The sequence below is a fragment of the Gossypium hirsutum genome, chromosome A13 (genome assembly GCF_007990345.1).
Source record: "Gossypium hirsutum isolate 1008001.06 chromosome A13, Gossypium_hirsutum_v2.1, whole genome shotgun sequence".
Classification (NCBI taxonomy): domain Eukaryota; kingdom Viridiplantae; phylum Streptophyta; class Magnoliopsida; order Malvales; family Malvaceae; genus Gossypium; species Gossypium hirsutum.
In genome coordinates this window covers 77,158,699-77,230,787 of record NC_053436.1, presented here as the reverse complement: position 1 = coordinate 77,230,787, position 72,089 = coordinate 77,158,699, and the positions used below count along the sequence as shown (strand labels likewise).

General features: G+C 33.5%; 3 protein-coding genes and 1 non-coding gene across 5 annotated transcripts; 2 read left to right on the top strand and 2 right to left on the bottom strand.

Annotated features, from left to right (window-relative positions):
- The first annotated feature begins 38,513 nt into the window (after positions 1-38,513).
- LOC107894847 (translationally-controlled tumor protein homolog) lies at positions 38,514-40,448 on the top strand. Of its 2 annotated transcripts, none has more exons than XM_016820042.2 (5): positions 38,514-38,766; positions 39,219-39,292; positions 39,742-39,870; positions 39,939-40,096; positions 40,163-40,448. In XM_016820042.2, the coding sequence occupies exons 1-5, from the start codon at positions 38,739-38,741 to the stop codon at positions 40,278-40,280; spliced, it is 507 nt and encodes a 168-aa protein (XP_016675531.1). In that variant the 5' UTR covers positions 38,514-38,738; the 3' UTR covers positions 40,281-40,448. The 2 variants fall into 2 exon arrangements, with proteins under 2 accessions (XP_016675531.1, XP_016675530.1); XM_016820041.2 differs by having other exon boundaries at positions 38,613-38,766; positions 40,142-40,448.
- A 4,438-nt stretch (positions 40,449-44,886) lies between these two features.
- Positions 44,887-48,169, bottom strand: LOC107893636 (26S proteasome regulatory subunit 6A homolog). Its single transcript, XM_016818675.2, has 10 exons — positions 47,803-48,169; positions 47,336-47,452; positions 46,871-46,978; positions 46,521-46,712; positions 46,222-46,413; positions 45,874-45,992; positions 45,676-45,763; positions 45,469-45,588; positions 45,250-45,390; positions 44,887-45,166 (listed from the first exon to the last, which is right to left on the bottom strand). The coding sequence occupies exons 1-10, from the start codon at positions 48,136-48,138 to the stop codon at positions 45,089-45,091; spliced, it is 1,491 nt and encodes a 496-aa protein (XP_016674164.2). The 5' UTR covers positions 48,139-48,169; the 3' UTR covers positions 44,887-45,088.
- Positions 48,170-48,818: 649 nt separating this feature from the next.
- LOC107893634 (tafazzin) lies at positions 48,819-52,233 on the bottom strand. Its single transcript, XM_016818674.2, has 7 exons — positions 51,735-52,233; positions 51,377-51,495; positions 51,215-51,280; positions 50,908-51,105; positions 49,968-50,086; positions 49,675-49,780; positions 48,819-49,462 (listed from the first exon to the last, which is right to left on the bottom strand). Exons 1-7 carry the CDS (start codon positions 51,952-51,954, stop codon positions 48,908-48,910), a joined length of 1,383 nt encoding a protein of 460 aa, XP_016674163.1. The 5' UTR covers positions 51,955-52,233; the 3' UTR covers positions 48,819-48,907.
- A 9,642-nt stretch (positions 52,234-61,875) lies between these two features.
- LOC121213080 (small nucleolar RNA R71) lies at positions 61,876-61,982 on the top strand. Its single transcript, XR_005908449.1, has one exon. It is a non-coding gene; the product is annotated as a small nucleolar RNA R71 (small nucleolar RNA).
- Positions 61,983-72,089: the final 10,107 nt, after the last annotated feature.

The following is a 72,089-nucleotide window of genomic DNA, read 5'->3' as shown; positions in this document are numbered from 1 at the left end:
AAGTTGGATTAGAAAGCAAATCTGAGTTGGATAGATATTTGGGTGAGGATGAAGAAGTGAACAATTCAAGTTCATTTGATTTACTGTTGTGGTGGAAAATGAACAGTCCTAGATTCCCTATTCTTACACAAATGGCTCGAGATATTCTTGCTACTCCTATTTCAACGGTTGCCTCGGAAAGTGCATTTAGCACGGGTGGACGTGTTCTCGATAGTTTTAGAAGTTCTCTAACTCCTCTCATGGTCGAGGCTTTGGTTTGCACACAAGATTGGCTTCGAAAATCTAATGATGCCATCAATCTTGAAGATTATGTTGATAAACTTCAAACCATGGAAGATGGTAATACATAAATTTTAATTTATAAAATGAGCTTTTGTGTTATTTATATTAGTAATCATTCCCATAATTTAACTAATACTTTTGTTTTTAAATTTGCTAGACTTATCCAAAATACCCGAAGAACAAGAAGGTAATATACTTAGTATTAGTTTATAAAGTTAAACGTTTATTTAATTTATTTTTGTGAACATTTTTCATCATTTAACTAACTCATTCAATACTTTTACTAGATGTTTCAAGATTATCAATGCCATTGTCATCGATGTTTGAAGCACAAGAAGAAACTTAAACTAATGGTTCTTGAACTGATGTGTTATTGTTATTAGTTTGGTTTGGTTTGTTATTTTTGTTGGTTAATTGGACTTTTGTTGTGTTCTTTTTTTGTTTATTTGTTTGAACTGGTGTAGGTTTCTATTATATTTTGGACTTTTACTTATGTTTTTTATTATTATAATGTTGTTGTTTAGTTTGACTCGTGTTTTATACTTCGACTTTTACTTATGTTTTTATTATAATATTGTTGTATTGTTTTTGTTGTTTTTTTGGACTCATGTTGGTTATTTAGGTTGATGTTGTGTTGTTTTTATTTATTCACTTATTTATTTCAATTTCTTGTTGTATGATCATGTTTAGAAATTTTAAAGAAAATTATTTTTTTGAAAAATTTTAAAGAAAATCATTTTTTAAAAAATTAACTCGAACAAATATATTCGATTCGATTCGATTCAATTCGAATTTCATCTCACTCGACTCGATTCGAGAAAATTTCAAATAAAGTTAGGATGATAAAATTAGATTCGAAAACTCGATTAACTCGAAAATTTTTTATTCGATTCGACTCGATTCGATCGAATACTCACCCCTAGCAGCAGCCAACAGTTGTAGAGAAGTGCCAAGAAAAAAATCAATTAAATAGCAAAATAGCAGTAGCCAACAATTGTTGAAAAACAACAAATGAATAGCAGCAACCAGCCGTTGTAGAGAAATTTTTAATTAAGATTGAGTTGTGGTGGGAAATTTACTTGGGAATTAGGGATTTATGGTTAAAAAATTAATTAAATGAGGGATACAAATTGAAAAGGGGTACATGTTATTAAATGATTGAAAAGGGATACAGTCATTGTTTCATACAACCATTTTCCCTTGATAAAAATGTGTAGTTTTCAAAGTATTCTTGATTTTTAAATGAAATTTTAGCATTTAATTTTGAATACATATAAATTTAAATAAGTTCGTATTTAACTACCATAAAATAAAATCAATGGTTTTTTTTAAATATTAAGTTACACACGTGTCACTTATTTGATCTGCGAAATATTCCATAAAAAAACACATCCAACAAAGTAAACTTTTTTTTTATTCAAAACCTTGCTATTCATTTATAATATTAAAATGGGTAAACTACAAAAATAGTCACTTTTGTTTGCCTCATGTTACATTTTAGTCACTTATGTTTGAAATGTTACGTTTTAGTCACTTATGTTATTATTTTGTTACGAAGTGATCACTCTTCCGTTAAGTTCTGTTATCTCCCTAACGGTAATCCTACGTGGCAGTCCAACTAGATATTACTGAATCTGCTAATACGTACTTCATCTGGATGAAGTATGTATTAGCAGATTCACTAATATGATTATATATATAATATATATATTTACGCATGTATCACATTACAAAAACAAAATTTTAAATACTTATACCTAATAAAACATGTATCTCATTACAATAATAGTAATTTTCCAAATAACATATTGTTTTATAATTTTATTTCTTATTTAATATTTTAATTTAATTTTAATAATGCATACTTTATCCGGATGAAGTATGTATTAGCAGATTCAGTAATATCTAGTTGGACTGCCACGTAGGATTACCGTTAGGGAGATAACAAAACTTAACGGAAGAGTGATTACTTCGTAACAAAATAATAACATAGGTGACTAAAACGTAACATTTCAAACATAAGTGACTAAAATGTAACATGAGGCAAACAAAAGTGACTATTTTTGTAGTTTACCCTATTAAAATTTAAGAGTTTAACAATTCACCTTAATTTTAAAGAAAATTTAAATGAAGAATTTGCAAATTATCTTTTTAAAATTAAAAGTTGGTTTCATTGAAAAAAAAAACAATCAATAAATACACACTTTTTATGAATCAAATAAAAGAATGTACAAATCTACGTAACATTATGAAAATGTGTTAGACATTATTAGAAAACAATTATAAAACCCTATTTTAAAATTTACAGATAATCATATCAACTATTATGCCACTTAATGCTTAATTTATAAGTTGAATGCTAATATTAACGTATCAATATTATTTAAATGTAAATTTAGAAAAGACAATAATACAATAATTATTAAGTAAAGATTTGTATAATTAAAATTAAGTAGTAAAAGTAATTTAAGAACAAAATTAAATAATTTTCTAATTAGAAAACTCTTATTTTTTTAAAAAAATACACGTAATAAAGTGTAAAGTGTAAAGTAGTAAATTTTAATTTGTAATTTTATATAATTGAACATTTTTGAAATATTAGGAAAATTTGAATAATTTTAAAAAGAGCAAGTACTTCACTAAAAATATGGAAAACACAGAGGGGCTTATTTTGTAAATTACCCTTTGCAGAACAATATATATGATTTATTTCCTAAAATGCGATTTTTGCAGTGATTTGAAAAAGAAAAACTCTTTTTCGTTCAGTTTATTTTTTTACAGCAAAACATTTTCCTTTGAATCGTCTTTATTTTTATTTTTTTTACTTTTTAAATCTGTTTCTCTTTTCTTTTCTTTTTTTCAAATCCAAAATCAGCTTTATTTTTCCAAAATCTTCTCTCTTTTTTCGGAAAAAAAAACTCTTCCTCCTATTTTTCGTGTTTCTCAAACTTAAAGTGTAAAAAAAAAAGTTCCAATTTTTAAAAAAAAACTGAGTTTAAAAAAAATTTTCTAAATTCGCTTCATAACTATTATATTGATAAAATATAATTGTTACTTTCCATAATAGGTTTCCTAAAAGCCTTAAATTTATTTTTCAATATAATTATTAATTACACACGACAAGCTTTTGTAACGACAAATGACAGACTTTTAGATTACCACGTAAGAATTATTTTCTTTTATTATAACATCAAATTACTATATATATATGTTGGACGTGCTTTATGGTTGGTAGGAATAAGCCCCCACATTTGCTTCCATTCCCACATTTTACTCCACTTTCACTTTGTATGTATAGTAATAGGACATATTTTAGTTTTTTTTTATGGAAATCACCGTTATAAATACCCTCAAGAATAAAAATATTAAAAATAATTTCATCTAGTGAAGTTTTCAAGAGCCTAAAAAATTGGTAATTTTTGTGTTATCGTATAACTAAATTCGACATCCTTGTTGGTTGTTTAACTTGCTTGACAGTGGTGTTATAACATTTGGATTTTAACATTTTATTCAGGCAATAACTTGATGTATTTATGTTCGATTTTTTCTACTGCACTTTAATGTTTAAACAATAATTTATACTTACATTTGGTATCAAAGCATGGTTAATCTATGCCTTATCCGATTTTAAAATTTTGTAAATTTTCTAAAATAATGATATTATATTTCTTTGAATTATTTTTAAAAACAATTTAAGAATTTTTATTGCAAACTTTTATGCACAATCGTTGGATTTTATTAAAGTAAAAGTTCTAAAATTAATTAGGTTATCAATATTAAGTATTTAGTCGTAAGAGAACGTTTGAAAGAAAAGAAAGTGGTCATTGAGCACATTAACACTGAGCAGATGTTAGTTGATCCTTTGACTAAAGCGGCATGTCACCACACAAATTTAATGATCATGTTGTCACTACGGGATTTATTCCCACCTTTTAAATTTTCGTTATAAGAATGATTAGAAAGAAACTTTGTTAAGTTTAATGTTTCTTATATTTTATGTGCATATTAATTTGATTATTTCAAGAAATATCACTAAAGTTTAGATCTAGAATAAACATTGGATTTATTCATTAAGAAATTTGGACTAAAGAGTTGAGACATGATATATTGTGATACATGGAATATACTAATCAAATTCTAAGAGAAAATATCATCATGATTCGTACATTATGTTTTGACTTTAAGTATTAATGAACAAAACGAACCAAATGGGAAAATGTTGGATATGCTTTATGGTTTGTGGGAATAACCCCCACATTTGCTTTCAATAATATCTTTAATATCTTTTTCATTAATCTATTAGAGCAAGAAATACTTTATATATACATTATATATAAAATTCAATTTTCAATAATTAAAAAATGAGTGCATGAATGAATAAGTATATTTTAAATTCTAAGGACTTGAAGTGCAAATTTATTTTTTCTATATTAGATTTTAAAAATTGTATATAATGAATTAATATTAAGAACAAATTAAAACTGGATTAAGTATGCACATATTCATATTTTTTTTTGAAATCTATGACTAAATCAATTATAGCAAAGATTATTAACATATATGATCTTTGTTATATGAATGAGTATTCAATGTTGATATATTTTTATAAGCAAATTAAATTGAAAAAATATTCATTTTAAATTTTAGTCAATAAAAAGACATGTGGTATTTAATTAGCATGCCAAATAGCGGATTTTTAGATATGCCACATAGGAATTATTTCTTTTTTTTTTATAATCTCATATAAATATATATATATATATAGAAAAATTAATTGAAATAAACAATGGAGATTGCTTTTGATTTAAAATGAATGATTGAAAATTGATATAATGGTAGAGAATACTTTAGATTATATATTTTTAGATAACTATAAAGAATTATTAATTTATGAGTGAAGATAATTTGTTAATTTTGTGTCACAGACTTATAAATAAGTTAAGGTATAATAAATCTAATTAAAATGTTCAATAAAAAACAAAAAAAAAAAAAGAAAAAACATTTGAAGCATTCTAATTGTGTTTCAGATTTTTATTACGGTGCGGTTAATTAAAATGCAAATATTTAAAAACAAATTGGGTAAATAAAAAAGTACAACATATTTCTGAGGTTAAAAGATAAGAATACATAATTGGTTTTATATATAATTGTTTTTTTAAATTCAAATAATGAAAATTACTTAATCAGTTGAATTGTTATAAGTATTTAAAAGTAGTTTTGAAAACTTGTTAAAAAGTTGGATAGATTCCTTTAAAATATTTATAATTTTTATTTTTCTTCTTATGAATAATTTTTTAACCTTTCAATAGATTTTGTTTTACATGAATTATTAAAAATCAATCAAATTTATATAATTATTATTGTTAGTTTTTTTATTTACTATGTATTTAAAAGTTTTGTATTTACTTGGCCAACTTAGCGAAGTGGTGTCATGCATCCTAAGATAAGGGTTGATGGTTTGATCCCCGTAAACATATTTTTCATAATTAATTTTTAACAATATTGGCATATCTTTTATGAGCTTGCAAGTTACATTTGCATTAATTGAGGTGCTACCTAAGAGTAACAAAATCTCTAGTTGGGACAATACCTTCTGTTGAGGGTCTAAAACCAACCTTTTCTCAATAATTGTATTTTATTTTTATTTTTACATATAATATCCCATCAATAAATATTTTACTTTTTGTTTTGTTAAAATTTATTTTAAAAATAATATTTGGAAATTTTTTTATTTTAAAGAGTTGAAAATAAGTTATAATTGTTTTATAAAATTTAAATACTAATTTTTTTTATAAATAAAAACTTGAACATATGATTGTTTCTCATACCATTTTTAAATTTAATTTTTTTTGTTATGCTATTTATTATACTTAGTAATAATTAATATAAAAATTGGTAAATATTAAACCATTTAAAAATATATGGAATTTAAGAACCAAATTTGGAAAATGCAATTTAGTAAAAGAAAATTAAATTAAAATTTATATAATGAACATTTTCATATAAAGCAGTGGATGTAAATGAAGATATAAATCTCAGTTTTTTTAATGTGATTATCTAAGGAGGTTTTTTTTAAATAAAATATTTTAGGATAATTAAATTAAATTAATTATTTTGTAAGTTGGTATTGCACAATATCTAATGGCACATTTGGTTCACTAGAATTTAATAAGACTATAATGAAATAGAATTGTAATTAGTAATTCAATTATTTTGTTGAATAGAATGAAATAGAACTGTAATAATATTCTTATATTTGGTTGAATAGAATAAATGTTATAATAGAATAAGGAATAGTCATACCAAAGAATAGCTATTACGAAAAGACAAGTAATAAGAAAGTAATTTACATTCCATTAAATGAGTATTACGTTCAAACAAATAAAGAAATAGTTAACCATTCAATGAAGCATTCCCCAACTAAACATAGTATAAGAAAATTAGAATTGGGAAATTCACAAATGGAAAATGGCTAGGGATAAAAATTTATTTACAAAAATGATTTTAAATAATAAAAATAATATGTGAAATTAAGTTAAAATCGCATTACTAAAAAAAACAGTAAGATGATAGAGGGATTATAAGAAGGTAGAAAGAAATTTGTTAAGGGTAATTAGAATAATTAATACTTTTGAAAACGAGAGATTGTATTGCGAATTTTGTTGTGTTATAACCTATATAAATAAATGATTTTAGTTAAATGTGTTCAAAAATATAATATGTATCTAAGGGCAATTTACTAAAAAAAAATCTTTTTATGTCATTATTTATCGAAATGACTTGACTTTTTGATTATTTACCGGAAAAGGGTCATTTTCCCCGAAAGCACGTCCACGTCAGCGCAAAGTTAGGGGACGTATTAGGGTTAGGGTTTTTGATTGGTTTAGGGTTAGGGTTTAGTGGTTTAGGGTTTTTAGGTTTTAATGTTTTTTAAGGGAAAAATTAATTAAATTAGAGTTGAAGGTTAATTAATTAAATTAACTATAAATTAAAAAAAATCAATTAAATTAGGGTTTAGGATTTTTAGGGTTTATTAATTAAATTAACTATTAATTACGGAAAAAAGCTCCATGTGGACACTCTTTTGCTACAGTAGTATCTGAAAAAATAATTTTAAGAAGATGTTTCTTAATAAATAGTGTCAAAAACGCTTCAAGAAGGATGCACTGTCAATAAAATTACGGAAAAAAGCTCCTATGTGGACGCTCTTTTGCTACAGTAGTATCTGAAAAAGCCTTAAACTATAAATGAGCCAAATTTCATTCCCAGGTTACATAAGTTACAGCAAGAGAAATTGAGGCTAAAATAAAATAGAAACTGAAGATGAGTGAACATATTAGTGTTGTTATTTACTATGATGGCGAGGTCTGTGACACCGAGAACGACGTTGTTTTTTATTGGAGAACACAGCGCGACTGGTTTTTAACCAGAACATAGATTTGATAGAACTTCGTAAAAGAATTAGGCTTAAAATCTTCGGAACTACGCCAATGAAAGTTTTGTCTATTAAGTATTGATTTTGTATTTCGGTTGATCCCATGAGATATGACTCATTCGACATCAAAGGTCCTCGTATCTTGGAGGCAATGGTGCAGACTCATCTTGCTAGTGGATCACCCTATCTTGAGTTATATGTACAATTTTCATCGTCAAATGATGCATTTGCAACTTCAACATCTAATGCTGTTCGAGAGGAATACACGACCCCTACCCGACACTCTGTTAGTGGGTGGCAAAACACGAAAGCGCCCATGTTTAGTAGCAGTATGGACTACACAACCTCAGCACGACATTCCACTGGTGGATAAGACATGCACCTCGGTGGGTCGATGTTTGATACTAGAAATACATACTGGGGAACGACATCAACTTCTAGTGGTTGGCAATCCACATCGGATTGGGGACGTTATGAAACATCCAGAATAAGGGATGATGTACTCCTTACGACATCTACCGGTGAGGGGACCTCGTTCGTTGCAGATGATGGTGGGTCAGATGATGAGTCCGATGTGGATCCACCTCGAGAGCCCGACCCTGATGGTGTAGAAGTTGGATTATTTTTTGAACCGAAGCCTATTCCTACCATACCTGAAGATGTTGAAGGGGGTTCAGATGATGAAGAAGAAGATCCACGATTCAGGGCATACTCGCCTTCAGCCCACATGCATAATGTTGATCTATCTCAAGATGATGCGTTGGAGTTTCTAGATCTACCACACAGAAGGCGTGACCGTACAAGTTCTTTATTGGATTCAGATGAAATAGAAGTTGGTAGGGAGTTTTCCAATAAGGATAATTTTCTTGGTGCATTGAAACAACATAGCATCATGAACGGGGTTAACTACAACGTGATTAAATCCAAATCTGATAAGTTTGAGGCCAAGTGTGCAGTGCAAGACGGTACATGTTCATGGAAAATCATGGCCTCATTGAGGAAAAGGATAGGCTTGTGGGAGATAAAAAAGTACAAAGGTCCACATACATGTGTTGCCGATAAAGTATCACCAGGTGTTTAGGGGTTTTGAATAATATTGTTATCACGTAATGTTGCATTATTTAACATACTTCGTTGACAGGTGTTTAACATGATCATCCCAAGATGGATTTAGATATGTTAGCTAGCATAATACTACCGACGGTGAAGGTGGATCCGAAGACTTCAGTACCAGTCTTAATTGCCAATATTCGTAGCCAATTGAAGTACACGCCCTCTTACCTCAAGGTTTGGATAACTTAGTAAAAGGCGTTGAAAAAGATGCATGGTAGGTGGGACGTTTCATATAATGAAGTGTGGTAGTGGTGTCAAGTGCTGGAGAGATATGTCCCAGGTTGCATAACAGACCTTGAAACGACACCTGTGTACTACAACAACCGATTGCTCCGTGGATGCCAAGTGTTCAAGCGTCTGTTCTGGAGCTTTAAGTAATATCGGGACACATTTATATACTGCAAGCCATTGGTACAAATTAAGGTACCTTTATGTATGGTAGATATACCCATCGAATATTGCTAGCTGTGGCACAGGATGGCAGTGGGAGAATCATTCCAATTACGTTTACAATAACACCGGGGGAGTCAGCTAATGACTGAGATTTCTTTCTTTCTAGGTTAAGGAGGCATGTCTACCCCCAACCTGATATATGCATTATATCGGATTGGGGCACTGGAATACTAGCCGCAATTGAGCGACAAGGAAGCTAATGGCATCGCACACACCATCGATATTGCCTAAGGCACGTTGCGTCCAACTACTACGGGGAATATCGATCTACAACTGAATGATGGTAAGTGACCAATATGGGTATTTAATCTCTAGTAATATAATTTCATTTGTAATATTCAATTTATTCTGAATGGAAGAGTGGTATGTAATTTTTGTTATCAACTTATATTGGCAGGGTATGAAATAAATAAGGACCGTTTTCATGAGATTTTAGCGGTTTTGCATTCAGTTAATGAAGAAGGCGTAGACTACCTTTGTAACATACCTTTTGAACAGTGGACACAAGGATACGACGACGGCCTACGATATGGTCATATGACCTCAAACCTGGCTGAAGCATAAATTTTGTTCTAAAAGGAACGCGTCATTTGCTAATAACAGCCGTTGTGTGAGAGACATATTTTCGTTTAGCAGCACTATTTCCAAAGCGAGCAGTGAGTTATAAAGGCCAAATGCAGGGAGGCCACGTATGGTGCGTGAAGGTATTGCGAGAGATTAAAAAGGCGAAAGCACGAGCCAACACCATGCACATAGTGTGTCACGATCGCGACAACCTATGATTTTGTGTGACGGAGTTTGACAAACCAAACAAAGGTATTATTGGCGGGCAATATCGTGTACACTTCAGAAATATGACATGTGACTATGGGGTGTTTGACGCACTATGTTATCTATGCGCTCATGTAATTGTAACTTGTTAGAATCTCCATTTAGATCCCATGACGTATGTCGACCAAGTGTACAAAATAGAATACATGTTCAACGTGTAGAGACACGTATTCCCACCGATCCCAGATAAACGTAAGTGACTGTTTGTATCGCTTGCTCCGTTTAAGCTGTTACCGAATAGAGAATTATGTCGCAAACCAAAGGATCGACCTTGCTCGACTAGAATACGTAACAATATGAATATCTAAGAAATAACGAACCAACAGAGGTTGTGCGGATGGTGTAGGAACCCAGGCCATATAACTCAATCATGTCCAAATCGGAATAGCTGATAGTTGTTGTAATAAAATTATGTTGCATTATTTATATTTTATTAAAAAATAAAAATATTAAAATTATTGTCGTATTCAAAATAACATTTATTTTAATAAAAATTATTGGCTAATTTAAAAGAATATTTATTGTATTAAAATTAAAAAAAGTAAAGTACAATTAAAATATTAAAAATAATTTTTATTGTATTATATGAAACTATATAAAAAAAGTTTCTACAAATATATTAAAAAAATCAGTGTTTGTCCAGTCGAAATCAGTGTCACATGGGGGTCGTCGACGGTTATGCTCTGGATTCCTCATTGGTTCAGCTTTCAGCGAAGGTTGTGGTTACTCCGGTGGAGATTATGGTTCCTTCGGTAGGGGATATGGTTGTGGGTGTTGGGAGGATGACCCACCTTGATAGAATAATGAATGCAGAGGTGTTTGCATCACCCATAGTGGAGGTGTTTGAATCCCATAAGGAGATGGGGAATGGTAAAAAGAAGAGCTCCCCGACGGTGCCTCGTGCGATCCTTCATGCGACGGTGGCCTATTGATCGGCGGTTGACCCGGAGTAATTGGGAACGGAGATGAACTGAGCCATGCATTCCAACCTGCTATAGGACTGGGAAAAGGAAACATAAAAGGGTTAGGATACATATAAGGGCTAGGATACACACATGGCATAATCTGAAAAGGATGTGATATGGGTGTCGTCGGTTGAAGTGTTGGGCCAGGTAGCTGTGTGGGCGCTGCTGATAGGCCCGGTGATTGTGTGGGCGCTGCTGATGGGCCTACGTCGTCATCCCTTCTTCTTGGATTTAAAGGGCCCCGTCGTTCCCTTTGCACACGAATTTGTCATCGCCTCTTCTCTTCCGACAGTAAATATGGCTTGCCATGGATTTTAAACCATGGCATGTATTCCGGCATGTATGCTAACTCAGGAATGATTATCGGTTCCCAAGTAGGTATATAGTCATACAGATTTTCCCACATTTCGATATATTCTGACCAGTGTCTCGGCCAATCCGTATTCAATAGCCGTAAGTCAACTTTGTGCTAATCATCGAGCACCTCAGGTTCCACAAGAATCAGTTGTCGAAATCTAAATTGTCGCAATACCCTATCTAACTGGTGCATCTCCACGATAACATAATTGACCAATGGGACCTTCACATGCCAAATGTTCAAATTTTGAACAAATTCATCCGGAATTACTGCCCGAATTGCCGAATCCTCGTATGGTGTCCATCGAAACTATATGAACATGATAAAAATATTGGTTATATAGGTAATACTAAATAATAAATACTAAATGCGAAACGACTATTTTATTATGTATATATATTTTATTTAATACTTACTTATGCTTCCGACCGTTGGTCTAATAGAAGCAGTATATCTTCAAGAGATGTAGGTATTCCAACATAACTCGCCGAATGGTTCCACCTAATTAAATAATTTTTTAGCATACAATTATATTTTAAGTCTACGTAACAATTGTAAAATCTAATATAAAATTTACCTCATTATTAGTGAGAATGTATATGGGTGGTTCACTCGAGGACGTAAACATGAAAAGCGAAACTGTGCCCGTGATTGCAATAGTGATAGGCATCCTCTGATTTTGGCTTTATTTGGTCGCGTCGCTCCGCACATCTCCCGGTACAATGTTGCTAACACAGCAGACCCCCAATTTAATTCACCTGTTGCTCTAAAATCAACGAGTTTCAGCAGCCATCTTAGATGTACGTGGTTTTGTGACAAGTCTGGCATCAGATAACATTTAATCATCTCAAGAATGTATGCTCGAGCATATCGTATTCTTTCTAATTTAGTCGAATCATTATCCGGCTCCGGAAATGTGTCTTATAACCAGCCCATCTTGATCCGACCTCCATTAATATTATTCGAAATAGTACACTCTCTGCATGGAAGATGGAAAGTGTGTGTCTCAGGTCTCCACCTCTCTATCAATGCAGTGATTAGTTTCGGGTCCAACTTGCACCTCTGGCCTATCGTGGCCACGTGCCAAAAACTCACTTCCCGCAAGTAATTCTCTATCAACGGCGATGGAGGACCAGACAGATTATGGATATAGCATTGCAACACCCGATCTACAGACTGTTATAAAAAATTATAAAATAAATATTAATTAAAATTGCATAAATGAAAAAAATTAAATACTATTCAAATATTAATTAAACTTATCACTTACCATTGTCATTTGATCGACGGAGATGTGTTTCGTATCGAGACGAATTAATTCTCTGGCCATTGCTAACATGATCGAATATTTTTGTAATTTAAAAAATAAAACTAATTTAAAAAAATTTAAACAGAGTTTTTTTGCAAAAATTAGAGAGAGCTTTGACAAAAACTGAGAGAAATTTGAGAGAATTTGGAGAGAATTTAGAGAGAATTGTGAGAGGACTATTGTGTGAAAAAATGTAAGGGGGAGGGGCATTTTATAGTTTTTTTTCATGCTAACGTGGACGCGCTTTTGCGAAAAATGGCCATTTCCGGTAAATAATCAAAAAGTCAGCCATTTCAGTAAATAATGATATAAAAAGGCTTTTTTTAGTAAATTGCCCTCTATCTAACTGCCTTAGAACTACAAACCTATAACAGAATGTGGTAATTATTCCAGTATTGCTGAGGGCCCGCAGGATTATAAATAAATAAAAACAACAAATGTAACTTAAAATTTAATTTTTATTGCATTATTAATCCATTTTACAATGGGTAAACGGTTAAAATAGTCGCTTTTGTTTACCTCAGGTTACATTTTAGTCACTTATGTTTGAAATGTTACGTTTTAGTCACGTTTAGTCTGTGAACCATTAATTGCCATTAACGGTGTAGCGGTAAGCTAACATGGCACATTAAATCATCATTTCAAATGGAAATTTTAGGTTAAATTATACAATTGGTCCCCATATTTTTTTAGTAATTTTTTTATTTTATGTTGTTTTTAACTTTCCTTTCCCTTATCAAATAACCATCTCTAATAAAGTGGGATTCACATGGAGGAAAAATTAGAACCACAACTCGATCAGTCGATCTCATGAATAATTATCCTTCTGAGTTTGAAAAGAGGCAAAATACTCAAAAACCTACAAGCATGAAGATACATGAAGACCCAACAAAGAGTAAATAACAATAATATCCATAAGATACCTTAAGGAAACAAATAAAAATTGCTAACCCAATGCAAAAGGTAGTGTCTTTACAATCTAAAGGCAAGTAAGCCAAATATAATCAACAAAGTATTCAACCATTTACCTTTTTCGGTGGACTCCACAATCTTAATCGCTTCTCATAGTTAAAGAAATCTTTCCTTCTATACACCTCTGTAATGGAAAATGAAAATGTACCATCATTTTTTTTATACATTTTACTACTAATTAAAAGCAATAAAGGATTGAGACAAACTTGAAAGAATAGCAATAACCTTCAAAGATGAACTTAGAGCTATAGTTAGGGAGGGTTAGTTTATGAAACATAGTTTTCAAACCATCGATGACAGATTCATCACTTTCCATTAACCATTCGAAGAAAGACGAAAAGGGTTTTTTGAAAAAAGTAGAACCCCAATCCAAAGCTGAAGTCGAGTACCACTAGTAGACTGCACCTAAGATCTAACAAAAAGGGTTTTTTGAAAAAAGTAGAACCACAATCCAAAGCTGAAGTCGAGTACCACTAGTAGACTGCACCTAAGATCTAACCAATAGTGATTTCGGAAACCCATTATATGAAAGTGCTAGAAAATGATGTTTGAAGCGTCGGCAAGAGATAGGGATAAAAACTGGCATGTTAGGAGTCATTGTTGGAAAAAGGAGAGATGGATCATCGATGGCGAGGATCGTCTTAGAGGGAGAAGGGAGAAGGGAGGAAATTAGAGAGAGAAGTAGAAGAGAACAGAAAATAAAGAAGAAAAAAGGAAAGTTAAAAGAACATAAATTTTTTTTGCTCAAACTGAAAAAAAATATGGGGACCAATTGTATAATTTAACCTTGAATTTTCATTTGAAATGATGATTTAACATGCCACGTCAGCTTACTGTTACATCGTTAACGGCAATTAATGGCTTGGTTATTAAAATATTACAACACGATAACATAAGTGACTAAAATGTAACCAGAGGCAAACAAAAGTGACTATTTTAATAGTTTACCATTTTATAATTTTAGGTTTAGATTTTTGCAATATTTAATATTTAATTTATCTTCCTTTTAAATAATGAATTTTCATAAGATCATTATATTTATAATAAATATTTTTAGAATGTTTGGTCGATGTTTTGATTTTTTTTATTTAGGTTTTTCAATGTACCTAACAATTTTAATACAACTATGGATAATGTAATTATTGTATGTTATAGTTTTCATTCTAAATTTAATACAACCGTGAATGATGGATATTCTGTATTAAATCTTACATTGACGTAGACTTCCCAAATTTATGACTAAAAATAAAAACATGCTAAAAAAATGATATAAATTGTCTTATATATGATTAAAAGAAGGGTTTTGAAAGGGAATTGTTAATGCCAAAAAAATGCTCTCGTCTTCTTCGATTGATACTGCAAACAGGAATGGAGTTGGTATGTCTATTACTGATGACTTCAACACTAAGAAGATTCGATTTAAGGAATCAGACGCGTCTCCTAATTATATGATGGTTGTGGATCCAATACCTGAGCCTTCACTGTCATGGAAGGATATACTAGTGGGAAAGTAAACTTTAGATCTGACCAACAAGAATGATGGCCAGCATTTTGTTGATAGTTTCGCCCTTATAGAGCAGGATGTCAAGAAATATTTTATTGATGGGGTTCCTTCCATTGATTTTTCGGAGAGAGTTCATCAACTCTTGAAAAAGGAAATGTCAACATCTGTGGTTCTTAAGATGCTGGGAAGAAACCTTGGAATCACGACCTTGCAAAATTAGTTATATGGAATATGGAGACCGTCTAAGCCTTTTCAAGTAATGGATATTGAAAATGACCATTTTCTTGTAAAAATTTAGAATATTGAATATTATGACAAGGTCCTTTCACAGGGACCGTGGGTTATTTTCGGTCACTATCTTACTGTCTAGCCTTGGACGATTGACTTCAACCCCAACTTACCTTATCCAAATTTGGTTCTCACATGGATTCGTTATCCAAGTCTACCTAGCCATTTTTACAAAAAAATAGATTCTCATAGAGATTGGAGGTATGATAGGTAAAGTCTCTAAGTTGGATTTGAATACGTATAGCACAGCAAGGGGACGGTATACTCATATGGCAGTTTTTATCAATTTAGAGCGGGCTTTAATCTCTAAAATCCTTATTAATGGTAACCCTCAGAGGATCGAGTATGAAAACTTACCTATGGTATGCTTTAATTGTGGCTATTATAGCCATACTAAAGAAACTTGTTCATCAGTCACACAAATCTCAGGGGAGACAGAGAAGGGTGAGTCATCGGGGCATGTTTCTGCTAATACTGCGGCGGCCGAAGAAGAAGTTAATGCATAAGCTCTCTAGAACTCAATTTGCCTTAGATCTTTCCAGATCAAAATCTTTGTTTCATGAGGAAATTTTGATTCGTAAGGAGATTAAAAATATCCTTCATCATGAGGAGTTGCTCTGGAAGAAAAAATCAAGATGCAAGTGGCTAAAATTGGGAGATCACAACATGAGTTATTTCCATAAATGCACTATTCAGAGGAGGAATTTTAATAAAATCACTAACTTATGTAATAATGAAGGGGATTGGATTTTTTATCCTGAGGTTCTCAAGACTGAAGCGGTTAAGTTTTTTTAAAATCTTTATGAGGAGAATCCAGGTTTGCTAGGAATTATGCCTCCTAGCGCTTTTCCTAGCCTTAACACTAAAGACGCTGATTTTTTCAGAAGGAATGTTATGAACAAGGAAATAAGGGATGCTCTCTTTTATATGGCACCTTTGAAAGCCCCAGGTAGCAATTGTTTTTAGGCTGCTTTCTTTCATAATCAATGGGATAATATTGGGGATGCCATATGTTAGTGGGTCAAGAAAGTTTTCAAAAGAGGCATCATTGTTCCAGAGTTCAATAACACACATTGAAACAGCCCAAATTTCAATGAAATCAGAATAGTGGTTTCGGGACTACAAGTCTGAGCCAGAAATAAAATTTATTTTAATTTTATTATATGATCAGGATTATATTTGAAATGTCATGTGAAAATTCTGATAAGAAACTTTTACCGATTATGTGTTTAATTACGGAAAGGGCTAAATCACGTAAAGTGCAAAAGTTGCGTTCTAATAGCTAAGGGTATTAAATAGCTATAGAACTTTAAATTGAAGGTCCTTATATGGTAATTAGACCATTAATAAAAAGTTAGTAGATATTTTTGGATGATTCATCCATGGAAAATTAGACAAACGCTAAGGACTAAATTGGAAATCAAAATTATTAAAGATGATAAATTAATTAAATAGAAATAAAAATCATTTTTATCATCTTCTTCACCAAAATATTCCATGGAAACCCTAGGAGAGAGAGAAAACTTTCTTAGCCAAATTGGGTAAGTTTTCTTGTCTTGTTTTTAGTAATTTTGATATTTTTAAAATCGGGATAGCTTAATCTATCTATTTGGGGGATTAATTTGAAGAGTTATCAAAGTATGGAAATTAGTTCATGGATGTATATGCTTACAATTTGAAATTTATAGTAGAAAATGAAAGATAAACAACTTTTACAAAGTGATTTTTGATAAAAACATGATTTAGGGACTAAAATGTAAATTTGTGAAAATTGAAGAAGAATTATAAATTTTTAGAATATATGTGCTGTAAATTTTATGGTGAAATTTTAGTTAGACTTGGAATAGGGAGTAAATTGCATAAATTTCATTTTCTGAGCTTAGGGACGAAATGAGAATTTATGGAAAAGTTAGGGATAAAATGGTAATTTTTCCTAGGATGTAAATTGAGTCCACTTGAATATGAAATGTGATAAATTGATGTAAAATTTACTCGTATATATCTGGAGAGACCAAATTCGAAGCTAGAACGAGGAAAAGAGGAAAATGTCAGATTAGTAGATTTTACGTACACGAACATTTATCGAGGTAAGTTCGTGTAACTAATTTGTGTATGTTTATATGTTTGAATTAAGTGTTGCATTGTGAATAGTATAAATATCAAATATATATATATGTAACATTGAAATTGTATCTAACAAAGCCCGATCAACGATAATGCCCGAAAAATGATAAATGATAAAAATGTTACTTTTATGCTTGAAATGAATGTGGAATGTGTTTGTTTGAATTATATGAATGTTATGGATGTATGAAATAATCACATGCTCGATAATGCTTGAAAAATGTTTAAATCCCGATTGAATAAATGGAAATTGATGGATATGTGATTTTCCAAAATGAATGAGGTCCTGCATTTGTTGCGGACGAGATTTAGCTCGGACGAGTAATCCTATTGACCTCATTACAGAAAGGATTTAGCTCAGACAGGTAATCCTGATATAAGTCCTCTCAAGCATGTATTATGAATTGGATTTTGCCCGGATGGGTAATCCAGATCAAGCTCCTTAGAGCATATGTCATAAAAAGGATTTAGCCTGGACTGGTATACATGTGTGGCTCAAGAGTGTACTCACTAAAACAGTACCTTATGGGTACCATTGAATATGAACTGACGGATCCTGAATTGTACACCTTGAGTGTGCTACCTTTGTATCCATCGATATTTCAAGTAAATTCAACAGGTCACAATCCAGTCATGAGAAGATATGAATAATAAAATGAGTTATTACACATATTCATCTAAAATACAAGAAAAGGATGATACATGACAAGTGATATATGAAAGTATGAGATGATGATATTTGTATATGGAAATTATTTGATGAGAATGTTCATCCTTGATTATAGACTTGTACACCTTGAGTGTACTACTAATCATGTGACCTTGATATTTCGAATGATATGAGTAAAGTTCTGACATGAAATAATCTGAACTCGAGATGAACTATTATGAAATTATACTTGTAATATAAAGAGATGATTTATACATGTTAAATGAAAACATGTTGTGGAAAACATATGTGCATGGAAACTTGATTACTGTTGAGCCCATATATGTTTTGATGTTATTATGGAATATATGACTAGCAAGGACAATAAAGATGTGTGTAAGGCTTGAGGTCAAATTGATTGAATATGCCTTACATAGTTACCTTAAAATAGAATGAATGGTAAGTTAAGTACCATGTTATACGAACTTACTAAGCATTTTATGCTCACTTAGTTTTATTTCCCTATTTTAGAGTTAATCGGAAGCTTGTTGGATTGGAAGCTTAGTGAAGATCACTCACACTATCCATCGACCCATGTCGGTATAATATGGTAAAGCAATTATGGTTACAATGACATGTATAGGTTATATCGGTCATATTGGCATGTAAATGTAAATGATTATTGTAGTCTAGCTGTTGGAATGGCTAGTGATGATTATGTTTTGGTACATGTATATATATATGTATTTAAGTTTATTTTATGGAGATAACATAAGTGTTTATTATTGATTGATCGAGAAAGGTTAAAATGAGTATGCTTATAAAATGTAAGATTTAAAGCATGAATGCAAGTAACAATGTATCATATCAGATGTTATAAATTGCTTAAATTCAATGCTTGGAGTGGTTGGTGTTTAGATGTAAGTTTGGTATAAGAATTTGGTATGATTTAGGGTGAGAAATGAAGCTAGGAATGACTTTATTTTGTCCACACGGGCAAACACATGGGCATGTGTCTAGACTGTGTGTGACACACGGCTTGGTACATGGGCGTGTGGTTAGGCCGTGTGTCCCCTGCACCTTAAATTAGAGAAAACAGAATGCTCGAAATTGAGCACATGGGCAGAGACACGGGCATGTGTCTCAGTCGTGTGTGCTACACTGGCCTAGCTCATGGGCGTGTGGCATGGGTATATGCACAAGTTAGTTACACGGGGTCGAACACGGCCTGTAACACGTGCGTGTCCCTTGGACCACATAGGGGTGTGAGCCTTGCACCTTGGAAAAATTTTGAAATTTCACGAAAAATTCTTAGAGTTTCCAATTAAGTTCCGACTCGATTCTAATGCTCGTTTTGAACATCGAGGGCCCATTTAAGGGACATTATCAATAAATCTTAAGGAATGAATAGTAAATGTTTGAATTATCTAAAAATGTTCTGAAAGTTTCGATAATACTCTGTAACCCTATTTTAATGACGGATATAGGTTAGGGGTGTTACATTTAGTGATATCAGAGCTACGATTTAGTCAGTTCTCGGATTAAACATAGCATATGTAGAGTCTAGAAATACATGCCATTATCCTAACTCTGATGAAAACTATTTTACAAATAGACAGATATGCTTTCCAACTGAGCTAATTCTGATACTGCTAAAAGTGATACTCACGTGCTTGAGTAAAAATGTTACTTATGATGAAATGAGACTCATAAAGGTATCAAATAAATATTGTATAATAGACATCTTAATGATACACGTTAAGTGATATGTGTGTATTTATGAAAGTTAAATTTTGAGGCTTATGATCTCCACCCTCTTATCAGTACAGTTTTATACGATGAAAATTCACAAGATTTATATTGATTAAGTTCATAAGTGTGAGACAAGGGTTCAAAGGCTGAATGATTAATAATGTAGTCAAAATTGAGAATAGGTTAATAAATAAAGACGGTATTAAAAGATATATCATCTTTTTTTGAAGATTATTCTGAATATGTGATGTCATTGTTAATGAAGAAGTTATTTATGAGTAATCAACTTATCCAGATATGATATTTACAAAACGGATTAGCCGAAAATTCTTCAGAATTGACTCTTTCAGCGAACTGAATAATGTAAGATTATTGATGACTATATATGTTAGTGGGTTAGTGATGAAATTGCAAAAATATTTGAATATAGCTGTTATAATCGGGTATATTACAGCAATCTCTTTTTGGTATTTTATATGGGTATTCTATATGCATTGTTACTCTCAGAGATATATGTAATTGTTCATGTTCGGATGTTATAATCATTATATGGAAAGGTTGGCTAAACATGGTAATAGATGGAAATTATTGCAAGCCTGATTGACTCATGAGTGATATTGCTTCATTTTTCTTTGGTTTTCCAAGCCATTATAGGTGATAGAAGACTTGATGATAAGATTCGTATGATGCTATTTTCTAATTCTGTTGATTGAAGTTCTGAATGGAAAATGTGCAAGTTACACTATCTTTATTAAGACTGTTTCTAGTGTGAATGTGTAATATTACTCTTCTGGACTTTCTCTGAGATGTCATCAATCTTTATATTATTTAACATGGATTATCTTCTCGGAAATTCAGTGTAGCTTTGCAATTTGGATTTTGATATCTCAATTCTTGTTATTTTATGGTTTATCTGTGAAAGATATTCATTGGTCAATGGTAATTATACTTACTACTATTATGAATTCTGACTTGGAATTTGGTAATATGGAACACAGATTATAGAAACTGTATTATTTCACTGGTTGATATTGGAGCCACCCTTGGTTTTCCTCTTTTATTTGAAAAATATTATTAAGGTTGAGGTATTGTTCCCTTTTATATTGTGGAAAAGTTAGATCTATTATAGTATTATGGATATAACTTATTTGATGATTATGACCTAGGAATAATTTAAAGCTTCGATATCCTTTTTAATTTTTGTGAAAGTGTTTTCTATGATAGCTTTATCAATGATATGGATATCACAGAAAGATATAAGATTTGAATGGACTGACAAATGTTAGTAAAGTTTTGATCAGTTGGAAGCCCTGACGACCTAAACATTAGTTCTAGTTTAGTTTGAACCGGGTAATGAATTTATTACCACAGTGATACACCATTGAATGGATTCGACTGTATTTTGATGAAGAAAGGTAAAGTAATGGTCTATACTTCCAGCCAGATAAAGCTACAGGAAAAAGAATTACCCGATATATGATCCTGAATTGACAATTATTGTGTTTGCACTGAGAATTGGTAACAGCATCTAAATGGTGAAAATATCATATATATACTCATCATAAATTTTAAAACACCCAATGATATAGAAAGATTTGAATCTGACACAGAGTAGATAATTTGAATTATTGAAAGACCCTGATTTGGTAATTGATTTTCATTCAGGAAAAGTAAATATAGTTGCTGATATGTTGAGTAGAAAATTCTTTGTTTGCTTTATGAGTAATAAATACTCGTTTGCTATTGTTTGATGAAATAATAATTTTAGCTAAGCTTAAAGCTAAACTGATGTTTCTACAACAAATATGTGAAGCCCAGAAAAGTGATAATGAGTTGTAAGATAAATAGTTATTGAATGAAATAATTATTGAATCAGGATAGTAGATTTGAATCTAATGATTGTCTAATATTCCGAGATAGAGCCTGTGTACTAAAGAATTTGGAACTTTTACAGAAAATTTTACATGAATGATCACAGTGGTACTATGTCTGTTTATCTGGGAAATGGTAAGATGCACAACGATTTGAAAAAGATGTACTGATAGCCCGGAATGAAAAGTGGTATTTTTGAATCTATATTTAAATGTTGGATGTATCAGCAAGATAGAGATGATACTTTCAAGATAGTTATAGCCAGTTAAAATACCGAAATGGAAATGGGACAAAGTTACTATGAATTTTATATCAGGATTCTCCTTGTCTATGAAAAAGAATGATACTATTTGAGTAATTTAATTGTTTGATGAAGTCTGTAATTTTATTCTAGCATGAATGGATTTCTCACTTGATAGATTGCCTGAATTATATGTTTTTGAGATTGTTAGATTATATGATGTGCTAGTTTTTGTTATTTCTGATAGAGATCTACAATTTATATTCTGCTTCTAAAACAAGTTACAAGAAACTTTAGGTAAACGGCTACACTTTAGCACCATATTTCATTCTCAGAAGGATGATCAATTTGAACATATGATTTATATTTTTTGAAGATATGTTTCGGTGTTGTATTTTAGAATTCAAAGGCAATTGAAAAAGAAATATTTGTCGTTAGTTGAATTCGTATATAGTAACAATTAACAATCAAGTATAAAATTTTACCGTATGAGGTTTTATATAGTCACAAGTGTAAAACTTCAGTGTTTTGGACAGAGTTCAGTGAGAAAAGATACATGTAGTTGGTCTGATTCGTTGAAACCGAAGAAAGGCTAAAGTGATCTGAGACAGTTTAAAAGCAGTATTTGATTGTCAATAATCCGATGTGAATAAAAAATGAAAAGAAATAGAGTTTCAAATTTGCAATAAAATATTTTTGGAAGTTTCACCATGGAAGAAAGTTCTCTGGTTTAGCCGTAAAAGCAAATCAAGTCTATAGTTTATCAAGTTATAAAAGATTACTGAAAAGAATGAGACCTGTTGCGTGTTGATAGGTATTATTATTAGAGTTCTACAGAATTCACAATGTTTTTATGAGTATATGTGTTATGATAGTATCGATCAGACCCATCATCTGTTATTGCTTTGATAAATGTTAAATTCAACCTGACACGACTTACAGTAAGAGATTGATTGAAATTCTGGCACTTAAAGAGAAAAACTGAGAAATAAAAAGGTATCCTTAGTAAAAGTTTTCTAACAATGACATGATATAGAGGGAGCTGCCTAAGAACTGGAGGAAACTATGATAAAGTAATATCAGAAGCTCTTTACTGGTAAAATTTTCGAGGACGAAAATTCCTTAAGGGGGAGAGTTGTAACAACCTAAATTTCAGTGAAATCGGAACAGTGGCTTCGGGACCACAAATCCAAGCCAAAAATAAAATTTATTTTAATTTTATTATATGATCCATATTATATTAGAAGTGTCATGTGAAAATTCTGATAAGAAAATTTTACCGACTATGTGTTTAATTAATGAAAGGACTAAATCGCATAAAGTGCAAAAGTTGTGTTCTAATAGCTAAAGGTTTAAATAGCTATAAAACTTTAAATTGCAGGTCCTTATATGGTAATTAGACCATTAATAAAAAGTTATTAGATATTTTTGGATGATTCATCCATGAAAAATTAGAAAAAGGCTAAGGACTAAATTGGAAATCAAAATTATTAAAGATGATAAATTAGTTAAATATAAATAAAAATCATTTTTATCATCATCTTCCATAAAATATTTCATGGAAACCCTAGGAGAGAGAGAGGAAACTTTCTTGGCCAAATTGGGTAAGTTTTCTTGTCCCATTTTTATTAATTTTGATATTTTTAAAATCGGGATAGCTTAATCTATTTATTTGGGGGATCAATTTGAAGAGTCATCAAAGTATGGAAATTAGTTCATGGATGTATATGCTGAAAATTTAAAATTTATGGTAGAAAATGAAAGGTTGTTGATAGATAAATAACTTTTACAAAGTGATTTTTGATAATAAAAAAATAATTTAGGGACTAAAATGTAAATTTGTGAAAATTGAAGAAAAATTATGAATTTTGTAGAATATATGTGCTATAAATTTTATGGTGAAATTTTAGTTAGGCTTGGAATAGGGAGTAAATTGCATAAATTTCATTTTCCGAGCTTAGGGACGAAATGGGAATTTATGAAAAAGTTAGGGACAAAATGGTAATTTTTCCTAGGATGTAAATTGAGTCCACTTGAATATGAAATGTGATAAATTGATGTAAAATTTACTCATATAGATCCAGATAGACCAAATTCAGAGCTAGAACGAGAAAAGGAAGAAAATGTCGGATTAGTAGATTTTACGTACACGAACATTTGTCGAGGTAAGTTCGTGTAACTAATTTGTGTATGTTTATATGTTTGAATTAAGTGTTGCGTTGTGAATTGTATAAATATCATATATATATATATGTGTGTATGTGTGTGTGTGTGTGTGTGTGTGTGTGTGTGTGTGTGTGTGTGTGTGTGTGTGTGTGTGTGTGTGTGTGTGTGTGTGTGTGTGTGTGTGAGAGACATTGAAATTGTATCTAACAAAGCCCGATCAACGATAATGCCCAAAAAATGATAAATGATAAATGATAAAAATGTTTCTTTTATGCTTGAAATGAATGTGGACTGTGTTTATTTAAATTATGTGAAAGTTATGGATGTATGAAATAATCACATGCCCGATAATGCTTGAAAAATGTTTAAATCCCAATTGAATAAATGGAAATCGATGGATATGTTATTTCTCGAAATGAATGATGTCCTACATTTGTTGTTCACGGGATTTAGCTCAGACGAGTAATCTTATTGACCTCATTATAGAAAGGATTTAGCTCAGACGGGTAATCCTGATATAAGTCCTCTCGAGCATATGTTATGGATTGGATTTAGCCCGGATGGGTAATCCAGATCAAGCTCCTTAAAGCATATATCATAAAAAAGATTTAGCCTAGACTGGTAATCCTGTTGTATACACGTGTGGCTTGAGAGTGTGCTCGCTAAAATAGTACCTTATGGATACCATTGAATATGAATTGATGGATCCTAATTTGTACACCTTAAGTGTGCTACCTTTGTATCCATCGATATTTCAAATAAATTCAATAGGTGACAATCCAGACATGAGAAGATATGAATAATAAAATGAGTTATTATACGTATCCGTCTGAAATATAAGAAAATGATGATACATGACAAGTGATATATGAAAGTATGAGATGATGATATTTGTATATGAAAATTATTTTATGAAAATGTTCATCCTTGATTATAGACTTGTACACTTTGAGTGTACTACTAATCATGTGACCTTGATATTTCAAACGATATGAGTAAAGTCCTGATTGAAATAATCTAAACTCGAGATGAACTATTATGAAATTATACTTGTAATATAAAGAGATGATTTATGCATGTTAAATGAAAACATGTTATGGAAAGCATATGTGCATGGAAACTTGATTGTTGTTGATCTCATATATGTTTTGATGTTATTATGGAATATATGAATATATGACTAGCAAGGACAATGAGGATGTGTGTAGGGCTTGAGGTCAAATTGATTGAATATACCTTACATAGTTACCTCAAAATAGAATGAATGGTAAGTTAAGTACCATGTTATACGAACTTACTAAGCATTTTATGCTTACTTAGTTTTATTTCCCTATTTTAGAGTAAATCGAAAGCTCGTTAGATTGGAAGCTTAGCGGAGATCACTCACACTATCCATCGGCCCATTTCGGTACAATATGGTAAAGCAATTATGGTTATAATGGCATGTATAGGTTATATCTGTCATATTGGCATATAAATGTAAATGATTATTGTAGTGTAGCCATTGGAATGACTAGTGATGATTATGTTTTGGTACATGTATATATATGTATTTAAGTTTATTTTATGGAGATAACATAAGTGTTTATTATTGATTGATTGAGAAAGGTTAAAATGAGTATGCTTATAAAAGGTATGATTAAGAGCATGAGTGCATGTAACAATGTATCATATCAGATGTTATAAATTTCTTGAATTCAATGCTTAGATTGGTTGGGGTTTTGATGTAATTTTGGTACAGAAATTTGGTATGATTTAGGGTGAGAAATGAAGCTAGGAATGACTTTATTTTGTCCACACGGGTAAACACACAAGCGTGTGTGTAAACCGCGTGTGACACACGACCTTGTACATAGGCATGTGGTTAGGCCGTGTGTCCCCTGCACCTTAAATTTGAGAAAACAGAATGCTCAGAATTGAGCACATGGGCAGAGACAAGGGCATGTGTCTCAGCTGTGTGTGCTACACAACCTAGCAAATGGACGTGTGGCATGGCCGTGTGCACAAGTTAGAGAGTTACATGGGGTCGAACACAGCCTGTAGCACGGGCGTGTCCTAGGGTCACATGGGTGTGTCCCTTGGACCACATGGGCGTGTAAGCCCTACACCTTGGAAAGATTTTGAAATTTAACGAAAAATTCTTAGAGTTTTCAATTAAGTCCTGACTCGATTCTAATGCTCGTTTCGGGCCTCGAGGGCCCATTTAAGGGATGTTATGAATAAATCTAGAGGAATGAATAGTAAATGTTTCAACTATCTAAAAATGTTCTGAAAGTTTTGGTAATACCCGTAACCTTGTTCCGACCACAGATACGGGTTAAGAGTGTTACACACTTATTGTATTAATTCCCAAAGTCCAAAATCTGGAAGAATTTTTTCTCAGTTTCAGCCTATCAGTCTTTGCTCGATGTTGTACAAATTAGTCATGAAGGTCGTTGCTAATAGATTTAAGAATAATTTTTCGAAGATCATAGGTCAAGAACAAGCAGGTTTCATTACTAGAAAAAGTATTACTGATAACATCATTATTACTTAGGAAGTTTTACACTCTATGAAGACTAAAAAGAGACTCCCAATGGATGGCAATCAAGATTAATCCGGAAAAGGCTTACGATAGAGTCAGATAGGACTTTGTTGAAGCCTCTCTTAATGTAGCAGGTACTCCTTCTCTTTTTGGTTAAAGTTATTATGAATGCTATATCTTTATCTTCTATGTAAGTATTATGGAATGGTGCGCAAACTCAAAAGTTTAAACCGGTAAGGCGTATTCGACAAGGATGCCCATTATCACCATACCTCTTTGTTCCCTGTATGGATTGGTTGGGGCATAGATTTCACGGAAGCATCTCTGCAGGAGAGTGAAGGCCGATTCGTTTATCGCGCACAAGTCTAAAACTTTCGATCTGTTTTTTGCAGATGACTTGGTGATTTTTAGCCAAGCTGATTTGTTTCATAGTGGCCTCCTCAAGGATTTTCTGAGCAACTTTTGTGAGCTTTCTGGCCATAAGGTTAATACTCGGAAAACGAATGTATTCTTTTCTTCAGGGGTTAATGAACCTTTAAGGAATGCCATTAATGGCACCCTTTGTAACACCCCAAACCTGGCCCAGACGTTACGACCGAATCTGGCGTGTCACATTGAAGTGTTTTTCGAAAACCATGTTTTCATTGAAAACCCTTCTTGATGTTTAGAAACTTTTACCGTTTAAACTTATATAAAACCTTAGCCTTATTTTTTTCCAAAACGCGATTCATTGTAATAATCAAAACATTGTTAATAACCTTGTAAAATCTTATGGGAAACTTTGAAAACTTATAAACCTTTGTAGTAGCAGAAACATGTTATTTTAAAAACAGTTAAGTATCGAGAAATCAAACCTTCTTTGTTATGGCTTAAAGTGAATGGATACTACGCACCAGGTAGGATTCAAGAAAAGAGGAGGTGAGTCAATTAGACTGCTTAAGTACCTAGCTCTTCCAAGATCCAATCCTAGACATGCACACATCCATTGCCACACTTAAAGCTTATTACTTGTCCACGAACAACAAATTAAGTTTAAGTCTATTTAAAATATTTATTTCCTTTAAAAACATTTACGTTGCGGAAGCTTTGCTCGGTTATCATGATATTTTAAAAATAAGTAACTTTTATAAAACGTGCCCTAGAGCTAACCAATTTAATAACCCAAAATATTAAAAATAATAAAAAGAGCGGCCTTATTACAACTTAAACCAGAATAAAAATAATCAAAATAATAAATGCGAAACTTATTTTAAAGAAAACAAAAACTTAATCTTCGTGGCCACTCTGAATCCCGCCTAGCTTCAAGTTCACCAACTAGGGCTCACCTGCAAGGATGGAAGAGAAAGGGGGGTGAGTTTGGAAAACTCAGTGTGTAAAGTATCCCAACCAGAGCCCAAATCAGTTCAAGCTTTACTGGGCCTAAGCCCTATTCAGAATTTAGTGTTAACTGGGCCTTAGCCCATATCAATATCAATCTGGGCCATAGCCCCTTACAGTAACAGAGTATACTGGGCCTAGCCCATATCAGTATCAATCTGGGCCGTAGCCCTATTACAAGTCGAGATATATTGGGCCTTGCCCATATTAACACAGTTGGGCCCATTTCAATACAGTTGGCCCATAACAGAACAGTCTCATATGATTAATGCATGATAACCCCATCCAACCCTGCACTTGCCTCCGTCCATCCCTACACTTCCTATGGGGAATAAATCACCCACGCCATCCCTACACTTACAGTGTTAGCACCGATTGCGGCACTAACTATAATCCGCAACAAAGCTGCTTATATCAGAATATGTGGCACAGCCACCAGAACGGGTTCTTCCTCCATAACAAAACCCAACCCCATGCAACAGATATACATGTCATGGAATATAACAAACAAAATCAGAATATCATGCATTTCAGTCAAAATTAACCCTAGGGGTATAATGGTCATTTTGCACCTAGGGGTAAAATGGTAATTTTCATACTTAGGGGTAGTTTAATAAATTTTACTATTCTAGAGTTTACATACATATTCTAACCATTAACACATTAACAGAAGCACTTACCGAGCGTTTTTACCGAATTGGGCCCGTTGGCCCACTAACCCGTTTTCGGCCCACTAACCCGTTTTCGGCCCATTAAGCCTTAATATACCGAAGTGCACGAAATTGCGCACTCTGCAATCATACTGCTTCTGATTACCAAAATTAACAACCAAACCACCTCACGAGTGCTCGCACGCTCGCAAGTTCACAAATGCCGGCTTTTCGGCTTTTCGACTTTTACCGATCTAGTCTATGAGTGGGTGTCATTTACACACCTGTTTTATGACGATTCATTGACGAGATCCACGCACGAACTGCCTACAATTGTATTACTACCATGTTAATCTAACTATCGAAAACGAACTACATATTAACTCCTTACCATATTCGGCCAATAACACCTTAGGCACTAGCGATCCTACCTTTGCCGAAGTTAGCGACTAGGTTTAGATCCAGTTGTTCCACTTGTCCAAGCCCTTGATCAACAGCCTCTAGATCACACTATTATCAAAATAAAGTAATTATCACAACCCTTAGGGCTATAAACCCAAATCGACAGCCTCTCTAACCTTTAGGGGTTTCGGCTTTTTCTAAAGTACGAAATAAAGACTAGGTTGGAAAGACTTACCACCGATTCCTTCAATCAATGATTCCCCTTAATTCCTACTCAATTCTGATGCAGTTCTAAGCCCTCAAATGATAACAAAAGTCGAGCCTTCAGTGATCTTAAAATTTGGCTATGTCCCTATGGCTATGCGTTTTCGGCTTTTTGTAACAGTGAAGAAAATATGAGGATTTTGTAATGGCTTTGTCGATAGAAACTTAGGGTTTAAAGGACTAGAGAATCGGTCAAGAATGATGAAGAGAAGTAAAATGATTTGGCTAGGAAAAATCGGCACAGAAGAAAATATAGGCTTTCGGGATTTCGGCTTTTTATGGCAAATGGTTATGAAGGTTTAGAAACGACTGATAAAAGATAGAGATGTACAAGATGATAGGAAGATTAGGCTATAAAGGAAAAAATAAAAAGAAGAGGAGAAAGTAGATGGAGAGAAAAATAAAAGAAAAGAAGAAGGAAAGAAAATGGAAGAAGAGAATATCAAAACCCAAATGAAATATTCTAAAATACCCCAAATATATACTGAAGAAAAAAAAACAATCAAAGGGAACAAAAATCAGCAATGGCTAATATACTCAAATCCAAGAGACTAGCCGAAAAAACTCCCCAACTAACACCCTATAGTTGGCTTAAATACTTACCCCACTTCTTTCCAATTTGAATTCCATTAAAATTCCTTCCTTAATTTTTGCCAAAATTTTAATTTGAATTACACCCAAATTCTTTCCCGTACGGTAACTTAATTCAAATTCCAATCAAGGTAAAGATCCAAACCTTGTGTGCGCAAACTGCAGCTTGAACCTCAGACCTCCCCATCCGCCTTGCGCCCACACCGGTGCTGCTGGCCACTGCACCAGGCTCCCTTCCTTACTAACATATGGTCGCAATAAATTATAAACCTTAGCTGCTTCAGTTCTGGCCCACTTTAAAAATAAAACAAAATTCACCCACGTACGGAATCGAACCTGCGCCCTCTCCATATGTCCAGCATGCTGCTGCCACTGCGCCACAGGCGCTCTTTGTGTTAAATTATACCCGCAACTCCTCTTAACCTTATCCTAGCTGCGATCTGCATATTAAAAACCTAAATTGCGCACGCCGCGCCTTGAACCCAGGCTCCTCCCACGCCCTCCTAGCACCCTTAGCCACTGGGCCAGATGCCTGCTTGTGCTAAAACTCAGCCCTATTTTATTAATGAAGCCTACTGCCTAGATTCCCTTAAGAGGCCAAATTAAAACAATTTTTTTCCTAGAGTTTAAACACCAAAACAACAATACTTTTATAAATATATATTTTCTTTTTTATTTTTTTCTATCTAATAATAATTATTATAATAATAAAAATTTTATAAATATATCTAATAATAAAAATTTCAAATATCAATAATACAGTAAATAATAATAAAAATTTTCAAACATACATACAGTAATATTTTTCTAAGAACAATAATTTTATCTCATAATACTAATTATCCGTAATAATAAATATAGTAGAAATTTTCTAGTAGTAATTTAATTCAAATTTTTTTTCTTAAACGATAATATTTAAAACTTCTTAATTATTCAAGTTTTCTTCTATCTGAGTCCTAGACTCAAGGCCCAATTCTTTCTAGGCCCAATTTTTGGGGCGTTACACCTTTGGTTTTCAAGAAGTTAATAACTTGGACCACTACCTTGGGGTTCCACTCTGCCATCAAAGAGTTAATAGCATCTTAGATTTTTTGGTGGAAAGAGTTCGTAGTCGACTTTCTAGTTGGGATGCTAAGAGACTTTCTTTTGCTGGAAGGGTCACCTTAACACAATCAGTTCTGTTGTCTATACCAAGCTATCTCATGCAATCAACCCTTGTCTCTAAAGGAATTTGCTACTCTATTGAAGAACTAGCGAGACAATTCATTTGGAGAGCTACGGATGGCAAAAGAAAGATGGCCTTGGTAGGGTGAGATGATATCTGTCAGCCTAAGATTCATGGAGGCCTTAGTTTACGCCGCTTGAGGGATCAGAATAAAGCATTCATGTTGAAAATTGGCCACAATCTCATTGCTAAGTCTGAAGCTCTATGGGTTTAGGTCCTTAGAGCTAAGTATGGATTGCGTGAAAGTATGTTGGACTTTGTTATGAGGAATAGTTGCTCCTATAAATAGAAAGCAGTTGCCAAAGTTTGGCATTTATTACATAATAGTATGATTTGGTCCATTGGAGATGAGAAGATTGTTCGATGTTGGAAAGACAATTGGGTTCCTAATATGGGACCATTGAACCAGTATGTTCCGGGTTATGGCAACATTGTTCCTGAGACCAAAATTAATAAGATGGTTTTGGTCAATAGTGATTGGAATCTAGATCTTTTCAAAATGTGGCTGCCTGAAGAGGTGGTCAAACGTATCATTAGCATTCCCTCTCCTTTGGACTAGGCTAGACCAGTTATTCTATCTTGGTTTAGAACGACAACAGGGGTCTTTTCTGTGAAGAGTGCGTACATTATGCTGAAGGAGAAGACTTGGAATCCGAAGGAGGTGAAATGGAGCATACTTTGGAAAATCCCAGGGCCCCAACATGGGAAACATTTCATCTGGTTAATTCTCAAACAGAGACTTTTAAATAACTCTGAAAAAGTTAGAAGGGAGATTGCGCAAGATGCATCATGTCATCTTTGTGGCCATATTAAGGAAGATATTCTTCATATCCTTAAAGATTGCTCTTTTGCGAGGGAGATTTGGCATAAAATCATCCCTGCTAATCAACTTGGAAGTTTCTTTTCTGGAAATTTCTCGGAGTGGCTTTTCTCGAATTTACAATTTCATTCTACAAACAAGTTGGGTGACTCATCTTGGGCTTGTGTTTTTGGGATCATTCTCTAGCGCATCTGGAGGAACCAAAACTTGACCATTTTTCAAGGAAATGCTGTGAATTCGAAAGACATTATCAATGTCTCTTATAGTTGGGCGAAGCACTTTCTCTCCATCTATAACGAAGAGTTAATTTCTCAGCTGAAGCAATTCTAAGTCAGCCAAAACTCAGATACATATGTATTCCTTAATACTAATGGTGTTGTTCACTCTATGTCTGGTTTCTCTGTTGTAGGTGGTGTGTTACGTAATAGCAAAGGGGAGTGGATCTTAGGCTATAATCGCTTTTTGGGGGAATGCTCAGTTGCGAATGCTGGATTGTGAGGCTTATTGGATGGATTACTTATATTTTAGAAACAAGGTTATGATGAGGTCATATTCAATCAGACAATCTTAAGAATGTGATTTCCATCAATGACAGCAAGTCTGGTGGTCCAAAAAACTCTTTGATAAGGAGGATTCAACAAATTCTAGCCTTTGAAGAGAATTGGTCCTTGAACTATATTCCCAGAGAGGTTAATCGGGTAGCTGATGATTTCGCAAAAATGGCTCTGTCGAGTGCTAAATCTTTAAACATATTTGAGGTTCCCCCTCTGGAGATTAAAGAGATCTTGAAGGATGATAATTCTTTTGATAATGTGATTATGATCTATTCTATATAAATTTCTTTGTTTATTTTACCAAAAAAAATAAAGAAGGGTTTTGATACTAAATAAAAAAATCTTACATTGACAGCACATGTATTGATTAATTTTAGGTTAATGTTACATATTTCATATTTAAAATATTTTTTTTTATTTTCTATGTGAATTGTTAATTCAAAGCAATTTTCACAACATTTTATTAAATGATTACCTAAAAATTGAATTTCATCTTAAATTAAATTTAATATTCATCATATTTTTTGGATTTATTCCCTAAACAAGGATTGTTGTAGTTAATTGAAATTTCTATTTTATTAAAACTGAACATGTCCCAACTAAAAATCCATATATAAAAAAAAACTACAAACTCTATAAATGATGGTTGAAGTTGAGAAAAATACAAGTAAATTGAAAATTAATATAAATAGAAAGCTGTTGAACATGTAGAATATATTTTAATATGGGATCAAGTAGTCATAAAATAATCAAATAAAACTATTCAGGATCAACTCGATTAAGCAACGAATAAGTAAAAATAGCGGAAGAAATTGAGAAATTGAACACACAAATTTAATGTGGAAAAACCCCTCCAAAGAGAATAAAAAACCATGGGAAAAGATAATTTTACCATAATGAAAAAAGAACGAAGAGTATAAAAATGGAGATAAAAAGTAAACCCCAAAACCTGAAAAACAAAGAACCCTCAAAACGTAATCACAAAATTCTCCAAAAATGTTATGAGTTCTAATCTCTAATGGGTGTCTTTTCTAAAGTTGTAAAAGAACCTATTTATAAGCTAAATTCATAAGTCAAATAATAATAAAATAATTTATACTAATCAGAGTTTGATTGAAACAAATAAACAGAGTTTAACTAGAAGATTATTTCTCAAATTTGACTGAAATAGGAATTATACATAACAAATCTCCACATTGACTCATATTTCCACAACCCCATCTTTGCCTAAGCCCGCCAAAGGCCTATCTTGAAATATGCAGGGAACTAATTGAGCCGAATCTATGCTTAGAAACTGGAAGACTTCTAGCCTTCAACTTGTACACTGTCAAATCAAAACTAACCCGGGTCTGATTTTCACAAACACAGTGCCCTAACTTTTCAAGACCTAAATCCAAAAGAAAACCTCTCTTCAACAAAACGGTCATACCTTTTTCCCTCATATGACCAAGTTGCCTTCGCTCCAAACAAGTTGACTTTGACTCTATAACGGACGAAGGACGTTCGATTTCACCAGTCACTGTAGAACATTCCAGAATATAAAGATTGTTGGTTCTTTTACCTTTTAACAAAATGAGAGCTCCACAAGATACTTTAATTCCGCTCGACTTGATGTTGATTCTGCATCCTTTCAAGTTTAAAATACTTAAGGAGATAAGATTCTTTCATAAATCAAGTACATACATGACATCTGAGAGTGTCCTAATCATCCCATTGTGTATCTTAATTTTAACAATACTAATATCAATTACCTTACTAGATGAATTGTTTCTCATGTGCACAACTCTACCTTCAACTGAACTGTATGTGGAGAACCATTCTCTATTGGGACACATGTGGAAAGAACATCCTGAATCTAGGATCCACTCAGACGTAAGCTTGGAGTTATCGCTCATTGACACTAACAAGAAATCATCATTGCTTTCATTGGCCAAATTAGCACCAGCTACATCTTTCTCGTTACTCTCAATAGTTCTTTTATTTGGCAGTTTATAACAAGCTACTTTCACGTGACCTAACTTTTTACAATAGCGACACATTTTGTCTCGCTTCTTTGATGCTACCAAAATGGAAAATTGCCTATCTACCTTGCTATCCGAACCAAACTCATTGTCAAGTTTGTCTCTACTCAACAAATGACCCTTCACATCTTCGAACGAGAGTTTATTTCTGCCATAAATTAGGGTCTCCCTGAAAGACTTATATGAATGGGGTAAATAGCACAATAATAGCATAGCCTGATCTTTATCGTCAATCTGAACCTCAATATTCTTTAAATCATTTAAAAGATTAATCAATTTACTGATGTGATATCTAAGAAACTCACATTCGTTTATGCGAAATGTAAATAGACGTTGTTTCAACATTAATCAGTTAGCTAGGGACTTAGTCGCATCAAGAGTTTCTAACCTTTTCCACAAGGTAGATGAGGTCTTCTCCATAAATACCTCCTACAATATCGTATTCGCGAGGCACAACTAGATTGCAGACAAGGCATTTTCATCAAGCTCTTCCTATTCTATTTGATTTAAATTCTCAGGTTTTTTTTCCTGATAACAACCTTTTTTAGGCCGGTTTGAACTTGAATTGCCATCATCCAAACTTGCCACTAATTGAAATTTGTGACACCATCGAACTTCTCAATTTCAAATCTTGTTGCTACCATCTTTGAACGGGCTGATTTACAAAAATTGAACTAGCTCTAATACCACTTATTGGGGATTAAGCAATGAACAAGTAAAAATAGCGGAAGAAATTGAGAAATTGAACACATAAATTTAACGTGGAAAAACCCCTCCAAAGAGGATAAAAAACCACGTGCAAAGATAATTTTACTATAATGGCAAAAGAATGAAGAGTATAAAGATGGAGATAAAAACTAAACCCCGAAACCCGAAAAACAAAGAACCCTCAAAACATAAACACAAAATTCTCCAAAAGCGTTATGAGTTCTAATCTCTAATAGGTGTCTTTTCTAAGGTTGTAAAAGAGCCTATTCATAGGCTAAATTCATAGGTCAAATAATAGTAAAATAATCTATACTAAGTAGAGTTTAATTGAAACAAATAAACAGAGTTTGATTGAAACAAATAAACAGAGTTTAAATAGAAGATTATTTCTCAAATTTGACTGAAATAGGAGTCAAACTTAACAAAAAAAAATTGAAAAGAAGATACAAACAAAGTTAGAGCCCTCGTGTGTGTGCAAAGTTGAATCTATATTGTGGTTGTGGTAAGGGTGTAGGGCCTATTTGATGTTGCACAATAACCCTGCTCAAAATTATATATACAAATAGAATTGCAAGATGAGTGTATTAAATCATATATAATTATAAAATGAAATCAACAATAATGTAAAATATACGAGTGAAATTATAAGAAAAATGTTAACTTTTATTGGAGTGAAGTTATAAATAGTACCCAGCTTTCAAATGTAATGTAAGGATAGCCTGTCGCATGGCACATTTCTTTGTTTCTATGTTTATCCATAAGTGAGACGTTTCTTTGCTTATTAGTTTTTTTAGGGTTTTCATTAGTTTTCTTACGATTTTGCATGGTTTGTGATCGATTACAGCCAGATATGGAGGATGATTTAACAAGATTGTGGATTGGGGGTGGGAAGAGGAGGCTTGGGCCAGGAGGGTTCGAAGAAATCTTTGTATGAATATTTTTTTAATGGGTTGTTTTCTCACAACAAGTGTCGTTCATATTACATGGGCAGAAGGAGTTGCAAATTCGTTATGGTGGTCAGCTTTTTCCACGGTAACCTCATTCTTTTTCAGACCATTACCCCTTATTTTTGGCCACGACCAATGATGAGAGTAAAACGAGGAAGTATAGGTTTCGATTTGAGACATGGTGGAGTTAGAGACCTGTGAAGTGGAGATACGATGGTTATGGGAAAACGACCAAGGTAGTATTCCTATTCGACTTAACTTTCTTACTAAAAGAATGCAGAAATAGGCGGAGCATTTGAAAAAGGAGAAGAAAGGTGTAAGAAAATATCTTTATCGAAAAATTGATCAACTAAGTAAAATGGAGAGAGATGATGAGGTATTGGGCGATCTAATGGATTCAAAGTTGCACTTTAATATGAACATTAATAAATAGATGTTATATTGGGAATAAAGAGCTAGGGTGAATTGTCTTAAGAATGGAGATCATGGTACGACTTTCTTTCATAAATTAGCTACTTAAAGACTAGGGACAAATTACATAAAAGGGTTATAAATGAGTGGAGGGTAGATTACGTCTGATAAAAAAGAAATGGATAATATTGCAAATGAATACTTCTCGAACCTGTTCACTTTTCAAAGGGGTAGGAGATGTAGGTTGAATCCTATTAGTGCTGGATTAAAATATTTTAGAAAGTATGAATTAAGCCCTCACTGTCGAATACAATGTGGAAGAATTATGGATGACATTGAAGGAAATGGCCCCAATGAAAGCATCTAGAGCTGATGGTTTTCCAGCAATGTTTTATTAGAAATATTAGCATATTGTGGAAAGCAACGTTGGTGATTATTATTTTGGAATTATTAATGGAGGTAATTCATTAGAACCTTTAAATACCATGCATATTATTCTTATACTGAAGATTGCTCAGCCTTCTAATTTGTAGCCTTTTCATCCAATTAGCTTATGCAATGTACTTTACAAGATTATCTTGAAAGTTATAGCAAATTGTTTTCAAAAGTTCTTGATGCACGTATTGATGTAGCACAAAGTGCTTTTGTTCCAGAGAGTTTAATTTCAGATAATGTATTACTTGCGTATGAAATATTGCATGCATTTAAGAGAAGGTCAAAGAGATGGGGGAATTTTGCGCTTAAGTTGGATATGAGCAAAACTTATGACAGAGTGAAATGAACCTTTTTATGGTGTAATATAAATAGATTCTTTTAAACTTATACAAGTCATTTTTAGTCTTTCTTTATAGTTTAGTTACAAGAGAGGATTACTTGGGTCAAAACAGAGTACACAAGACCAATGTCACTACATTGAGAAATGGGTGTCGCGACATTAATCTTTTGATGTTGCGATATTAGAGCAAATTAATTTATTGACTCCAATGTTGCGACACTGACTTGTGGTGTTGCTACATTGCTTTGAAGGTTGGATGTCGTGACATTGGGACAAATTGCCCAAAACATAAAACATAACTTAAACTTTTAAAACTAAGTCAAAATTATCTTAACATTTTACAACATTTTAAAACACTTTTAGGACTAAAAATATGTCAAATCATCATTCAAAAACTTCATAAAACACAAGATTATATCCATCCAAGGAAGATTATCCCAAGATACAAAATGATATTAAACATGCATGACGTAATTTTGAAACCACTCAATTATTTTACAACAAAAATTCATATAGTTGTAATTGTATGTACATACCACTCTATTATTAATATCTAAGTTCTATACACTATTCCTTCGTTGAAGATGAGAGGAGGATAAAGATGACCACTTCAAAACAATCTTTACTTACGACTTCAAAAACAATAAAATTTAAAAAAAAAATCAAAAATTTTAATTGAATTGAGTTTGCTTACCCTACCCATATTTTTTGGTACATGATTACTAATTGCATAATATTTTAGTAAATATTAAACAATAAGAAATTTTAAAAAAATAGGGTGAAACAGAAACATAGAAATGGTGGGACCCAGTTGAAGGCGGAAATTGCTGCACAAGCTTCGAACTCTGCAAACCGCCGAAACTTAACAAAACAGAATTAAGCAGTTAAAAATAAATTAATTTCAAATCCTGAAGTGATTCGTTTTAACAAACAAGAACTTCAAGGGTGTTTCCGTAAATTGAGAATCCTTGAGAGAGAGGCCTTGGTTTTGATTTTGAGCTCCCGCTATAAATCCTCGCTGCCGCTTGGCTGCCGAGATACCCTCTCGCTTTGCTTTCTCTTTTCAATAAATTTCCACTTCAATTTTTAAATTTTTAAGGCCTCCAACGACACACACAGAAAGAGAGAGTCAGAGAGGATAATTTTTTAGCAAATATGTTAGTTTATCAGGATATTCTTACAGGTATCAATCTTTTATTTCCTCTTCAATATCTCTCTCTTTTTCCTTGGCTCTGTTTGAATTGTATTTGGGATATCCTCAAATTTTGCCTTTCTTTCAACCCCTCCTTTCTTATATACAAGGATGATGATATTTCAGCATACTTTCTTTTTAATGGTTTGATCTGTGAGGTTTTATTTTTCCAGAGAATTTAACAGAAAAAAAATAAAAGATTTTTTTGTTTTAATTTTTTATTTGACTATCGGTTATCTATTTTTTTTAACGATTTTCTGGGCAATTATTTTCTGTTTTTTTTTAAAAAAAAACCCTGAATTAGAAGATAATATCTTCAAAGAGAATTAGCTAAATGGTTGCCTATTTGATAAGGTTAACAAATGTGGGTACACTGGATTGAATTAAATAATTGTTTTTTAATCTCATAATTGTAAAGTTGGTTAATAATGAGGAAAATTCAGGTGATGAGCTCCTCTCAGATTCTTTCCCATATAAGGAAATCGAGAATGGAATGTTATGGGAAGTAGAAGGGAAGGTTTGAATCTTTTCCCTCTTCATTATTCTCAATTGTCACTCTTAAAAATATGAATTTGGATTTCATTTACTATTTAAGTGATGTATATATTTGGAAAAGTATGAATTTAAGAAATAATTACGAGTGTTATTAACTAATTTGAAATCTAAGTTTTCAGACCCTATCTTAGGGTTGCAAGAATATGTATGGTAATGACTTGAGTAGGGTTGGGTTTTTCATTAAATTTTCAGGATAAGTTCTCTTCTTTTAAATTTATAATTATTTTATTTTTCAAATATAACATATTTTAGGTTTTTTTAATTTTATAAGAATGCAGTAGTTTTGTAAAAATAATATGGGAGCAGGATTGAGAAAATCAGAGTTTTAAGTAAACGAAACCGCTCCGCCTTGTTGCCATTCTTGGTGTTGCGTTTAAACCCAAGAAAAGATAATTTGGTTGATACATGCAGTGGGTTGTCCAAGGAGCTGTGACTGTAGATATTGGCGCAAACCCTTCAGCAGAAGGTGGTGACGAAGACGAAGGTGTCGACGACCAAGCCATAAAGGTGGTCGACATTGTTGACACTTTCCGACTTCAGGTATTAAACCAACCCCCGTTCATCTGAATTTATATCACATAATAACAAGGGTTTGTTTGAAATGATAGGAGCAACCTGCATTTGACAAGAAGCAATTTGTTACGTACATGAAGAGGTACATCAAGAACTTGACTCCAAAATTGGAGACAGCAAAGCAAGAGACATTCAAGAAGAACATAGAGGGGGCAACCAAGTTTTTGCTTGCCAAGCTTAAGGATCTTCAATTGTACGTACTGCTGCTCCAACTCTCAACCATGGAATTATTTTTTAGTTTTAATTTTTTATTTTGCAGTTTTGTGGGTGAAAGCATGCATGATGATGGTAGCTTAGTGTTTGCGTATTACAAAGACGGCGCCACCAACCCCACTTTCCTCTACTTCCCCTATGGCTTGAAGGAAGTCAAGTGTTAATGGGAGTGATAGTCATTGCTGGACAGGTGTAATTCTAGATTTTCATTTCATTCAAGGGGCTTAAAGTTGGGGGTTTACTATTATAATTTTACATTTTTTTTGAGGTTATCAATATATATATATATAATTATACCAGGAATAAATAGCAACTGTATTTTTTCTTTAAAATGAATCTGTTAGGGATATCTTTCTTTGATGGCCAAGTGGCATATGTTGTGGTGGCCAACTTCTAATCTCTCAAATTATTATAATTTTTTCTAACTTTGATTATAAAATATTTAAATTTTTGTAAGTAGTTAAGAAAATGAAATAAACTATTTATTTAAATCACATATTCAAATTATACTATTTATTTAAATCACATATTCAAATTATCATCTTTAATTTTTATTTAAAATAATATAAAATATTATATTAATGAGATTAAAATTAAACTATAAATATATATTTTTTAAAATTAGTATTTACTTTTATCAAATAACATAATTATATTCATTATGAATATTTTACTAATTTAACAAACAATTTTCTTATATAAATTCAATATTTATAAAATTTAATAGTAAAAAATTCAGAATTTTAATTTATCAAACAACACCTTATATAATAACAATTATTTAGAAATAAATTTATATTAATATAAAATATTGTTAGTGTGATTATGATAAATTATAATAAAACCAAATAAACTTTGAGATATTTTGAGAAATAAAAGGTGTATTTTGAGTTTCGAACTACAACTTAAACTTCGAAATATTCATGTAAATCTATAGATTTTTGAGAAATGACAAGTTAAGTCAATGTTTTATTTTTCAGAAAATATTAAATAATATATTTTTGGATTGAAAAATAAAAGGAAAAGATCATTTTTATTATTTTCAATTAAAACACTTTGAAAAAGTTAAATGTAAGATTATCAAGACTTATAAAAATAAATTTTTACTCGAAATAAACTTATAGTTAGTTATGAGTAAGGTTAAATCCATAAAAATTGATAATAATTTTATTTTTTAAATAAAAATAAAATAAAAAAAGGTTTAAAACTAAAAATTAAAACATTCAAAATAAAATTGAAAAAAAATAAATTACATCTCAATTTCTAATATTTCAGTTCTTTGTTTATTTATCATATTAATATCATATTCATTTGTGACTTTTTACATATTTCACAATTTAATCATTAAGTCCTCAATTCAACCTATAGAGATTGCTACTTTTTTAATACATGTATCATGTTTCACCATTTAGTATAAATTTTCATAATTTCATCACTACTCTTTATCATTTATTTCACAATTTATTTTTTATATTCAATTTGATTATATCTTCACTTTATTGATTCATTATTTCGATTATTAATCAAAGATAAACTTCTACCTTGTAACGAAAATTGTTTACCTTTTTAGCAGAGACCTAGTAGACTAAAAACAATACTTGGGATATACGGAATTGATACAAATAAAATAGTAGGCACCGAAGTGCGAAACAGTAAGGACTAAAGCACGAGACAATAAGCGCACTAAAATTTCCTTAAAAACATGTCATCTATATCCCAATAGTTCTTATCTCGTCAACTTGGGCAAATCATATAATGCACTCATATCACTTTTACATTTTTCACAACTTAATCCTTGTAACACTATTTAGTGTAATTATGTCTTCCACTCTCAATAACACATGTAACTTGTTTTCATATTTAACAATCTTCCATAATTCACTAATAATTATTATTATACATTTCCTATAACACTTTTACATACTTTAAAATTTAGTCCTCATTAAAATATTTCATGTAACAATATCTTTCCCTTTCAATAACACATATAGTATATCTCAATACTTATTAATATCTCCATAATTCACCACATCTATTTTCACATATTAAGTGTTATGCATTTCACTATTACTATTTCTAACATAAATTTTCTCAAATTCATGATATAACCCCTAATTTCCACAACTTAGAAAATAATTATAGTTTGAACTACAATATTCATATATTTTTGTATTTTTTTTGTAAACTTTTATAATTTTCCAATTTAATCACTTCTTTTTTTTTCATAAAAGTTTTCTATTCACTATTAAATAAATTTTCTTTCTCATCTCACTCAATTCACATAATTAATTCCACTATCTTATTTTACCTATCAATTTTCTATGTATTTCATTTATATTATTTCCACCACATATTATTCTCAAGTCTTTCAATTTAGTTCATAATTCCATAAATTTTCATATTTTTCCATAATTTCACTTATTCAATACTTTGCATAATTTTCACTATTACATAACACATCTATTATTTTTATTATAATTTCCTATTTTATATGTTAAATTATTTCACACCTTGTTTCATTAATTTACTGCACATTTCACTAAGTTCACATTATAATCCTTAAATATTAAGAAAGTCCACGGGTGCTTACCTCTTTTCTATCAAAATCTCTTCTCTTTTTTTTTTTTTCTTTTTTTTTCTCTTCTCACCACTTGATTCACTTTCTCAACTTCTTTCTTCGTCAACATGTCAAAAAAACAATATTTCCTCATGAGAAATCTTTTCTTTAACACCATATTTATACTTTTCTCACTACTAAACTTGAAAATAACATAAAACCTTAACATATATACCTTATTCTCTTGAAACCAAACTTTAACTTGACTTTCTCTCTCCTCCAACTTCTATTTTATTGAATCCAACTTGATATTTTAGCTCCCCATAATCTCCTTATCATTTTTGTCTCTTGGTGGCTATGAAAATTCTTTTGATTTCTTGATGAAAATGGTATACTTTTGTAGAAGGACTAAGTTGCAAAACAAAAAAAAGTTTTTCTTTTCTCTTAACCTTACATTGGAAAGATGGAAGGATGAAGACTCTTCATCTTTCCTTCCTTCTATACTAAGTAAAAATTAATAAAATATAAACAAATATCAAATCAAAATATTACTAAACTAATATTTATCTATTTAATTAATCTAAAATATCACCATATCATTATTCTTTAAAATTATCTTTCTTGCTAAATGATCATTTTGCCCCTTATGATCTTTCAAAATTCCTACATTGAATAATCACTCATCTTGATAAAATTGCCATTTAACCCCTCATACTTTTTCACTTATTCAATTTAGTCCTAATTCATTCATTTTTCTTAATTTATAGATCCTTTTACCCTTAAAATATTTATACTATTGACCCTTCAAGTTTTTTATATTTACACTTTAATCCCTCAATTTTTAAATATTTTTTGGGCCACAAAACTTCTCACATTTACAATTTAGTCCTTATTTGAACTACTACATCATAATATACTTCTTAATCAAATTTTTAATTGACATAACTCAACTTCTCCCCTTTTTATCACTTTTATTTCCGTAATTTTCTTTTATTTCAATTTATCAATGGCAAAATCTCAATTTTTCACTACTTTCATATTGTAGCGACTTTTAGGGTTACAAACCTTACATTTTAACATGCGGCAAAAAAGATTTCAAATTTATAAAAAATAAATATATTTTTCCGTTTATCAAAATGTGATGATGTCACATTTCACCATGCTATTAGTTGTCAGCAACATGCCAACATATTTTAATAATGTTTACAAAAAAAAATTGACTTATAATTTTCAAATTTAAGTACTACTTAAATAAAAAAAATAGATATCAAGTATTTATAAATTGTCAAATTCAAGAAACTCCATATTTATTAACCCTTTAAAAATAAACTAATGTATAAATTATTAGATCAAATAAGGTAACAACCTTTAACAAAAGATTTCAAAAAGTTCAAATTCAATTGATTAAAACATAACAATATTGTCTGAATTGTTTGACTCGAGAAGTTAAACTGAATTTTTAAATTATTATTTTATTATTTTTAAAACTTCTAATAATTTTTTAACCAACAAACAAACTAGTGACCTGTGAATTCAATCACCAATTCAAATTCAATTTCAAAAACATTGAGAACGATTTACTTGTTTTCAATTTTAATTAGAAAGTTCCGTTTTTGATCATCAACTGGTTAATAAAAAGTTGACAAAATAACTTTTAAAATTAACATAATAACAAACTCTTAAGTTTTAATAATATTTATACATTGTACCAATTTAATATTGTTTCAAAAAAATTAAATCTAACAAAATGAGACAAAACAACTCCAAATTTGAAAAGTAGATAATTTAATTTCTTAAAAAAAAAGTAAACTTCATTAATTCATCTTAATTGGACCTCTTTCAAGTTAAAAAAAAATACAATTAATTATCATTGAAATATATCAAAATTCTTAATCATTTAAAGTACAAAGAAAACAATATATTTGAGGATTACTTAATTTACTAATAAATGGAATTTAAAAAAAAAATTGCTATAACTTCTAATATATGCATTGTGTAAATAAACATCGACTAAACACAATGTATAAACATTTACAACTAAACTTGTTATTATAAAGCTATCTCATTATCATCTTTCCATTAAACAGACCATTTTATATAAAGAAAAAACTATCACCTAAGTTTTAACAGTTTAAGAGGATTTCTTTCTTTTTCTTTTCCTATTCAAATACAAAATTTTCAGATTAAACTTTTTTTCCCTCTCAATCTTAATCTGTTGCTGAACTAGCTTATTCAAATAAAAAGATGGCAGTCTTTTAAACAGAACAATCCATTTGTAAATGGTTTTTTTTATATAAAATTACGTGCAAACCAGGAAAACCTAACACAATATAATTGGGCAGAGAGTAAAATATGTATATCAACCTATTCTCAACACAACCCACCTTCACATTCTTACACTGAAATGCTCTCCCATTATGCATAGTAATTTAGGCTTGCCTTCTTCTTAGCTTGCACCTGAATGATGCCTTCATTAAAATCTTCATGGTTCACCTAAAACACAACCCACAATTTGTTATTTAGCAGCTCCCCCACCTCAAATAAAAGAAAAACTTCTAAAAGATTAGAAACTGCACCTCAGTTGCATCGCGGCGAAGAGCTAGCATGCCTGCCTCCACACAAACAGCTTTCAGCTGTGCTCCATTGAAATCATCTGTAGATCGAGCAAGTTCTTCAAAATTGACATCTGGATGAACGTTCATCTTCCTTGAGTGGATCTACAAAATCAATGCAAGCTTTTAGTAAAATTCTGCGCATGATCGAATCCATGGAAGCAGAAGCAACGAAAGTCATACCTGAAGGATTCGAGCTCTTGCTTCTTCAGTTGGATGTGGGAACTCAATTTTCCGATCCAATCGACCAGAACGCATCAGAGCAGGGTCAAGGATATCAGCTCGGTTAGTTGCTGCTATGACCTATAATACATTCATTATATTAAAATAGATCCCTTATGTTTTAGCAAATAGATAACAGAAAAAAAATGATGCACCACAAAGTCAAACCTTAATGCGTTCATCACTGCTAAAGCCATCAAGCTGGTTAAGCAGTTCCAACATTGTTCGCTGAACCTCCCTATCCCCACTCACCTCACTGCATATAGTAGCAGGCAGATCAAGAATCAGTGGTTTCTATCCACAAATAGATGCCACAACCAGATTTGAAACAAATTTGCCTCTGAAGATTTTAAGATATGGCATTACCTATCAAAACGCTTTGTGCCAATTGCATCAATTTCATCTATAAAAATGATGCATGGAGACTTTTCTTTTGCAAGCTGAAAAGCATCACGGACAAGTTTTGCTCCATCTCCAATAAACATCTACATGCATTATGATTGTTTACTTATTATAGGGCCTAAGCAAGCCGATATGAAAGCACAAAATAATACTGTTAAATGATAAAAACTACTCCATTACTCACTATTTTCTGTCATGTTATACTAACCAAGTAAGGAGTATGGCAAAAAATGATTCCAACAGGAACTGAAATGAGTAGACAGGATCTAAATATATAGAGAAGTAAGCCGAAAAGGCTATAGGACTTAATACCTGAACCAGCTGTGGGCCTGCTAGCTTCAGAAACGTGGCATTTGTTTGTGCTGCACAAGCACGGGCCATCAAGGTTTTTCCAGTGCCAGGAGGTCCATATAAGAGCACCCCCTTAGGTGGACGAATGCCTAACTTTTGAAACCTTTCTTTATGAGTCATGGGCAACACAATGGCCTCAACTAGTTCTTGGATCTGATCCAGGAACAACAATCAGAAAATGGGGAAAAAGAATTAAACATTAGCTTAACAGTTACAAAATGATAATCTCAGAAAGGGCAGTAGGAATTAAAAAAACTTGCCTGCTTCTCCAAGCCACCAATATCATTGTAGTCCTCAGTTGGCTTCTCATCAACCTCCATAGCCTTTACTCTGGAGTCGTACTCAGATGGCAAAGTATCCAATATCAAGTAGCTGTCTTTGTTGACACCAACCAAATCACCAGGTTTCAATTTATCAGGGTCTACAAGTCCAACCACAGGTAGAAAGATGGTCTGTAGTAATTATAAAACAAGTCAAGATCAAACCAGTTTTTCTTTCCACCGAGATATTCAAAGATGTTGATTTTGGTAACCACTTGAACTAAGGAAAAGCATAACTGATTATTGACTTTCCCTATCATAGCAGATAAGAAATGATGCTGTGCCATTACCTGACGAGTAGAGGTTTTCAGCACAACACATTTACCCTTCCTTTGTGAGTCTAGATCTATGTTGGCACCATCCTCCTCTGCCTCATCTTCAGGGTTCATCTCCAATATCTGAAAGAAAGAGTAGTTAAAATTTAAAGCAGCAAACTATGTGGATCTGACTATCATTTTACGGTACCCATGTTTGACATGGGTGCCACACACATTTTTCGACATGGGCCATGTCAAACACATCTGTATCCAATACTCACAATCTAGTCCAACTAAAATGCAAGCAGAAGCTTTGCTTATTATTCATCTGCAATGGCTCATTATTCATTTGCTGCCCCCTTTGAATACTCTTTTGAGTTTATTTAAATTCAGAATTATATATACCAGTACAGAACAAATAGAAGATTACTGGAACACAAATTTAACACAGAAGTTCAACAGGGTTCATTGGGGGAAAAAGAAAGAAGAAAAATTTACCTCAACAATGTTGCCGACTAAGTAAGGCAACTGCTTGTTAAGCTTAATTTTCTCTTGATTCTCCTTAATCTTTTCCTTGTATGAATCCAACTCGAGATTTGTCCTTTGCATCTCCTCCTTTAATCCCAGAAACCAATTAAAACAAAAATCAGAAAATTATTTCAGAAGTAGAAAAAGTTTTTCCATAAAAAAGAAAATAATATAGCTTTAACCATCAACATATCCCAATTATAATAAACCAGAAAATTTACAACTAAACTAAAGAACATTCCCTTATTTGTAAACATTGCCTAGATTTAATCCATACCCAAAACTAAAATCCGATTAACATCGAGTAATTGAAAGAAACCATCTGATTAAAATTGATAGTTGTGGATTAAAAAAGAAACAAAAACAAAAACCCTAAAAAATAGTAATCATAATGCGGGGGAGAGAGAGAAAGAGAGAGATCAAGGTCAAAGAGGGACCTTGAGAATACGAATCTCGTTATCAAGAAGACGGGAAGCTCGGACGATATCCTCGGTAGTCATGGAAGCCAACTGGTCTTCTTCAAAGCTAGAATCTTCTACCATAGCGGTCGCCATCGGTGAGGGTTTTAAAAAAAAATACAACGATGAGTCGGAAAATGAAGGAAAAGAATACAAGACGGAGAGAATAGAGAAAAAGGAAGAACAGATGAAGATCTTTATACTACCAAACTGTAGTTCTCTTGTTGTCGAAGAAAATGAGAGCTTGAAAAAATTCGATTTCAGCCGATGAATCTGCAATGGGCTTATTTCCTTCACGTCGGCCTGCTCTTTCATTCAAATCTGGGCTCCTTTTCTTTTTCAAATTACTCCAAGCTTTTCTCACTGCACAGCCCAAATATATCCCATTTGTAATTAAAATAAAGTTGTATTATTTGAGAATATTTTTATTTTTAAAAAAATTAATAAAAATAAAAATATGAATATAATGATATTTAAACTCACACAAATTGGATTGACAAAACCTTAATTTTACTACTCAACCAAAATTTCATTTTAATTTATTTTATATATTTATTTTAATATGCACCATTTGTTATCTCCACCAACTCTATAAATTAATAATATTTTAAATTATTTAATATATATTATTATTATACATATATATTTGTAATTTAAATAAGTGATTTTTATATGTATGTGCGTGTGATAAGATTTTTACTATTAAAAATATATTTGATTGAGTAGAGGTTAACTTGTAAACTTTCTTTTAATTTTAATATTATACAAATTTTATGTTTTATTTTATTAATTAATTTCAAACTATTTAACATCTAAAGTTGGTAAATTAGTGTTATTTTTTAAAACAAAATCAGTATTCACGATGTGAAGTGTATTCAAATCGGAAGTAAATACCATTTCAAGATCATTAACACGCTATATACATTTGATATTAGTAGAGATATTGGTGGTGTAAGAGTTATCTGAGTTAGTAGAGATACGAGAACAACATGAGGTAGAAGTAAAAGCTGGAAATTTATATTTAGCATATATCAAAACTGCTGATATATCAAGGTTTCTTATTTACATATTCGAACACCAAATTTTAACATGTATTCCATTGTTTTAGCATATTAGCTTCCAAATACTGTTTCCAAGTCTTCAGTGGGCTTATGTCACTTGTGTCTGAATGCTTTTCCTTAGATCTGCAGTTCATTAGCAAGCCTCTCGCTGCGAATCCCATCAATTCAGTTGGATCCATATAACTGCGAATCCTTGAACCAATCCCGCCTTCACAAGAATATCCCATTCTCGTATATCCATCTGCAGTGGCTTCTTCGGGACTCATATCATTCAGCTTCGTTCGGGCTTCTTCTACCAAGGATTCATACCTAATATATTCATGGCTTCCTAACCCAAATGGATCCAAATCTACCTGGTGCAAGATATTGGCTGCTCGTTCTGCACCATCTTTGTTATGGTTTTCTAATCGGATAGATTGCTCGAGCGCTAATTTGTCGACTTTTACTTTCAAAATCTGCAGTTGATGCCCAATTCTAGATGCGACGGCATCGTATAATTTTCCTCTTGATGCTTCTGTGGCTTCTTCCGAGTTAAGCAGATCATCAAAAATTATAGGGTCTCCAATTAGAACTGTCACCTACAAAATTGCATGTATTAAAAGAATTCAGCATAACAATTATTGACAGGAAATGAGATCATAAACATAAAACCCAATATAACGGCCAATTAGGAAGGATTTTTCTTAAATGCTACTATAAACGGGACCATGTAAAAGCATTGTGAAGCCACTGGAGATATCACATAAAACTAATGTCTATTAAGCAAAGGAATAACAGCAGGAATACATACCGTCTTGCCAATCCTTGGGAAATTGGCCCCTATTGGCATAACATCTTGCATTCCGGTATGCACAAATGGCAGAACAATTGGGGTACTGTCAGCATCTAGAACTAACCTGTATCACCATAACAATGTTTCCAAAAGTTTTTGTTACTAACAAGGAAAGCAACAAATAGGCTAAAAGTTCCTTTTTTTTTTTTGAAAAAATTTAACCCTTTAACACAGATTCCGTCAAGAGATGGGTCTGTTTATTTCCTGATGTGAGAAGATGTAGATTTGCATAGGAAGTTATTTACACTCACCTCCCGACACCTCTCTTAGAAGATCTCACAGTTTTTCCACCATCTCGAGAACGACTACCTTCTGGAAAGATATGAACCCATCCACCAGTATTCAATTTCGAAATGGCCATATCCATGCCCTGCAACAAATTGAATCAAAATGATGAAATGAGCATAAATACCACACATGTTTAAGTAATTAATGAAGGCGTAAACATGCAAGATAAAATCAACATACCGGACTATAAACCTGTTGATGAAAGTCCAAGTATCTCACGTCTAACACATATTACATAACTTATGCATCATATGAAGTTCAAGGAACGGAAAAGGAAACAAAGTCCCTTAAAGGCACTAAACAATATGCATGTAGATTGTATGTACAATCAAACTATTCGACTACATTAGCAATCATACATTTCAAAGACATTCAAAAGCCAATAATATATCCGTCTTCTTTGTTTTCCACCTTCAGTTAAACGTTCCTCATCTCAACAATGTATACCACAAATCGCTATCTTTCCAACCATTTTCACATTGATACACAATCCTAATCAAGGAACACTAGCGATCCGATTTAGTAAAACTAATGATCTGATTAATGTATAGTTTATTATAAGATTATTGGGTAAAACAAAACAATCCACTAACTTCGGAATTGAGAATTGTGTATTTTATATGAACATAAAATTCGTATGTATAAGTTCCAAAAAATAAGGTTTTATGTTCCAATAATCATATTTCATTCCTACTAAACGAACTAGAGAAAACCATACTATCAAATTAGGTTTCATTTAAGTAGCGATTGTGCTCTAATTTTCATTCCCCTTACAAAACATATCCACATTCCTTGTAACATTGATTCTATGCACTTGCATGATGTATACTTATCGACTTGATTCTTACTCAACACACACTGTTCCATACTTGCTAAGAATATGCCAAAATTTAAAAGATGTACCATCTGGTAAATCCCATCACCACGAGAAACTGGCAACACTTTTACAGATCGAAAGAATGCTGACGTCACGGGATTACTGAAGCATCGATCTGATGCACACAGGGTCCATCTCAAGTTCTGAGCATCAAGAAGAACTCTGGGAGGAAGCAGTGAAGCAATGACAAACGGATCATCCACAGAAGCAACATGATTGCTTACCTGCAAAGAAACATTCCTTCATCAGCATAGGACTCAACATAACATAACATAACACCGATGAATGACACAAAAGCGAAAACTGACAAAAAGTAAAAACCATGGCTTATACCGTTATAAGGGGCTTGTTCTTGGGTCTATTAAGCAAAGCATCATGTAATTTTTCAAGGCCATAAACCTGCCACGTTAGAGAACATGCATTAGTTCCTAGAAACTGTGAAATACCTGCAAAGAACACTACAGAATTTTCTCAATCACACAAAAGCGTACGTACTTGGACACGATTGAGACCATTCATGAAAACATGGCAAACATTTCCAATCAAAGGAACCGCAACAGCCTGAAGCATTCGAAAAATAGCTGAATCCACCTCCACGTCAAAGTCTTTACTCACTATAAGACCAGAAACTTAAATTGGTAAGCTAAGAATTCAATTCAAAGAAATTTTTAAATCTTCAAATTATGAAATTAGAAATAACTGAGAGGGCAAAAAGGTCATTTTACTTTCTAACAATTACTTCTTTGCATCCTTTGATAGTAAATTAAAAAAAATTTAAAGGAAATAAAACTGCTACAAAGCAAAAAAATCATAAATAGATCGAAGACATGAAACCCAGCGCAGGAAAAGCGACCTTTTTTACGGTAGAAAGAGGAGGAAGAAGGGAGAGAATCGCGACGGAAGTCGCGGAAGCGACGGAGCCAGCGCTGAACCGAGGAGGAGAAGTAACGATCAGCAAGGACTGAAGGACGGTGGCGATCGACTGCCACCCTGAAGCGCTGCCTGAGCTGGAGTTGCAAAACGCGAGCCTTGTTCTTCCATAGATCGCCTCTGTCTAACCGCTGTACGGCCATTGCGTCGGCTTTTTCCTGGGCAGAGTTCTCAGTTGCGAAATAAAGATTCTTATTTTTACAATCTTTATTTCTTTTGAATTTCCTTTTGATCTGGTGAAAGCAGAGAAAAGCGCGAGTGTAGGGAACGGAACACAAGAAATAAGTGACAAGAAAACGCAGTAGGACTAGGCGGCGAGGTTTTGAGCAAACTTTGGTTTATCCATTAAACCGACCTAACTCCACTTCGGTTAATTTTGCTCGGTTTTTATTGTTAAAAAATGAGGCTAAATACATTATTTGCCCCTATAGTATTCGGTTGTTTCAATTTGGTATTTAAAGAATTTTGAAAAACCATTGACTTTTGTAATGCCGGTAAAAAAACCCGACTATCTCCTCCAACCAATAAATAATCGCCACATTGCACATCTAGATAAAAAATAAAAATAACTTTTAAAATCTTTAATATGATATCTCCAATCCTTTTCAATTTCAATATTGAACAAATTGGTCCCTTTTGAGAAAATCAAAGCAATTTAATCCTTGATAATTTTAAAAAATAAGTAACTAAGAATAATTTATTAACTTAATATTTTTTTGTCAATTTTATATAATTTTGATTGATAGAATAATTAATTTAACCCTCAAAATTTACATATAAATACGGATTAAATTGCTTCGATTTTTTTAAAGAGATTAATCTGCTCAATTTCAAATTTGCTCTTTATGTTTTTTTAGAAGGACCAATTTTCTCCCTTTAAAATATATAAATTATAGAAAATTTAAAAAATATATAAAAAAATTTATCAAATATAAACATTATAAAAATTTATCGAATATTACCAATAATTATTGGATATAGTAATAAGGCATATTACACTTTTAAAAGAAAAAACACATTTAATCTTTAAAAACATTATTTAAAAAACTCCTAAATATGAATAGTAAAACCAACAGAAAAAAGTAGAAAAAAAAATTAACGAATGCTTTTTTTGTTTTTTTTGTAGGTTGAGGTTCCTTGATGGAATCCATGACCATATGTTTTGAGTGAAACTTGTTGGTTAACAGTGCATCAAAAAAAGCTCTCTAAACTATGATAGATATTCTAAATTACTCTTCAAATTTTATAATTTTAATTGAGTCATGATATAAATTATATCCTTCTATCAGCCCAACAGTTAGGCTTGAGGTTAGCTTGGATTTGATATGAACCTTCTTCTTTTTTTCCAAATCGCATGTCCATGATAAGAGTAAATCACCATCCTGCATACGCTATAAAGTAGGTAATCTATGAGACTCAAATCCACATGTAGGCTTTGCTGTCAACACTGTTCCCCATTTTGCAACTTTTTTTTTAACACATTAAATTCAATTAAAATTTGACCCCTCTAATTTAAATAAACTCCACTTCATATATTTTAATTAGCATTTAACACCAAAGTTAGGCTAATGGAAAATTCTAATAAAACATTTTGAAATTTAAAAATCTATCCCAAACTCTTTTCTTCTAGTGATTGCTTGGAACTATGGTCATGTTAATTCATCTCTTAACTTCCTTTTTTTTTTTGAATGAAATTCATCTCTAACTTAGTCAGATTATAGAGGATTGAAAATCCATTAAACTTGAATATGTTAGCATTATTTTTAGATATATGGTATATTCTTATCTTTGAAAATAATATATCTAGTCTTTATCTTATATTTTAAATGGTAGACGTATATGACCGGTGTCATTGAGTTTACAATCCAAGATGATATTTATAAAATACATAATCTATAAACTATTGTAAAGAGAAAGGTCCAACTGGCCTTCTTTTCTTTACACGTACTATTGATTTTCATTCCTTCAACCTTGTAAGAGAAATGGGTCATATTTTATAGCTTTGTTCTTTCTACTATGCCTATATTTTAATTTCTAACATTATTGTATTCCTGCACTTTAAATTAGTTGCTCCTTCTCATTTTTTTGTCCGTGCGTAACTACCTTTGAGGTTTTACAATTGCAAAGCAATCTTGAAAGTTTGAATTGTAACACCTTAAAACTTTTATCCATCGCCGAAACAGAATTATAGAGTATTACCAGTCATTGCAATTCAAATATAAACATTACACAATTAAATAACATACATTTCATAAATTAATCAATCTAATGACCTAACCTATTTATTTTTATAAATACTTTAACCATAATATCCAAATTAATTCAAAAGCCACCATTTGAACCAAATATAAGATTAAACTAATTTCAACCAAAATATACCATTTAATAGCTATAACCCAAAACATATTTATATAAGTACCAATATTAACTTATACCTCATTTACAAACATTATCCAAAATGACCAAGTATAACATCTGATCGTGTGTGAATCGTGATAAGTTTTATAATTTATGAATGTTCATTCTTGAAAACTAGCTATTATCACGACAAAGGCAAGCACACCTTATCGAACAGTAGTATAGCTTATGGTAAGACCGGGATGTCGAACCCAAAGAAACTAAAAGTACTAGTATTAACTTTCTTTTTATTATCTAGCCTAAAAATAAAAAGGGGTTTGTTTTATGTAAACTAATTACTAAACTAAGAATGCACAGAAAGTAAATTGGGGAAATAACTTTTGGGAAAATTGAATGATTTGGACAATACCTAAGGGAAAAATCCACCTAGACTTCACTTGTTATTGACTCTAAATCAGACGATTTATTCACTTGACTTGATCCGTAGAAATCCCTAATTTATATTATTATCTCTCTCGAGACTAACAACGTCTAACCCTAGGTTGATTAATTGAAATCTCTTTCTAATTAACTCCCTAGTGTTGCATTAACTCGATCTATGGATTTCCTTATTAGGTTTCACCCTAATCTGGCAAAATCTTTTCACCCTATTTCTAGGCGTGCAATCAACTCCGCTCAATTATGCTATGTCTACTCTTAGACAGGGACTTTTGCTCCTTTGAATAAGCGCATCAATACTTGAATCAATATCCTAGAATATTAAAGCAAGAATTAGGAGCACATAATTAAGAACAAGTCAAATATTTATCATACAATTCAGAACATAATAACAAGATCTGTCTTAGGTTTCATTCCCCTTAGGTATTTATGGGGTTTAGTTCATATTTGTGAAAAAAAACATCTCAAAAGAATAATGATAACAAAACATAAAGAAAACCCAAGAACTCTTGAAGGGAATTGAAGGGAGATCTTCAGTCTTGAAGGTGAATCCGGCTTCTGAGATGGATCAATTGGCTTTCTTCAAGTAATTCCTTGCCTCCTACTCTATGTATGTCTTTTTGGTACCTCCTAGGGTGTTTATATAGGCTTTAGAATGCTTCTAAACCCTCAAGAGTGGCCTTTTCCGAATAGGACTAGACTTGGGCTCGACAGGGACATGCCCGTGTGACACGCCCGTGTATGATTGCTTCAAATCGTGTACGAGTCTGTTGAATAGACATGGGCGTGTGAACTACCTGTGTGAGGAAGTCCAGGCCATGTTGATTTCCCATGTTGACCCATGTTCTCCGTTTTTGCTCTTTTTTACTCTCTTATGCTCTTTTAAATATAAAACATGAAATTAAAGGATTAGGAGCATTGAATTCACCAATTCTAAGGATAATTCATCCAAAATTATCTAAGCATGGGATAAAAATATGTATAAATTACGGTTTATCAAATACCCCCACACTTAAGCATTTACTTGTCCTCAAGCAAAATCCTCAACTCACAATCAAAATAAATTCTTCTCAACTTATAATTTTCATCAATAGTATCTCAAAATAATCCATAATTACTCATACATTGAAAATTTAACTTGAAGAACATCAAAGTTTCAAACATTCTAAGTTGAGTATTTTATCACGAAAACTTAGGTGTCTCCCCTCATTTAAGTAATCACCTTTGATTCAAAATATCACAGAGTTTCACATTCTTACTAAAGATTCACTCAAATCACTCGAGGTGTTTAAGGACAAGAAATTTAGCACTTAATAGTCAAAATGAAAAGTTATTACCATAAGCTTGCGTGAAAATCAAATCTCCACCACTATATATTGAGATGATACATCAATCAAAAGGTCTTTAGAGGGTTGTAACGTGGCTTTGGTTAGGGGGTGTGGTTACAAGCTGAAAAAGAAGGTTAGAATCGAGATTGAATTGAAAAATTACCTAACTAGAAAAATACTACAACTTGATAAATTACATTTCTAATTAGAAAATCCTAGAATTGAACTTTTCTTCATGGGATAAGGAATTTAAATACTTAAGCTCAAAAACAAAGAATTACTACTAATAAGTATGTATGTTGTTGTTTTTTTTAATTTAAGAACAAGTCAAATAACATAGAACTTTGCTAATTATTACAACGAAAAATAAAACATAGCTAAGTAATTAATTCAAATCAAATCTCGACAAAAATAGGGATCAAATTAGGGGATTTCAACAATAATGGGTTATGGGTTAATATTGAGGGTAAATCAATGAATGGCTTGTTAAGCTCAAAGGGGTTCACTAAGGGTTAATTATGAGGGTAGGCTTTTATGGAGTGAATGGGTTAAACCTAAGTGCCTTTATCATCTTGACATATCAAATCAAAGGTGTGGTCTTGACATGTATAATCAAGCAAGTTCTAGAATAACAGATCAAAATTGACGCACTCAAAGCAACAATAAAAGTGAGTATGAAAGAAATAATATATGCTCTAAAGGCTCAAGATCTCACAAAAATTATGGCTTTTTGATGTTAACCCTGTGAATTTCAACTCAAGATAATACCTAAACTTGGGGAAATAACCTAGAATTTTTTATAATTCTCAAAAATCAACTTATCATGCTTTGATTCTCTAATTCCTTAAAGTTTAAACAATCAATGCATAAATGCCTATGTTTTAATCCAAGACATATCAATAAAAATCATAAATTAATCAAAATTCATTCTAATAATGATATGAGAAGATTATTTGAGAATAAGACAAAATTCAGGGATTTTTCTGATAATGAAATAAATAACCCCCCACACTGAAGATGTACATTGCCCTTAATGTACAGAGATATATAATAGTGATATAAAGATAATATCAGAAAAGAGAAAGAGAGAAGTGAAACTTCCTGAATGTTGAATGGAATCCTTGAATTGGAGGTATAGAGAATAATCGGCCAAGGCAATGATAAGATTGGAGGAGGATATTCCGGTGGTGGTAGAGGTTGAGTTCCACAACCCCAGTGTCCAGCGAAGAGGTTATCTTGGTGGTCGGGCAGGACATGGCAGTCGTGGAGAACCTTTTCTAGTGGAGTTTCAAGTTCCTAACTGATGGTGAGCTTTGGAGCTCTTTATAACTGTGATAAAATCAAGAACTCTTTAGGAAATATAAAGAAGCATAGTTACTCGTAATGAAATAGCCGAAACTATAAATTATTCAATAAAAATTATAAAACCTAAAAATAAAATAGTATTAAAGGAAAATAAAATAAAAAGTACTTTAAGAAGATAAATAAAGATAAAAGTGAAAATAAAAATAATAAATAAAAAGTCTTTAAACATCGTCATCACCGGATGGTTCGCGAGGTGATGGTAGCGATGAGATGTGAAGGTGCTGACAAATCTGATGTAAAGTAGCATTAATGTGATCAAAGCGTTGAAAACACTGCTGCTCAAATCGAGTAAGGCGTTCAAAGATGTCAGAGTATGAAGTCGCCGCATGAACTGGACGATGGATGGGTGGTGGCGAGACGGTGGGTCCTCATGACGTGGAGGGATATCATCAGTAATGTCCTCTGGGTCCTCCTCTTCGGCGGACTGGACCAAATGGTACTGGGGAGGGTCAACTCCACGTCGTTGCTCGATCATCCTCATATGTAGCATACTCGAGATGCCCTGTGGGGACATCTGACCAATGAGGGTGAGGGAAGATGCTTGCGCTGCTGTGTTGAGGAGGCGTAAATACCGTGCTAAGCTAGTCACATAAGGGCCGATGGATATGACTCCCTTCCTATGCCGCTCTGTCTGATGGCGAATGGCGAGGGCAATGAAATAGGCAAGGTCAAAAACGTGCCTGTTCGCCATACTCTATAAAAAGTAGGCGCCGTGAGTGTTGACGATGCCAGTGCTCTCTCGCCGCCCTGTCAGAATGTGGGCCAAGATGGTGTGTAAGTACCTCAGAGATGGGGTGAGGGTCGATGCCTTAGAGCAGCTGGGGTCATAGGTGGCCGAGTCAGGAACTAAAGCACTCCAACACTTCGAAGGAGAATAGTAGATATGGCGATGGAGGGTGTCGAGTTCGTTGTCATCCATGAACTCCTCTGTATACAGCGCTAATGCAATTCTGAACTCAGGTACGCTCAACTGGCGCACTAAACTGCCGAGACGGAACTGGATCGTTCCAAGATCATTGAACTGTGTCATGACGACTTGAAGGTGGAAGGTCGAGCAGAGTTCGAGTATGAGCTCAAGGTACGTCGACTTGATGATCTCGAAAAAGATGCCCCATGGGTTAGTCGTTAGAAGGGCTCAGATCGTGTCAGCCAGTTGGATTTGTTCAAGTGCTTCCCAATCAATGCAGTGACCCACACTTACGGGTCGGGCCTGTAGTATCTGAAAAAGTTCCTCCTGTGGTCCCGAGGGAAACTGGAGGAATGGATGCCTAATTTTAACGGTAGGACTCGATGATAATGCTGCTCCTTTCCTCTTCTTCAAGGCGGAGATGGCGATTTTCTTGCCACGTGAATTTGACATGGTATCTGCAATAGCAAGACAAAGTTATAGAAATACCCTCCAAGAATAGCATGGAAATGTATGTAAGCATGTTAAAATTAAAGAAGAATACTTCATGGGCATCATAGGCAAAAGGGAAGATGTACCGAAAAGTAACTAAATCCTAATGGAAAGATATATCAAGTCATTAGTAACAATAAGAATATGAAAATGGGGCTAAATGGAATACCTAGTAAATGAATGCATGTGGGATTGATAATATGTAATATGGTGTGGGTAAGCATGAAATCCATGGAAACAAGAGGAAAATGGATGAATGTAGCATAATTATCGACTAAAATGGCAAATTTCTAACAAAGAGAATAAGCATTACTATCATTGGAACCATTAATATTAAGCAAAATAGTCAAATAACACAATAAAAAAATCATAAAATTAGTAAAAGAATAGAAGAGATTAGAGAGAAAAGAGTGAACAAACGCAATAGCTTGGTAGAGTGAAGAGCTTAGGTCGTCAATGGTGGTGCTGTGGTCGGCGCACGGGCGTGCCAAAATGGGTGTGTGAAAGGATTTCGGTGGCTAGAGTTTGATATTTGGGGAAGGGAATGATGAATAGTGGGGGGTTTTATATAGATTTTGGGGCACACGGCTGTGGGACACGCCCGTGTGTCCTAATTTTAGCCCGTGTGTATCGTGATTTTCAAATTTGGGCGCGTCTGAAATTCAGCCCATGCCTGTGTTCTTTGGGCGTGTTGATGCACATGGCCTTGTCACACGGCCGTGTTCTGCTTCGTTCGCTTCTCCCACACCCATGTATGTATGTCCACGCCCGTGTTATTTTGTCAGTCTTGACCACGGGTAGTGAGCACGGGCGTGCCGCACGCCCGTGTTGTTTTCTTAGTTTTAACTATGGCCTCTAGACATAGGCGTGTTGGACACCCGTGTTGTTTTGACAGATTTACCTATGGCCATGTTGCACAACTGTGGCAACTTATCGACTCCCGTGTTGGGGAAAAATTTTACCCTGTTTTCATACGGCTGTATCGCACGACCGTGTTGCCTTCTGTAGTATGGACACGGCCTAAGGCACGCCCGTGTGCCTGGCCGTATGGTTCTGGAAAACTTGTGTTTAGTGACTCAGTTAGTGAATTAAATGTTAAAAACTAAAATTTAAAGAAGTTAACACCGTTAGTGCTCGGGTTGCCTCCCGAGAAGTGCTTATTTATAGTCTAAGCTCGACTTACCTCTCTGTTGCGTGGTCATGGTGGTGCGAGAAGTTTACGCTCCTCATCTCTCCTATTAATTTTATCAAAATAAGGTTTTAGACGAGTACTATTTACCTTGAACATATCAAATTTGGGATGAATTACCTCGACTGTGCCGTATGGGAAAATGCTAAGTATCGTAAGAGGGATTTCTCCATTAGGTTCAGAGGTGGCAATCCGAGGGCCTGCTATATCTAATAGTACTTTGTCTCCAACCTTAAGTTGATTTGGTGAAATATTGAGCTCGTCATGGTGTGGTTTTAGTTTATCGTGTGATCTTGGTTTCTGTGTCCGCCGTTCATCTAGTTTCTCGACTCGTAGCCTTCATTCTTCATAGATAGGTCCGTTGTTGTTATTTGAGCATGGCTCATGTGTGTTTCTCAAATGTGTTTCCTGCATAGAAGGTTTCACCACATGATCAGTACTAGTAGTATGATTTATACAATCACCCTCGATTTTTGAAGTGTTACTCGAATTACGAGCTTGAAAAGTGATAGTTTCATCACCCACATGAAGTGTGGGTTCACCTGTACCAACATCAATAATTGTTCTAGTAGTTGCTAAAAAGGGCCATCCTAAAATTAAAGGCACGTCACTATCCTCTTCTATGTCTAGAACAACAAAATTGATTAGGAATATAAATTTGTCCATTTTAACGAGTACATCTTCAATAATGCCCTTAGGAAATCTAATTGTTTTATCTACTAACTGAATGCTCATTCTAGTTTGTTTAGGTTTCCCAAGACCTAGTTGTTTAAACTTTTTTTAGGGCATGACATTGATACTAGCCCCTAAATCAGCCAAAGCATTATTAACATCTAAGCTACCAATTAAATAAGGAATTGTAAAACTTCCTGGATCTTTTAACTTGTTGGCCAGCTTATTCTGTAGTATGGCTGAGCAAATTGCATTTAACTCCACATGCGACGCCTGATCCAACTTCTGCTTATTTGTTAAAAGCTCCTTTAAGAATTTGACCGCGTTTGGCATCTGCGAAAGAGCTTCAGTAAACGGTAAGTTAATATGTAATTTTTTTAATAGTTTAAGGAATTTATCGAATTGTTCATCTGTGCGGTCTTTCCTTGTCACATTGGGGTATGACACCCGTGGTTTGTACTCTTTACTTACTGGTTGTTGCTCACTGTGGACTACCTCTCCTTTACCTTTACTTACCACCATTCCTTGCCTTGGTTCTAGTTCAGGTTCAACCAACCCTTTCTTGCCTTGAGTGGTAATCGCGTTGAGTTATTCCATTGGGTTAGATTTAGTATTACTTGACAAGCTACCTTGTGGTCGTTTAGTAATTAGTTTGGTGAGCTGTCTTATCTGAGTTTCGAGCCCTTGGATCGATGCTTGTTGATTCTTAAGTGCTGTTTCAGTGTTCTGGAAGCGAGTTTCTAACACCGAGATAAACTTTGTTAGCATCTCCTCAAGGTTTGACTTCTTTTCCTGTTGGTAAGGTGGTTGTTGAAAACCCAGAGAATGTTGTGGCCCTTGATTCTCTTGACCACCCCACGAGAAATTGGGATGGTTCCTCTAACCTGCATTATAAGTATTACTGTATGGGTTATTTTGAGGTCTAGAGTTATTGTTACCCATATATTGGACTTGTTCCTCCTCGATTCTAGGGTTGAAGGGTTGATATTCTGTGTATGCTCCTCCTCCATTTGAATCGTACCTCATTACTGAATGTGCCTGAGTAGAACCACACAAACTGCCAATCTTTTTATTTAAGAGTTCTACCTGGTTAGATAGCATAGTAACCGCATCGAGGTTGAAAACACCAGCTGCTTTCGTCGGCTTTTTCCTCATAACTTGCCACTGGTAATTATTCAGTGACATCTCCTCTATAAATTCATAAGCCTCCTCAGGTGTCATATTATTGATAGTTCCACCAGCAGCTGCGTCAATCATCTGTCTAGTCGAAGGATTTAGGCCATTGTGAAATATTTGAACCTGCAACCATAAGGGCAGCCCATGGTGAGGGCACCTTCTCAAGAGGTCCTTGTATCTCTCCCATGCATCATAGAGTGTTTCTAGATCCATTTGCACAAAAGAAGAGATATCATTCCTTAATTTTGATGTTTTAGCCGGCGAAAAATATTTAAGTAAAAACTTTTGGGTCATTTATTCCTAAGTAGTGATCGACCCTCGTGGTAATGAGTTCAACCACTGTTTAGATTTGTTCCTCAATGAAAAGGGAAACAATCGAAGGCGAATGGCATCATCAGAAATGTCATTAATTTTAAAAGTGTCACAAAACTCTAGAAAATTCGCCAAGTGATTGTTTGGATCCTCATTTTGCAAACCATCAAACTGAACAAATTGCTGTATCATTTGAATCGTGTTAGGTTTCAGTTCAAAATTATTTGCAGCAATAGCAAGTCTAACTATACTTGACTTAGTTCCTGTTAAATTCAATTTAGCATAATCATACATAGTGCGTGGAGAAGGATTTTGATTTATTGGATTAGCAGCAATCGCAGGGGATAGCGGGTTTTCCAGATTTTCAGCCATCTCCTCGGTTGAGGTGTGGATACCGTCCTCTTGCTCTTCCTCTGTGTATCTTAGGCTTCGCCTTATTTCTCTTCGGTTTCTGCGAGTTGTGCGATCGATCTCACTATCAAAAAGTAATGGTCCCGACGTGTTTCTTCTAGTCATATACTATAAAAACCTGCCAGAAGCAAATAAACGAAAAATTAGAAAAGAAAATAAAAATTTAAATTGCAATAAAATTAAAATGGCTAAAGTAATAAAAATTGAGTGCTCCTAATATCTTAGTTCCCCGGCAACGGCACCAAAAACTTGATCATGTGTGAATCGTGATAAGTTTTATAATTTATGAATGTCCGTTCTTGAAAATTAGCTATTATCACGACAAAGGCAAGCACACCTTATCGAACAGTAGTATAGCTTATGGTAAGACCGGGATGTCGAACCCAAAGAAACTAAAAGTACTAGTATTAACTTTCTTTTTATTATCTAGCCTAAAAATAAAAAGGGTTTGTTTTATCTAAACTAATTACTAAACTAAGAATGCACAGAAAGTAAATTGGGGAAATAAATTTTGGAAAAACTGAATGATTTGGACAATACCTAAGGGAAAAATCTATCTAGACTTCACTTGTTATTGACTCTGAATCAGACGATTTATTCACTTGACTTGACCCGTAGAAATTCCTAATTTATATTATTATCTCTCTCGAGACTAACAACGTCTAACCCTAGGTTGATTAATTGAAATCTCTTTCTAATTAACTCCCTAATGTTACACTCGATCTATGAATTCCCTTATTAGGTTTCACCCTAATCCGACAAAATCTTGTCACCCTATCTCTAGGCATGCAATCAACTCCGCTAAATTATGCTAGATCTACTCTTAGACAGAGACTTTTGCTCCTTTGAATAAGCACATCAATATTTGAATCAATATCCTAGAATATTAAAGCAGGAATTAAGAACATATAATTAAGAATAAGTCAAATATTTATCATACAATTCAGAACATAATAACAAGATCCGTCTTAGGTTTCATTCCCCTTAGGTATTTAGGGGGTTTAGTTCATATTTATGAAAGAAAACATATCTAAATAATAATGATAACAAAGCATAAAGAAAACCCAAGAACTTTTGAAGGGAATTGAAGGGAGATCTTTAGTCTTGAAGGAGAATCCAGCTTCTAAGATGGATCAATCGGCTTTCTTCGAGTAATTCTTTGCCTCTCGTACTCCATGTATGTCTTTTTGGTACCTCCTAGGGTGTTTATATAGGCTTTAGAATGCTTCTAAACCTTCAAGAGTGACTTTTTCTGAATAGGACTAGACTTGGGCTTGACAGGGACACGCCCGTGTGCGATTGCTTCAAACCGTGTACGAGTCTGTTGAATGGACACGGGCGTGTGAACTACTCGTGTGAGGAAGTCTAGGCTATGTTGATTTCCCATGTTGACCCATTTTCTCCGTTTTTGGCTCATATTTTGCTCTTTTTTACTCTTCTATGCTCTCCTAAGTATAAAACATGAAATTAAAGGATTAGGAGCATCGAATTCACCAATTCTAAGGATAATTCATCCAAAATTATGCTAAGCATGAGATAAAAATATATATAAATTATGGTTTATCAACATCTTAGGTACATGCCACTTACAAAAAAGAAATGTACACCACCACTTTGAGTTCGGAATCGACTTTGGATGCTGATTCAACGATCTGACTTTACCTAAGCTGCGCAAGGAAACAAACCGTACGCGGAGTATAGACTTAGTGGTATTTCTATAATCCGAATATGTTATAAGCAAAAAATTATATTGTTTATATATATATTCACACAAACATAATCATTCAAACAATTAATCAATTTCTTGTACATATCATTCATAACACTTTGAATTATCATCTCTTCTATATCAGTCTCATAATTGCTATTCAATAACTTTTCATGATAAGATACTCAATTCAATTTCAATATCAATATTCTTTTCATGAATCTATGATTCATGCAATTTCATGCATTTCAGTTGCATATTTCATTTCATTGTTCATTCCAATCCATATTCAATATCATTCAATATCATTTAATAACAATCAATTGTTCAATACAGTTGTACACCCTCTATTAACATGACTCAGACTCGGACTGTAACACCCCTTACCCGTATCTAACACCGAGACAGGGTACGAGGCATTATCGGACCTAAACTTATGTAATCATACAAAATCAAGACATGAATTTCTGTCCAAATTAAAACCATTCATTATCATGCATATTGTTCCTTATATGGACTCACGAGGCCCAAAACATACTTTGGGAGCGATTCCAAACTAAACCGAGAACTTCGAGGATATTTGGAAGACATAGAAAATTTTCTTGTTTTGGAGAGTCACAAGCCTGTGTGGGTAGGCCGTGTGGTCATACACACTCGTGTGGCTTGGGACACGCTCGTGTCCTCTGCCCGTATAACTCTCTGACTATGATGTCGTTAGCAAAATAGGGTCACACAGCCAAGTCACACGCCTGTGTGTTAGGCTGTGTGGCGAATTAAATTCTAAAAATAAGGTGCAGACTTCACATGGCCTGGGCACACGCCTATGTCCTAAGGCTGTGTCCTGCACACAGCTGAGACACATGGCTGTGTCTCTGCCCGTGTGTTTACTACTGGACATTCTGTTTTGCATTAATTAGAGTGCAGGGGACACACGACCTGACCACACGCCTATGGGGTAGACCATGTGTCACACACAGCCTAGACACACTTCCGTATGTCTACCCGTGTGGACAACTTTAAGGCTATTTCCAAGCCAATTGCCAACCTTATTTGTTCAAACACACATGACATTTGTCAACATTTAATCATCAATAACTATAAGCCATGTCATAATGGAATTGGCACATACATACATAGATGAATAGGTTTACAACCCCATATTCATTATGAGCCATATCTCATAGCCATACACAAAATAAATCAACTATCATTATAAGCCAACATATTTGGCTAGACCAATATGACATATAACAAAAAGACCAAGTCCCTATACATGCCATACTTAAAATGTTGAGACTAACTATACCCAAAAGATCCAATTAATAGTGTGAACGTGCCTCCGTCATCCTTTGATCCTCGAGTTAGCTTAGCAATGCTATAAGAAAATGGAAAAGAGAGGGAGTAAGCGTAAAGCTTAGTAAGGTTGCATGTAATTAATAAGCAATAAGAGCATGCACTTTCATACACATTCACAACATAACCTAAATTATCTCAATAATAATTGTAGCCATTTCTTATCCCATTCAATTCATATAATGTTCAATAGAGCTTAAGAGCATAATTCCAACATTCTCATCTTACTGAAATCTCATCCTTTCGTAATCTCAATAACTACGAGCTTGGCTCATATACCTATACCCATTCAACATGATCATATCTAGTCATTTCTTTGACAAATCCTTGGACTACCCGTTGAACCACTTGGAATACTAAGGATACTCGGGATTATCATATACACAATAACATGCCAACTCCATGTCCCAAATGTGGTCTTACATGGGATCTCACATCGTTGCCATATCCCAGATATGGTATTATACGAAATCTCATTTCGATGCCATGTCCCAGACGTTGTCTTACACGAAATCTCATATCAACGCCATATCCCAGATATGGTCTTACATGATAACACATACCAATGCCGATGCCATATCCCAGATATGGTCTTATACGGGATCTCATCAACTCAAATGTCATGTTATTTGTACCTTAAGTATTCCTACGGTTCAACCAGCTTTCATTGCCTCAATTCTTTATCGAACAACATTAATAATATTCACAAGACAAATATACAATTCAAGCAACATTAAATGCTAAATACATAGTAAAATGTTGTAACAATTACACACAACTTACCTCGGTACAAAAATATGGACAATCAATTCAATTTAGTCCAAGATTTTGCTCTTTCCCCGGTCTAGGCTCAGACTCCATTTTTCTTGATCTATAATAGAAAATTTCACTTATTTAGTTACCACATTATTCAAAACAGCCCATAAATCATATTTTGGCAGAATTATAGTTTGCCCCTAAACTTTCACATAATTGTAATTTAGCCCTTAGGCTCGTAAAATGAAATGTGTCCATTTTCTTGGTTACCCAAGCCTAGCCAATTCATATTCCCTCTTATAGCAGCCCACATTTTTCATTAAATTAGATTTTTAACATCTATTTTACATATTTTACAAACAAGTCCTTTTAGGTGTTTTCATAAAAATCACTTAGAAAAAAAGAAGATGTTCGTCTAACACCAAACTTCCATATTCATCCATTAATCATCAAAATACATGCATGACACACATGGGTAAATTTTTTAACATAAACCCTAGCTCAAAATAATGGTAGAAATAGTTATATCATGCTTCAAGGATCTCAAAAACATAAAAAAATCAAAAACTAACACCAAAATGACTTACATGTAGGGGGTTTATTGTGCTGAAAATTTTAAGCTTCCATGGAGGAATTTCTTCTTCAATTTTCTGTGGAGACAAGATGGGGAAGGAAGATGACCATTTTTCTTTATTTTATTCATTTAGCTATTGTCATCAAATACCAACCCTACCAACTTTGACTTTTTAACTTTTCTTCTCTATGTACATCCATTTACAAATATAATGGCTGTTTACTCATTAAGGACTTCAAATTTTAAGTTCTATAGCTATTTAACACATTTACCTAATAAAACACAACTTTAGCACTTTACGCGATTTAGTCCTTTTTTACAAATTAAGCATTCAAACGATAAAGTTTCTTAACAAAATTTTTAAATTATCATATTATCATGCTGTGGACCTCAAAATAATACTAAAATAAATTTTATGACCTTAGATTTGTGGTCCCAAAGCCACTGTTCCGATTAGGCCCAAAATCGGGATGTTACAACTCTCCTCCCTTTAGGGATTTTCGTCTTCGAAAATCTTACTGGGAAAAAGGTTTAGGTATTGGCTCCTCACTGTTTCCTCGGGTTCCCATGTGGCCTCTTCAACCCCATGTCATTGCCATAACACTTTGACAAGGGTAATACTTTTATCTCTTAATTGGATCTTTTATTTCTTAATCGGTTCCTCACCATAAGTCATATCCGATCGTTTCTCCACTTCTGTAGGTGAAATCACGTGTGAAGGGTCAGAACAGTATCGGCGCAACATAGATAATGAAATACATCGTAAATCATTTCCAACTCGGATGGTAAGGCTAACCGATAAAACGTGGACTCAACTTGCCTTTCCGACCAAATATAAGAACTTTCTTCCATGGGGATACTTTTAGAAATACCTTATCACCGACTTGAAACTCAATTTCCCTTCGCTTTAAATCCACGTAGGATTTCTGTCTATCCAAAGCCGCTTTCAAGCAATCTCGAATTACCCTTAATTTCTTTCGATTTCTTTGACTAAATCGACCTCATGAATCTGATTCTCTCTGAGTTCAGTCCTATAATAGTGTTTGACACTTACGCCCATACAATGCATCATAAGGCTCCATTTTCAAGCTCGATTGAAAGCTGCTATTGTAGGCAAATTTCACCAACAGCAAATACTCTTCCCAACTGCCTTGAAATTCGAGAACACAACACCAGAGCATGTCTTCCAGTATCTGTATTACTCTCTCTGACTGACCATCGGTTTCTGGTTGAAAAGCGGTACTAAAATTCAACTTTGTACCTAAAGCTTCTTGTAGTTTTTTCCAAAATCGTGATGTGAATCTCGGATCCCTATCCAAAATAATTTACAAAGGTACTTCATAAAGTCTCACAATTTCATAAACATACAACTCGGCTAACTTATCAAGTGAGTAGTCAGTACGTACTGGAATAAAGTGAGCCAATTTCATTAATCGATCAACTACGACCCAAACAACATCTTTCTTTCTTGGTGATAATGACAATCCCGTCAAAAAATCCATAGTAATCTAGTCTTATTTCCACTCGGGAACCATCATAGGCTGATGTAAACCCGAAGGTACTTGGTGCTCGGCTTTCACTTGCTGACAGATTAAGTATTTCAACACAAACTCAGAGATGTCTCTTTTCATACCCGACCACCAATACAATATCTTCAAGTCATTATACATCTTAGTACTACCCGGATGAATCGACATATAGCTATCACGCGCCTCATGAAGAATTTTCCCAATAAGCTTGTCATCTCTAGGTACACAGACCCTATCTTGAAACATCAAACAACCATTGGAACCAATCCAAAAATCTGACTCGACACCTGACTCACATTGAGCTCTCTTAGTTTGCAAATCACTATCACATTTCAGAGCTACACAGATCTCTTCGAGAAATGTTGGTCTAGCTTTCAACTCCGCTAGTATTGAACCACCAACGGACACAATCAACTGAGTATTCATAGCTCTCAAGGCAAATAAAGATTTCCTACTCAAGGCATCGGTGACCACGTTCGCCTTGCCTGGGTGATAGTTAATCACCAACTCATAATTTTTTATCAACTCCAGCCACCTCCATTGCTGCAAATTCAGATTTTTTTTGAGTCATCAAGTACTTAAAACTTTTGTGATCGGTGAATACCCGACATTTCTCACCATACAAGTGATGTCTCTAAATCTTTAATGCAAATACAATGGCAACTAGCTCTAGATCATGCGTCGGATAATTTTTCTCATGTGGCTTCAATTGCCTTGAAGCATAGGCTATCACTTACCCTTCTTGCATAAGCACACAACCCAATCCATTTAAGGACGCATCACTATAAACCACAAATTCTTTTCCCGACTCAGGTCCTGACTCGGGTTGCACTAATACCAGAGCCTCAGTTAACAATGCCTTTAATTTTTCAAAACTCTGTTGGCACTTTTCTAACCATTCGAACTTCATATCTTTTTGCAACAATTTTGTCATCGGAGAGGAAATCATAGAAAATCCTTTAACGAACCTTCGGTAATAGCCGGCTAAGCCCAAAAAGCTTCTAACCTTAGATACATTTCTCAGCAGTTTCCAATCAACAATGGCCAAAATCTTACTCGGATCAACTCGGATCCCATCACCCCACATAATATTCCCTAGAAATCTGACTTCTTAAGCCAAAACTCACTTTTGCTAAACTTAGCATACAACTACTTATCTCTCAAAATTTGCAAAACAGCTCTTAAGTGCTCGGCATGTTCAGATTCATCACGGGAATAAATCAAGATATCATCAATAAACACTACAACAAATTTATCAAAATAAGGTCAGAAAATTTAGTTCATTAAATCCATGAAAACCGTAGGAGCATTCGTTAGGCCAAAATGCATTACCAAATATTCATAGTGACCATACCTCATCTGAAATGCAGTTTTCGGCACGTCCGAGTCCTTAACTCTCAACTAATAATATCCAGACCTCAAATCTATATTGGAAAATACTGTGGCTCCCTTCAGTTGATCAAATAAATCATCTATCCTCGATAAGGGGTACTTATTCTTTATCGTCACCTTGTTGAGTTGTCGGTAATCAATACACAGCCTCATGAACCATCATTCTTTTTCACAAATAAAACTGGCGCTCCTTAGGGTGAATAACTAGGTCTCGCGAAACCTTTATCTGTCAATTCTTGTAATTGGGTTTTCAATTCCTTTAACTCAATCGAAGCCATCCTATACGGAGCAATAGAAATGGTTGCCATACCCGGAACAAGATCAATACCAAATTCAACTCCCCTAATTGGAGGAAATCCGGGCAACTCCTCTGGAAATACGTCTGGATACTCACAAACTACCGGCACTAACTCAATCTTCAACTCCGACTATTTTGTATTCAACACAAAAGTAAGATAAGCTTCATAACCCTTCCTTATACACTTTTGAGCGGACATAGAAGAAGTCACTACAGACAAGCTATCCGATTCATCTGATTCAACACGAAGAACACCACCGTTTACACATTTCAGTTCAATAAAATTTTTCCCACAATTTACTACTACATCATGAGCAACTAGCCAATCCATACCAAGAATTACATCAAAATCATCAAATGGAAAACACATAAGGTTAGGACAATTTCTACTACTTTATCGACTAACACGTATTTGCCTAATAGGTTTGACACTTTTATTACAAATTCAGTTGATTCAAAAAGCATGCTCATACTAGACACCAATTTCATACAAATATAGGAATGGTTACATCCCAGATCAATCAAAGTAATAACAATAGCATCATAGATAGAAAATGTACCCGTAATCACATTCAGGGACGAAGCCTCTTCGTGAGTGCGAATGGCGTACGTCCTTGCAGGAGCTCTGCCCTCGGGTCTCACAGCTGACTCTTGAGGGGCATTCTTACTGCTCGCTCCACTACTCGAATTTTTCTATAGTCTGCCTCGACTAGCAATGTTACCCGATCTTGCACTTTGGTATCTCTCCTTTTCTGCCATCTCAGGGCACTCTCTAATAAAGTGGTCTGGGGAACCACACTTGAAACAGGTCCTTCACTCCCTCGACACTCACCGGAGTGATGTCTACCACATTGAGGATATTTTGGTCTACTTGGTCGAGCATTACCAACACTAGCAATCAAGGTGGTCTGGGCCTTAGTACTCGAATACTGGTTACCTCTATTTCTATTTAAAAAATCAATAGAAGCATTGGAACGAGGATAGAAGTCCCTAGACTTCTTCAATGTAGATTGAAATGACTTGCCCATAGATCTTTTCTTTGAATCCCTAGCCTCAAACTTGGCCTTTATTTTCTCTTTAGCCAATTCCTCGACCTTACAAGCTCTTTCAATGAGTATAATGAACTCCTTCAGCTCAAGCATACCAACAAACGTCCGAATGTCTTCGTCTAGTCCATCCTCAAACCTCTTGCATATAATGGCTTTGGTCGACACACATTCTCGAGCATACTTGCTGAGTCTCACAAACACACGCTCGTATTCAGTTACGGTCATTATACCTTGCTTCAACTCAAGAAACTTTTTTCTGATCCATAAATCTCTGGCTGATATACTTTTTCCGAAACTCCTCTTGGAAAAATTCCCATGTTACCCTCTCCCTTGGTACAACCGAGACAAGTGTCTTCTACCAGTGGTAAGCAGAATCTCTAAGCAGTGATACAACGCATTTCATGCATTCTTCCAGTGTGCATGACAATTCCTCGAAAACTCGAATGGTGTTTTCGAGCCAAAACTCTACACATTCTGGATCATCATCAATGCTATCTCGGAACTCTTCTGCTCCTTGCTTTCTAATTTTATCCACCGGAGGTCTATTCAGTCTTATAAAATCCATACCACAAGGTGCCACTAGGATTAGCTGGGGAATAGGTGGGGGTGGAGGGGGTTGAGTATTTGGGTTCATCCGAACGAACTCTGTGTACAAGCATCCATCATATGGAGAAAAGCTTCTCGAGCCCCTTCTCTTCCTCCCTGACTAACTGTGGGACGTCTACTATCTTGTGGCACTATCCCTTCAGCGGAAGCAGGCACGTTACTTTCTACGTTGTCGGCTTCAACTCGATTGGGATCCATTATTATATAAAAAACATAATTTAAAAAGGTCAGGAGTATTCACACTATCATAATGTATTTATGGCATGTATAGCTAGACTAGTACACACGATACGTTAGTCCGAGAATCGACTAAACTCTAATACAACTAAATGTAACACCCCTTACCCATATCCAATGCCGAGACA

What these genes read in the sequence shown, in the direction of transcription:
- LOC107893636 (XM_016818675.2), bottom strand. Translation starts at nt 48,138, where the DNA reads ATGAAAGAGCAGGCCGACGTGAAGGAAATAAGCCCATTGCAGATTCAT. An exon ending in ACGAGATTCGTATTCTCAAG is followed by an intron (nt 47,453 to 47,802) that starts GTCCCTCTTTGA and finishes CTGGGATTAAAG; the next exon opens with GAGGAGATGCAAAGGACAAA. An exon ending in TGAAAACCTCTACTCGTCAG is followed by an intron (nt 46,713 to 46,870) that starts GTAATGGCACAG and finishes TAATTACTACAG; the next exon opens with ACCATCTTTCTACCTGTGGT.
- LOC107894847 (XM_016820041.2), top strand. Translation starts at nt 38,739, where the DNA reads ATGTTAGTTTATCAGGATATTCTTACAG. An exon ending in TATGGGAAGTAGAAGGGAAG is followed by an intron (nt 39,293 to 39,741) that starts GTTTGAATCTTT and finishes TGATACATGCAG; the next exon opens with TGGGTTGTCCAAGGAGCTGT. An exon ending in TTGACACTTTCCGACTTCAG is followed by an intron (nt 39,871 to 39,938) that starts GTATTAAACCAA and finishes TTGAAATGATAG; the next exon opens with GAGCAACCTGCATTTGACAA.
- LOC107893634 (XM_016818674.2), bottom strand. Translation starts at nt 51,954, where the DNA reads ATGGCCGTACAGCGGTTAGACAGAGGCGATCTATGGAAGAACAAGGCT. An exon ending in ATGGTCTCAATCGTGTCCAA is followed by an intron (nt 51,281 to 51,376) that starts GTACGTACGCTT and finishes CTAACGTGGCAG; the next exon opens with GTTTATGGCCTTGAAAAATT. An exon ending in AGAACAAGCCCCTTATAACG is followed by an intron (nt 51,106 to 51,214) that starts GTATAAGCCATG and finishes GTTTCTTTGCAG; the next exon opens with GTAAGCAATCATGTTGCTTC.